Here is a 72,089-nt window from a genome sequence, read left to right on the forward strand (position 1 = left end):
AAGAATTCACTGTTTACAAATAATAATAATATCGATCAACACGCAATTATGACTTGAAAAGCAATAACAATAACAATAATAATTCATAGGCAACAACCTATTCTAATGGCTAAAAATAAAAGGTTTAGCAATAATATCATGTATCATAAAAGAAAACAAAAAATTGCATCTGTAAAAAAGTTGTAACATCTAAATACTCAATAATACTAATAATAAAAGTAGAAACAAATTTGTTACAAGATCACAGGCATTTCAAACTACCAATCTTCTAATAATGAAGTCTTAACCTGCTCAAAAATTCACCGTAATAGTCTTTATATGTTAGTGATTATGCTAATAAAATCTCATGTTTTAATATTGATTTCCGCTTATAGTTTAGAAGCAACAAAGTTCAAAAGAATTTTATATTATCACATTAAGATAGATAATATCTTTTTAATATCTAAGATCTACAATCTCAATCTCATAAGACACTGTAACACTCTAATATTCAAATTTCTATACTTTGAGTCATTAGTCACTGATAATAAGGTGGTACGACTCTCAAGGTGGATTTTTAGTAAATAGTTTATAAGTATAATCGAAAGGAGTATTAATCGAGAAGTCTGAAAAGAGTAAAAATAAAATCGCGAAGTCGTATCACTCACGCATCGATAACTAAAAGATAAAGTGTGAAGCTGAAAGCGATATACAGATAAAGGTATTAAAAAGAATAGGAGAAGGACAGTATATGGATATATAACATAAGTAAATAGCCACTAGTCGTGACCCGCGAAGTTTAGGTCGGCTAAGGTACAGTATAACAGTAGTTGACAGGAGTATCTCCTAATCTCTCCCAAAAGAAACATAAAAACCTCTATAGGCAAGTTCAAAAGAGTTCAATACATAATATAGACATTTCAAAATAAAGGTGGAGAGATTCTAAGCAAAATATAAAGTAGAGAATATAAAGATATTCGCCATCTCTCAGATGAACCACAGCTCACTTCTGAGCACTTGGACTTGTATATGAAAAACAAGAGATATATACGGAATGAGAACCCCCGACCCATAGGTTCCCAGTACGGTAAAAGTGCCAAATAAATACAATGCATTGTAATAAAAACTCGCTAAGAATCCTAAACTTCCTTTCACCAAATATTCATCCTATGTTCTCGCTAATCCATAAATAGGCAACTGTCATAAGGGAATGCTAAATCTAATTCCTGTTCCTCATGCTTCTCAACTCTCTAACTCTCCAACAAATCATAATCAAAGTCATAAACAAAACGGTCACCATCGATTTTGTCTCAGCAATTCTATATCAATAATTCATATCCTCACCTGGAGCAAATGAAATCACTTCACTGCGTCTACCCAGGGAGCTCACTCATTTTCTACCTGGAGCAGTGAAATCATTCACTGCGTCTACCTAAGGAACTCAAATTACCTCATTCAAAAATCATCATTTTAAATTAATCACATCATTACTCCATTTCAACAAGAAGAGTCCTCAGTGTCAACCGACACCAGCATGAGAGACCTCTCAGTTGTGTATACACAAGTAATGCAGACAAGTAACACACAATTATAGTATAAGTAAAGCAAGTAGCATTTAATTAGGTAGCATAGCATATATGAACAATTTAGCAATCCAAAACAAATAGACAAACCCAAACAAGTCAAACATATGCAAATGATGAATGCCTGTCCTATGGCTGTTGATATCATCTGTCGGTTGCATAGCCAACCCGACATGTCCTAGTAGCTAACCATTGGACAGTCCCTGCGAGCGCGCATCCCCAAGCTCAAAATCATACTTAATCAAAATAAAATATCCATGAGAGAGAGCTCATCTGGAAAGGTCTAAGTGTCCAGCCACATCTTACGACGCAGGGTCAACAGAATCCCGGATCTCCACCTGGAGCAAGTGGAGCCGACCCACTGCATCTACTCAAGGAAATCTGAAACTCAGATGATTTCACAAATCTCAAATCAACCTCGATTGGGAGCAAGTAAGGGCTAACCACTGTATCTACCCCAGGAGTTCAGACCAAACCCGGAGCAAGCGGAATCACTCCACTACATCTACCCAAGCATGTATATCTCACCATGTCCCGAAGAAAGTGGAATCAATGCCACTACATCTACCCAGGCAGGTGTATCTCACCATGTCCCGGAGCAAGTGGATTATGCCACTACATCTACCCAGGCAGGTGTATCACAATCAGGTTCATATTTAATATCAATCTCTTAATCGTTATCATTCTCATCAACAATCTCATGGTCATCATCATTCCCTTTATCAGTCTCATGATCATCATCATTCTCATTAACAATCTCATCATTAATCCTCTTCTTATTTCATCCACAGAATTTACCAAGCTTAAGTCATCGCCTTCTAAACTCATAACCACAATTATCCCTTTTATTCTTTTACTATTCTCACTCTTGATTAAATACCCTAAAACTGGTAAAAAGGTCTTAGGTAAGTGTTACAGAAGGCTGCAAGCTTGTCGGGAAGGTAAAACAGTTAAAAACGAAGTTTTCTTTGAAAAACAAGGCAGTGTGCATGCGCACAGGGTTGTGCGTACGCATGCCCAAAAGAGTTTTCAGAAATTGTGTGTGTGCACAAGGTTGTACGTACGCACAAAAAGTAAAAATTTCATTGTTGAGTGTATGCACAGAATGTGTGAACGCTCCCAACAGAATGTACTTCCCAGAGTGTGCGCGCACAACTTGCAAAACATCATTGGTTGTGTGTGCGCACATGGCGTGCTAGCGCTCCCAACAGTAGCCATATCCCTGTATGTGCGTACGCACAAGGCTGTGTGTACGCACACTTTCAAAAACACACAAGGCTAGGCGTGCGCACACAAACCAGAAATCATAAAATTCTACATCACAGAATTCAGATTTTGACACCAAATTTTAAACGGTCATAACTTCCTCTACACAAATCCATTTTCTACAAACTTTATATCAATTTAAAGCTCTCAAAGCCATCTTTAATTTAAAATAAGTTTCATTCAGTTCTAAGCTTTGAGGATCAAGTTATAGTCCGTCAAATTTGGTCTAAAACTCATTTTTACCAACAACAGACAAACCTCAATTTTCAAAACATACTCTTTTCAAACCTCTTTTAATCCAACCAAAACTTTACCAATTTAACCTGAACCACATCCCAACTTCCATATTCAATCAACCACACATCAATTCTCTATTTTCATCAATCTTACCTCAATAATTCAATTCAAACAACATTTAAGCTTTCGAGTTCAATAATAAACAAAACCTCACACTCAAACACTTATATATCACTATCATTCATTCAATCACAAATCATCAACCATATACTTACCATCCTTACCTTTTCCGGCCTCCGGCCCAAATTCAAAATTCAATACATATTCCACAAACCATTAATCATTATCCAATTTTATCAAATTCCTCAATACACCAAACATACAATTTCACACAATTCTCAACTCAATCATTAATTTACACAACACATCAACTATGCATATTAATACTAACTATTTACATAATCCAAACCTAGTCCTAGGGGTATCTAGCCAAGGAATTTTCATCACACCATACGGTACTTAAATAAAACTTAAAGCATACCTCTTGTAGCCAAAATAATTGAGCTTCTTCTTGGAAGTCTCCGCCAAACCTTAGATCCAACCTCACCAAAACCCCACAAGCAATATCAATCTCCCAATTATGCACCAAAATAACCCAATACTCTAACATAATCAATTTTCACACTTATAATCAACCTAGGGTTCATGAAATTGATAAGTCACAAGGGTTAGAGGGTTCCTTACCTTAACGCACGAAATTGGTTGATGGAACTCACCAATGGCTCATACTAAAGCACTCCTAAACAATCAAAATCATAAAATCACTCAATACCTAGAGCCAATCACGTTTTTAGAGGGAAAAGTCAAAATTGGGCAGAGAAGAACGAAATAATCACCACAATACCTAGATAGAATCAAAGAGGACGAGAAGAGCGACGCGTGGTCATAAACGGCTTGTCAATTGGAGCTTCGTAGATCAAGTTATGGTGATTTGAAGATCAAAGAGAGTTAGGGTTTTGATTTTCCCTTTTCTCTCTTCTCTATCACTGTGGACACAAGAATGGGGGGAAGAAGTGATGCTGAAATGACTTAATAAGGCTATATATATGTTGGGTCTTGTGCCCACTTGGGCTCGGTTTACTTGGTTTAGTTTATTGGCCCAATTTCGAGCCAAAACTTTTAAGATTAGAGTTTTAAATCGCATTTTAAATATTTCTACCTTTCCCAATCATAAATCCTAATTTCTTAGCCTTATTTACTTATAATCAATTTTCTTAACTGCAGTACCAGACAGATCTCAGCCGATATTGCCAGTCAAAATTCCAGTGCACGTTTTTATGCAGAAAACTATATTTTCTGACTCAGAAAAATTCACTAAGTCCAAATATCATATTTAAATTATAAAATTCCAATTGCTAAATTTTTTAACTATATTCGCTCCTATTTAATTTATTATTTAATCAACTACGGTTTGACCAGGTTTTATATTCTACCCACCTAACGAAAATTTTCGTCCTCAAAAATTTGATATCAAATCTTCATATAAGCTCTCTCAATAACTAATCAGATGTTATGTTCATCTCACCCTTCATAAAACCTTCCCCAAAACCAAAACTCACCACCCTTCACCGTTTCCCTCAAATTAACTTCAATACAATCTCAATGTTTCAAATTTTTACCGTCTTCCAAATCCATCATCTAAGGTCCAATAATTTATCCATCAAAATTTAGGCATGAATCCAATTACACCTCTAGTTACTTATATAGCCATTTTAGAATCAATCTAACCCCATAGCCACAATTAAACTTAACTACTTGCGAATCACTATTGGCATTAGCTCACTAAGCCTGTCAGGTATCCAAACCTAAAGTATTTCTAATCATTCTCCACAGCTCCTATTTGCAACTATTTTATTTTCATACTTCCAAAAACTTCCACTGCGTGACTCTGATTTCTCGTCTAGTACTAATCCTATCACTTATCTCCTTAAGCGCTAAACCACAACTTAGCATCACAGACATTCACTAGATTTTTATCTATAAGAGCCAAAATCAACTACAAACTCAAGCAAACTTTTAACACATTGTTACCGATCTTTCACTTACCTCTTCCCAAACCGTCAGATCTAGCGGCATCCTCCGTCGTCATAGTGAACGCACGACCTGGTTGTTGGCCCTTGGCAATATTCCGGTTGACCTTCTCAGGACAGTTCCAAGACATGTGTCCAACTCCTCCACAACTATAGCAAAGTTCCAATCCAACTCGACACGGAGTTCCTGGATGATAGCTTCCACACCGTCTACAAGTCATTTCATTCTGAGGTTGCTTTCCATACCTCTTCCCTTGATGATTGTTGTTGTTGTTACTTCGGGAATTGTCTTGGGCTTGCTGGGGCTGTGGACTATATGGACTATAACCTGCTATCTTAAAATCTTGACTCCTTAGAGCAAAGTCCCTCCCCTCGGTTCTATTGAAAAGGTCCCCTATGACTTTCTTTCTCTACAGCTGCCTTTTTCACACACTCTTCAACAACTCTGCTCTTATTCACCAACTCTGAGAAAGTTTTGATCTCCATTGGTCCCTCCAAACTTAAGATATCACTCCGAACTAGAATGAATTATTACACATTGTTTTTAACAAAAACATAAACTAAATTAATATGGTTGGATCCTGACTGTACATATGGAGTTGTAACGTCTAGGAACTCAACAAAGAATAGGTACCCATTGCCGACGTATTCATGAATTTGTTCTTGATAATATTTTTCTTTTTTGAAAAATGGAGTGAGTTTTGCAACTCAGTGACTAGATAAAACATCTATAATCTACATGAGACCATGTAAATAGTATTATAAAAAGTAATTTTATTTAGAGATTAGAATAGTATTTTATAAAAATAAATAAATCAATAAAGCAGTTCTCAGTATAGAAATCAAATCAAATAGTCCATATTTGGTCAACTCCACCTCTAAGGGTAGCCCTTTTCTCTTGTGTATCCAAACAGAATAATAGATCTAATGTGTGGCCTACACGTTAGGCTAGCAACGTCCCTACTAGCCGAGGTCTAAGTCAAATGCATCTAAATTAACGTCATGACCGCCGCTAACTATGATTTTCTAATATGAGCCTCACAAACTAATTCAAAACATATAAATTCAAATACAACAAATCTTTGATCTTTCAAATATATAAGGTATTGAATCAAATCAAATAATACTTTCTCATCAAAAATCTTTTTCAATCATAAGAAATTTCAAACATATTTCAGAATTTGAAAGTAAGTGAGTACCAACAAATACTTCAATGCTTCAAAACTATATATTCGGGTAAAATCAAATGTTCTAAAATAATATAAAACTTCATCAAACATATATATATATATATATATATATATATATATATATTCTCATGTAAATTTCTAAGGTATGAGCTTCATAAAAATAATTATTCAACTATAATAAATCAATTATTACAATCAAATCAAAGTTCTTTAACAATAGTTTTATAAATATAATTAAAAACTCAGAATAGTATAAACCAAAAATTTAACGATTATAAATGTAAAGCCTACTCACAACTTGGTCCCAAGGGACCAAAGAGACCAAACCTGGAGTGCCAAATTAAAAGGTGAGGAAAGTTGAAGTAGAATGGAATGGAAGAGTGCAGAATTTGGACCGAGGCAATGGCAACAACTTCTATTCCCACAGCAGCGACAATGACCATAACACTAGGAAAATGCAATAAATTCAAATCGAATAAAGAGACAAATACAGATATAGTTTTGGAAAATTCAAAACAGAACAGAGATAGAAAAATAAATCAAAACAAGAGCAAGGTAGGAAAATGAAATGGTGGCAGGGATATGGTGAAAATGAAATGGACTAAGGGAAGAAGCTAGACCAGAACAATAGTGAGGTAATGTTGCCGGCAAGTTTGGAAGCTCTAATGTGTTTTCCATCAACAGTAGAAGCGGCACTGGTAAAGCAAAACAGTGGTAAAATCAGATCCTCTTCTCTGGCAGTGGCATTAGTAGCTCCGATAAAAATGGAGAAGCCAGGGGTCAGCCACAGTGGAGCAAATTGGGGGCTGAAGTAACTTCGAGGTGCACCAACAGTGAGCTCCGGTGACGGCAACGGTTGCAGTAATGGCAAAAAGCCTCCATCGTCACCTCCGCTTGTGACTTCTTGTAACACCCTAAGTTTTAGCATGTCATAATCGTACTAAAGATAAGGCATTACTAATCTACTTTTCTTTTATCAGCTATTTAATATTAAATCTCTACACGTTAACTTGTCAATAGCTTTTTAGAAAAACAAAATTCCTTTTATTTTGGTATATACCTCAAGCTCAACTATGTCAAATAAACATATACTCACATAATTACTATTAATACATAATAATTATTCATGCAGGACTCAAATATAAACCTACCCCTCTGTAAAAATACAACACTTTAAAATATCAAGGGCGATAGAAAAATAAAATCTAAGATTAAACCAAAAACTGAAAATACAATTACATATATATGTAAAACCCAGTGGATTAGTCGCGGCTCCTCGCCGAGGATTCATGAACCTATTGCTGAAATAGAAGATCTGTAGGAGGTGAGAACGTCGTCCTCGCATGTTCTCAGTAGAGATAGTGAATGTCATAAAAATACAGAATAAAATACAAATAGTTAACTCATATTCCAAACACAGTTTTCTTTAAACCCTTAAAATTCTTCCTAAGTTTTACTTTAAGCTGTTTAAATCTTTCTTTAAACCACATTACAAAGTTCGCAGTATAAAAAATAACCAATTAAGCACACCAGCAAGAGACCAAGGCAAACAACATGAGCAAACAACACAATCACAGGAAAATAAAATAAACAACCACAATCAAGTGCAAGTGCGCAACAATTTATGATGCATGCCTGTTTCTAGCGCAGGCCATGAGCTCATGTGTTGGTTGTCTACCCGCAACCCGACGTTACTCGGGGCAAACCCCAATATGGTCTCTTTACCGTGTCAATTAGGCACAATTATTATCATGGGCGAACCCATGTCAGTTAGGATATCTTGGCATCACGGTAAGAAACAGTGCTATCAGTTAGGCGAACATTCCCGCATTAGCAATCTTAGGCTATTAGTCAGGCGGGAACTTTCGCATTAGCAATTTGGCACAAGGCCCATTCAACATACATTATGCTATCAGTTAGACGGACATTCCCGCATTAGCACTTTGGCACAAAGGCCCATTCAAACAAACAGTTCTCATGAATCATTATTTATTTATGGTTTCTCATTTTCTTTCTTTTCATCATGCCTCTGCATCACCTTATAAATACGCATTCCTCCGCATCACCATATACCTAAGCATATCTCTGTATCACCATGTTACTCGGCATACTTTTGCATCACCTTTTAACTTTAAACCTTCCTAGGGACAACTTACATTCTTATTTTATTTTCTTGACTTGTCTAGCCTATTATTTTCTTGGTGACCAATTTTCTATTTAATAATTAATATAACAAACGGACTCAGATTCGCGTAAACTTTTTGTCCATGTGTTTGTGTTAAACTCAAGTTTCTAAAGAATTAAGAATCATATTTTTCTGAACAGTTTAACACTAAATATTGAAGAAAAACTGAGACTGTTGTTCTATATTCTTGGAATAGCACCTAGCTGTCTTATTATGTGGTTTTTATATTGCGAAAGGTTATGAACGAACTATCTTTCTTGGTTAGGTCATTCTAGATATCCTAATCTTTAATTTGAATTAGGTTTTACTTTATTTGGATTAGAATTGAATTTGATAACAAATTCAATAAAAATCTGCTACTACCATTAAGAAGATTTCAGAAAAATACAGCAAGCAGCTCTATTTTTAAAAAATCTACAATAAATTCAATTCTAATCCGTTACTTATAAATTTTGGTGAGGATACACTTTACAACCCTAAGTTTTAGGAAAAAAAGTTTCAGGTCCATAACACCTTGTTTGGTTAATTAAATGTCAGTTGAAAGTGCTGCTATATTTCTTTAAATTGGTTCTGAATTTCTTGGGAACAGCCCAACTTCCAAGAGACATAACTAACTCTACAAAATAGATATAGATATGAAATTTGTACTCATTTAAAATAGACTAATAAATCTTTAAAATACATTTTAAATTAATTCAAAATATACAATAAATCAAAAGTTCTAATGGCTGAAAATTGATACTACAAAACCAGAAAACCAAAAAATTCTGCAGCAACCACTAAAGTTCAAATATTCATATCTTCCAAACCACTTGGCCAAATTCCCTTAAATTTTTATGGAGGAATCTTGACCTATTGAAGTTTATTATAAAATTAGTTTTGCTCGCAAAAACAGGCCAGATTGCTCCCAGAGGATATTTTAAGTTGATGTTTAATCAGTTTCTAAATTTCTGCAGCAAGGCTTCCTAACTTTCAATAACCAAATTTAATCTTCCAAGTTTCCAACTCATACCAATCAATAATTTCCATTGCTCATTACCATATTTATATAAATTATGTCGTAATCCTACCCAAAAGCCTCAGTTCCATATATATCCAAAATTTATATAATTTACATCATATAATCACACTTTCACAACATAAAAAATTTGCACTACATCCAACAACAATAATTCAACCAATTAACAGAATTTCAACAGCATCAATCATACTAGCTCATCATCATCAATAACAAACTCATAATTAACAAATACACATATAGCTCATTTAATCACCCAATTATTTACAGCACCATCAAACATACCGAAATTCAATTGGCATACTCAAATATGCTTACATTCACTAACAATTTCCAACTACATCAATTCTCATTAAATCATCATGCATAACATTTATAAATTATTTGTAATTATTCAGTAAACTTTTTGTCATTCTTAAATTAAAAACTCTTAATTTTAAAAATGAACCCCCTACCTTGGTTAATCAAATTTGAAAGGAATCGAAGACGAACTGCGGCGGTGGCTGCTGGCTAACTACACTAACAAAGCAACAACTGTATCATCCATCGTTGATCATCCTTGTCAACAGTAGCAGCATCCTCGAACAGAACCAGCAGTGGTCTTTGCAGTCTCAGGGTAGCATCAGCATCAACACTTGACATAATGGTAGCAAAAAATGGGAGTGAAAGGGGCTAAGGGTTTCAAGAATTAGGAAATTAGAATCAGAACAAGGAGGATGATGCTAGCCAAATTGAGAGATGGTGGCAGCAGCAGCCGCGGAGAGGCACAAAGGTGACAGAAGTGGCTCCAGCGACTAGCCCTAGCGACAGCAGCGATGATACCTGATGAGCGGATAATTTATACGCTTTTTGGCATTATTTTTAGGTAGTTTTTAGTAGGTTCTAGCTACTTTTTAGTATATTTTTATTAGTTTTTAGGCAAAATTCATATTTCTGGACTTTACTATGAGTTTGTGTGTTTTTCTATGATTTCAGGTATTTTCTGGCTGAAATTGAGGGAGCTGAGCAAAAATCTTATTCTGGCTGAAAAAGGACTGCTGATGTTGTTGGATTCAGACCTCCCTGCACTCGGAATAGATTTTTTGGAGCTGCAGGAGTCCAATTGGCGCACTCACCATTGGGTTGGAAAGTAGACATCCAGGGCTTTCCAGCAATATATAATAGTCCATATTTTGCTCGAAGATAAATGACGTAAACAGGCGTTTAACGCCAGTTCCATGTTGCATACTGGCGTTGAACACCAGAAACAGGTTGCAAGTTGGAGTTAAACGCCAGAAACAGGTTACAACCTGACGTTTAACTCTAGAAACAGCCCAGGCATGTGAGAAGCTCAAGTCTCAGCCCCAGCACACACCAAGTGGGCCCCATAAGTAAATTTCTGCACTATCTATCTTAGTTTAATTTACTCATTTTCTGTAAACCTAGGTTACTAGTTTAGTATTTAAACAACTTTTAGAGACTTATTTTGTATCTCATGACATTTTTAGATCTGAACTTTGTATTCTTTGACGGCATGAGTCTCTAAACTCCATTGTTGGGAGTGAGGAGCTCTGCAGCGTCTCGATGAATTAATGCTATTATTTTTGTTTTCTATTCAAACACGCTTGTTCCTATTTAAGATGTTCATTCGCACTTCAATTTGAACAAGGTGATGATCCGTGACACTCATCACCAATCTCAACCTATGAACGCGTGCCAGACAACCACCTCCGTTCTACCTTCGATTGAATGAATATCTCTTGGATTCTTTAATCAGAGTCTTTGTGGTATAAGCTAGAATCCATTAGCAGCGTCCTTGAGAATCTGGAAAGTCTAAACCTTGTCAGTGGTATTCCGAGTAGAATTCAGGGATTGGATGACTGTGATGAGCTTCAAACTCGCGAGTGTTGGGCGTAGTGACAGACGCAAAAGGATCAATGGATCCTATTCCGACATGATCGAGAACCGACAGATGATTAGCCGTGCTGTGACAGAGCATTTGGACCATTTTCACTGAGAGGATTGGAAGTAGCCATTGACAATGGTGATACCCTACATACAGCTTGCCATGGAAGGAGCCTTGCATGTTTGAAAGTAAGCAAGCATTATGTTGCAGGAATTCAGAAGACAAAGCATCTCCAAAACTCCAACATATTCTCCATTATTGAGTAACAATTACTTATTTTATGCCCTTTCACTTTTTACAATTGAAACTAAAGAACCCTATTGGTATCCTGACTAAGAATAATAAGATAACCATAGCTTTCTTCAAGCCAACAATCTCCGTGTGATTCGACCCTTACTCACGTAAGGTATTACTTGGACGACCCAGTGCACTTGCTGGTTAGTTGTGCGGAATTACATAGTGTGAGTGTAATTTTCGTGCACCAAGTTTTTGGTGCCGTTGCCGGGGATTGTTTGAGTGTGAACAACTGACGGTAAATCTTGTTGCTTAGATTAGGAAAAATTTGTCTTTTTGGTTTAGAGTCACTAGAATTACATCTTCTATTATTCCCTTTAAAAAAAATTTTCTTTCTTCAAAAATATTATTTTTTATTTTTAGTTTTTCTGTGCGTTTAATGTCATGTTTTAAGTTTGGTGTCAATTGCATGCTTTTCTTTGTCTTTCAATTTTCGAATTGCATGTTCTTTGTTTTTCCTTGATCTTCAAATTGTTCTTGTCAATTTTTCTTGTTTGATCTTTGGTTTGTCTTGTTTTGTGTCTTTTCGTGTTTTTTCTTGTGCATTTTCAAATTTTTAGTTTTCAAAAAAAATTTTATTTATTAAATAATTTTTTAAAACACGTTAAATTTATAGCTCAGTTGGCTAGAGCGTTGGCTTATGTTCTTGGCAATTGGGTATCTTTCTTTTATTTTTTTTTCAAAAATAATTTTTCTTTGATTAAATCTTGTGCCAAATTTTAAGTTTGGTGTTCTCTTGTTAATTTTCTTTAATTTTCGAAAATTTATTGTGGTTTTCTAAAAATTTTAAGTTTGGTATTCTATCTTTTGTTCTTGTTGTTCTTGTGAGTCTTCAAGGTGTTCTTGAATCTTCTTTGTGCTTTGATCTTAAAATTTTTAAGTTTGTTGTTGATGAGCGGATAATTTATACGCTTTTTGGCATTGTTTTTAGTATGTTTTTAGTAGTTTGAGTTGAGTTTTTAGTATATTTTTATTAGTTTTTAATTAAAATTCACTTTTCTGGACTTTACTATAAGTTTGTGTGTTTTTCTGTGATTTCAGGTATTTTCTGGCTGAAATTGAGGGACCTGAGCAAAAATCTGATTCAGAGACTGAAAAGGACTGCAGATGCTGTTGGATTCTGACCTCCCTGCACTCGAAGTGGATTTTCTGGAGCTACAGAAGCCCAATTGGCGCGCTCTCAACGGCGTTGGAAAGTAGACATCCTGGGCTTTCCAGCAATATATGATAGTCTATACTTTGCCCAAGATTTGATGGCCCAAACCGGCGTTCAAAGTCACCCTCAGAAATCCCAGCGTTAAACGCCGGAACTGGCACCTAAATGGGAGTTAAACGCCCAAACTGGCATAAAAGCTGGCGTTTAACTCCAAGAAGAGTCTCTACACGAAAATGCTTCATTGCTCAGCCCAAGCACACACCAAGTGGGCCCGGAAGTGGATTTTTATGTCAATTACTCATCTCTGTACACCCTAGGCTACTAGTTCTCTATATATAGGACCTTTTACTATTGTATTTTCATCTTGGTTCTTCTGGTTCCCTCTCTGGGGCCGAAACCAATGATCACTTTTGTTCTTATGTATTTTCAACGGTGGAGTTTCTACACACCATAGATTAAGGTGTGGAGCTCTGCTGTACCTCGAGTATTAATGCAATTACTATTGTTCTTCTATTCAATTCCGCTTGTTCTTGTTCTAAGATATCACTTGTTCTTCAACTTGATGAATGTGATGATCCGTGACACTCATCATCATTCTCATTCATGAACAAGGTGACTGACAACCACTTCTGTTCTACAAGTAATCAAGGCTCTAGTGTTTATCTCTTGGATTCCTGATACACGATGCATGGTTGATCGCCTGACAACCGAGTGCTCGCCTGACAAACGAGCCAGCCATTCCGTGAGATCAGAGTCTTCGTGGTATAGGCGAGAACTGATGGCAGCATTCAAGAGAATCCGGAAGGTCTAACCTTGTCTGTGGTATTCTGAGTAGGATTCAATGATTGAATGACTATGACGTGCTTCAAACTCCTAGCAGGCGGGGCGTTAGTGACAGACGCAAAAGAATCGATGGATTTTATTCCGGCCTGACCGAGAACCGACAGCTGATTAGCCATATGCTGTGACAGAGCATGGGAACATTTTTACTGAGAGGATGGGAGGTAGCCATTGACAACGGTGAAACCCTACATGAGCTTGCCATGGAAAGGAGTAAGAAGGATTGGATGAAGACTGTAGGAAAGCAGAGAGACGGAAGGGAAGGCATCTTCATACGCTTATCTGAAGCTCTCACCAATGATATACATAAGTATCCCTATCTTTATCTTTATGCTTTATTCGTTTATCACTATACCCATTTGAGTCTGCCTGACTGAGATTTACAAGGTGACCATAGCTTGCTTCATACCAACAATCTCCGTGGGATCGACCCTTACTCACGTAAGGTATTACTTGGACGACCCAGTGCACTTGCTGGTTAGTTGTGCGAAGTTGTAGTGATCACAATTTCGTGCACCAAGTTTTTGGCGCCGTTGCCGGGGATTGTTTGTGTATGGACAACTGACGGTTCATCTTGTTGCTTAGATTAGGTATTATTTTTCTTCAGAGTTCTTAAGAATGAATTCTAGTGTTTCAAGGTGATGTTCTTATCATCACCAAAGCTGATTGATCATCATCAATTTAGCTCTTGAATGCAATGTCCTGCTGAAGCTTAGCTAGCCATGTCTAATTCCTTTAGACTAAAGCTTTAGACTAACATTGCATGATTCCTGGAATTCTCATTAAGAATTTTGATACCTTTATTTTCCTTTTCACTTAATTTTCGAAAAAGCACAAAAAAAAAATTACAAAATCATAAAATCCAAAAATATTTCTTGTTTGAGTCTAGAGTCTCATCTTAAGTTTAGTGTCAATTGCATGTTTTTGTTCTTATTGCATTCATGCATGTGCCTTCATTGATCTTCAAGTTGTTCTTGATGATTTCATTGCTCTGATCTTTGAATTCTATTGACTTGAGTATTTTGTTGTTTCTCATGTGCATTCTCATCTTGTTAGTGTCAGCAGTATACAAACTGCTAAGTTTGGTGTCTTGCATGCATTATTATTTGATTTTAGTTGCATTTTGATTATTCCTTATTATTAAAAAATCCAAAAATATTTTTAATTTGTGTCTTTTCAAGTCAATAATACAGAGAATTGAAGATTCAGAACATACTGCAGAGGAATCACACAGAAAAAGCTGGGCATTCAAAAATGCCCAGTGAAGAAGACAGACTGGCGTTTAAACGCCAGCCAGGGTGCCTGGCTGGGCGTTTAACGCCCAAAAGGGGAGTAGTTTGGGCGTTAAACGCCAGAATGTGCACCATTCTAGGCGTTTAACGCCAGGATGGCACAAGGGAGAGGATTTTGTTTTCAAAATCAATTTTTTTTTAAGTTTTCAAAGTTTTTCAAAATCAAATCTTTTTCAAATCATATCTTTTCAATCAAATGTTTTCAAAATCAATTTCTTTCCTTTTTAAAAGATACTTGCTAACAATTAATGATTTGATTGAACATTTCAAGTATGTTGCCTTTTCTGTTGAGAGAGGTTTTAATATTTGAATCATATCTTTTCTTGTTAGGCAAATCATTAATTTTTAAAATCATATCTTTTCAAATTGTTTTCAAATCATATCTTCTCAATCACATCTTTTTAAAACCATAACTTTTCAATCATATCTTTTTAATCACATCTTTTTCAAAATAAGTTTTCAATCAAATCTTTTTGATTTCTAATTTCAAAATCTTTTTCAAAAATCACTTGATTTCTTTCCCACTTTTATTTTCGAAAATCAATTAAGTGTTTTTCAAAATGTTTTCAAAATCTTTTTAACTTAATTTTTCGAAAATTTCTTCCTCTCTTCTCACATCCTTCTATTTATGGACTAACACTATTCCTTAATACAAAATTCGAACTCCATCTTCTTTGATAAGTTCGAATTTTCTACTTCTGCCTTCTATTTTTCTTCCTCTGACACCTCAAGGAATCTCTATACTGTGACATAGAGGATTCCATATTTTCTTGTTCTCTTCTCTTTCATATGAGCAGGAACAAAGACAAAGGCATTCTTGTTGAAGCTGACCCTGAACCTGAAAGGACCTTGAAGCGAAAGCTAAGAGAAGCTAAGGCACAACTCTTTGTTGAGGACCTGACCGAATTCTTCAAGGAAGAAGAACCCATGGCAGCCGAAAACAACAACAATACCAACAATGCAAGGAAGGTGCTGGGTGACTTTAGTGCACCTACTCCCGACTTCTATGGGAGAAGCATCTCTATCCCTGCCATTGGAGCAAACAACTTTGAGCTTAAGCCTCAATTAGTTTCTCTAATGCAACAGAATTGCAAGTTCCATGGACTTCCATTGGAAGATCCTCATCAGTTTTTAGCTGAGTTCTTGCAAATCTGTGACACAGTCAAGACTAATGGGGTTGACCCTGAGGTCTACAGACTGATGCTATTCCCTTTTGCTGTAAGAGACAGAGCTAGAATATGGTTGGACTCACAACCTAAAGAAAGCCTGGACTCTTGGGAAAAGCTAGTCAATGCCTTCTTGGCAAAGTTCTTGCCACCTCAAAAATTGAGTAAGCTTAGAGTGGAAGTCCAAACCTTCAGACAGAAGGATGGAGAATCCCTCTATGAAGCTTGGGAAAGATACAAACAATTAATCAGAAAATGTCCTTCTGACATGCTTTCTGAATGGAGCATCATAGGTATTTTCTATGATGGTCTCTCTGAACTATCCAAGATGTCTTTGGATAGCTCTGCTGGAGGATCTCTTCATCTGAAGAAGACGCCTACAGAGGCTCAAGAGCTAATTGAAATGGTTGCAAATAACCAATTCATGTACACTTCTGAAAGGAATCCTGTGAACAATGGGACAAGTCAGAAGAAAGGAGTTCTTGAGATTGATACTCTGAATGCCATTTTGGCTCAGAACAAGATATTGACTCAACAAGTCAATTTGATTTCTCAAAGTCTGTCTGGAATGTAAAATGCACCAAGCAGTACTAAGGATGCTTCATCTGAAGAAGAAGCTTATGATCCTGAGAATCCCTCAATGGAAGAGGTGAATTACCTAGGAGAACCCTATGAAAACACCTATAATTCTTCATGGAGAAATCACCCAAATTTCTCATGGAAGAATCAAGAGAGACCTCAACAAGGTTTCAACAACAACAATGGTGGAAGAAACAGGTTTAGCAATAGCAAACCTTTTCCATCATCTTCTCAGCAACAGACAGAGAACTCTAAGCAGAACCCCTCTGACTTAGCAACCATGGTCTCTGATCTAATCAAAACCACTCAAAGTTTCATGACTGAAACAAGGTCTTCCATTAGGAATTTGGAAGCACAAGTGGGACAGCTGAGCAAGAAAGTTACTGAACTCCCTCATAGTACTCTCCCAAGTAATACAGAAGAAAATCCAAAAGGAGAGTGCAAGGCCATCAACATGGCCGAATCTGGAGAGGAGGGAGAGGAAGTGAACGCCACTGAGGAAGACCTCAATGGGCGTGCACCAACCTCCAATGAGTTCCCTAATGAGGAACCATGGGAATCTGAGGCTCAAAATGAGACCATAGAGATTCCATTGGACTTACTTCTGCCTTTCATGAGCTCTGATGAGTATTCCTCCTATGAAGAGGATGAGTATGTCACTGAAGAGCAAGTTGCTAAATACCTTGGAGCAATCATGAAGCTAAATGACAAGTTATTTGGAAATGAGACTTGGGAGGATGAACCTCCTTTGCTCACCAAAGAACTGGATGACTTGTCTAGGCAGAAATTACCTCAAAAGAGACAAGATCCTGGGAAGTTTTCCATACCTTGTACCATAGGCACCATGACCTTCAAGAAGGCTCTGTGTGACTTAGGGTCAAGTGTAAACCTCATGCCTCTCTCTGTAATGGAGAAGCTAGGGATCTTTGAGGTACAAGCTGCAAGAATCTCACTAGAGATGGCAGACAACTCAAGAAAATAAGCTCATGGACTTGTAGAGAATGTTCTGGTAAAAGATTGAAGACCATTACATCCCTGCTGATTTCATAGTCCTAGAGACTGGGCAGTGCATGGATGAAACCATCATCCTTGGCAGACCCTTCCTAGCCACAGCCAAGGCTGTGATTGATGTTGATGGAGGTGAACTGATCATTCAAGTGAATGAAGAATCCTTTGTGTTCAAGGCTCAAGGATATCCCTCTGTCACCATGGAGAGGAAGCATGAAGAGCTTCTCTCAACTCAGAGTCAAGCAGAGCCCCCACAGTCAAACTCTAAGTTTGGTGTTGGGAGGCCACAACCAAACTCTAAGTTTGGTGTTGAACCCCCCACATTCAAACTCTAAGTTTGGTGTTGGGAGGTTCCAACATTGCTCTGAGAAAATATGAGGGTCCATGAGAGCCATCTGTCAAGCTACTGACATTAAAGAAGCGCTTGTTGCTTGGGAGGCAACCCAATATTATATTTTATCTATTTCTTTTGTTATTTTATGATTTTTGTAGGTTGATGATCATAAGAAGTCACAAAATCCATTGAAAAAGCAAAAACAGAATGAAAAACAGGAAGAAAAATAGCACACCCTGGAGGAAGAACCCATTGGCGTTTAAACGCCAGTGAGGCTAGCAGTTGGGCATTTAACGCCCAGTCTGGCACCATTCTGGGCGTTTAACGCCAGAAAGGGGCACCAGACTGGCGTTAAACGCCAGAAAAGGGCAAGAACCTGGCGTTAAACGCCAGAAATGGGCACCAGCCCGGCGTTTAACGCCAGAAATGGCTCAAAACGTGATTTTGAATGCCACTTGGTGCAGGGATGACTTTTCCTTGACACCTCAGGATCTGTGGACCCCACAGGATCCCCACCAACCCACCACACTCTCTCTTCTTCTTCACCCATTCACCAATCACCTCAATACCTCTTCCCCATAAACCCTTCTTCACTCCTTCATTTTCACACTACCTAAACACCACTTCTCCCCCTCTATGGCCGAAACACAAAGCCACTCCCTTCTTCCTCATTTCTTCTTCTTCTACTCTCTTCTTTCTTCTTTTGCTCGAGGACGAGCAAACCTTTTAAGTTTGGTGTGGTAAAAGCATTGCTTTTTGTTTTTCCATAACCATTTATGGCATCCAAAGCCGGTTCAACTGAGAAGGCATGACCTCAAGCCCATCACTAAGAGAAGGATGGAGCAAACAAGAGACCCCTCTCATCAAGAGATCCCTGAGATACCTCAAGGGATGCACTTTCCTCCACAAGACTATTGGGAGCAAATCAACACCTCCCTAGGAGAATCGAGTTCCAACATGGGACAACTAAGGGTGGAGCACCAAGAACACTCCATTCTCCTCCATGAAATTAGAGAAGATCAAAGAATCATGAGAGAGGAGCAACAAAGACAAGGAAGAGACATTGAGGAGCTCAAGCACTCCATAAGACCTTCAAGAGGAAGAACAAGACGCCATCACTAAGGTGGACCCGTTCTTTAATCTCCTTGTTCTTTGCTTTTCTGTTTTTCAAAAATTATGCTTTATGTTTATCCATGTTTGTGTCTTATGATCATTAGTGTCTTAGTGTCTATGCCTTAAAGCTAGGAATATGAATCCATCACCTTTCTTAAATGAAAATTGTTTTTATTACAAAAGAACAAGAAGTACAGGATTTCAAATTCATCTTTAAAACTAGCTTAATTAGTTTGATGTGGTGGCAATACTTTTTGTTTTCTGAATGTATGCTTAAACAGTGCATATGTCTTTTGAATTTGTGGTTCATGAATGTTAAAAATTGTTGGCTCTTGAAAGAATGATGAAAAAGGAGACATGTTACTGAGGATCTGAAAAAATCATAAAAATGATTCTTGAAGCAAGAAAAAGCAGTGAATACAAAAAAAAAAGAGAGAAGCAAGCGAAAAAAAAACGAAAAAGGGGAGAAAAAGAAAAAGAAAGAAAAAGAAAGAAATAAAGTTGTGATCTGATGAGCGGATAATTTGTACGCTTTTTGGCATTGTTTTTAGTATGTTTTTAGTATCTTTTAGTTAGTTTTTATTATATTTTTATTAGTTTTTAGTTAAAATTCACTTTTCTGGACTTTACTATGAGTTTGTGTATTTTTCTGTGATTTCAGGTATTTTCTGGCTGAAATTGAGGGATCTGAGCAAAAATCTGATCCAGAGACTCAAAAGGACTGCAGATGCTGTTGGATTCTGACCTCCCTGCACTCAAAGTGGATTTTCTGGAGCTACAGAAGCCCAATTGGCGCGTTCTCAACGGCGTTGGAAAGTAGACATCCTGGGCTTTCCAGCAATATATGATAGTCCATACTTTGCCCAAGATTTGATGGCCCAAACTGGCGTTCAAAGTCACCTACAGAAATCCCAGCGTTAAACGCCGGAACTGGCACCTAAATGGGAGTTAAACGCCCAAACTGGCATAAAAGCTGGCGTTTAACTCCAAGGAGAGTCTCTACACGAAAATGCTTCATTGCTCAGCCCAAGCACACACCAAGTGGGCCCGGAAGTGGATTTCTATGTCATTTACTCATCTCTGTACACCCTAGGCTACTAGTTTTCTATATATAGGACCTTTTACTATTGTATTTTCATCTATCTTTTGATCATGTTTTTATGATTGAACCCTCTTTTGGGAGGCTGGCCATTCGGCCATGCCTAGACCTTGTTCTTATGTATTTTCAACGGTGGAGTTTCTACACACCATAGATTAAGGTGTGGAGCTCTGCTGTACCTCGAGTATTAATGCAATTACTATTGTTCTTCTATTCAATTCCGCTTGTTCTTGTTCCAAGATATCACTTGTTCTTCAACTTGATGAATGTGATGATCTGTGACACTCATCATCATTCTCACTCATGAACAAGGTGACTGACAACCACTCTTGTTCTACAAGCATACGAGGCTTAGTGAATATCTCTTGGATTCTTTAATCGGAATCTTCGTGGTATAGGCGAGAACTGATGGCGGCATTCAAGAGAATCCGGAAGGTCTAAACCTTGTCTGTGGTATTCTGAGTAGGATTCAATGATTGAATGACTGTGACGTGCTTCAAACTCCTAGCAGGCGGGGCGTTAGTGACAGACGCAAAAGGATCGATGGATTTTATTCCGGCCTGACCGAGAACCGACAGCTGATTAGCCTATGCTGTGACAGAGCATCAGGGACGTATTTTCACTGAGAGGATGGGAGGTAGCCATTGACAACGGTGAAACCCTACACGAGCTTGCCATGGAAAGGAGTAAGAAGGATTGGATGAAGACAGTAGGAAAGCAGAGAGACGGAAGGGAAGGCATCTTCATACGCTTGTCTGAAGCTCTCACCAATGATATACATAAGTACCTCTATCTTTATCTTTATGCTTTATTCGTTTACCACTATACCCATTTGAGTCTGCCTGACTGAGATTTACAAGGTGACCATAGCTTGCTTCATACCAACAATCTCCGTGGGATCGACCCTTACTCGCGTAAGGTATTACTTGGACGACCCAGTGCACTTGCTGGTTAGTTGTGCAAAGTTGTAGTGATCACAATTTCGTGCACCATGATCCAAGGCAAAAAGAGTGTGCTTAAGAACCCTGGACACCTCTAATTGGGGACTCTAGCAAAGCTGAGTCACAATCTGAAAAGGTTCACCCAATTATGTGTCTGTGGCATGTATGTATCCGGTGGTAATACTGGAAGACAGAGTGCTTTGGGCCACGGCCAAGACTCAATAAGTAGCTGTGTTCAAGAATCATCATACTTAACTAGGAGAATCAATAACACTATCTGGATTCTGAGTTCCTAAAGAAGCCAATCATTCTGAATTTCAAAGGATAGAGTGAGATGCCAAAACTGTTCAGAGGCAAAAAGCTACTAGTCCCGCTCATCTAATTTGGAGCTAAGTTTCATTGATAATTTGGAGTCTATAGTATATTCTCTTCTTTTTATCTTATTTGATTTTCAGTTGCTTGGGGACAAGCAACAATTTAAGTTTGGTGTTGTGATGAGCGGATAATTTATACGCTTTTTGGCATTGTTTTTAGTATGTTTTTAGTAGTTTGAGTTGAGTTTTTAGTATATTTTTATTAGTTTTTAATTAAAATTCACTTTTCTGGACTTTACTATGAGTTTGTGTGTTTTTCTGTGATTTCAGGTATTTTCTGGCTGAAATTGAGGGACCTGAGCAAAAATCTGATTCAGAGACTGAAAAGGACTGCAGATGCTGTTGGATTCTGACCTCCCTGCACTCGAAGTGGATTTTCTGGAGCTACAGAAGCCCAATTGGCGCTCTCTCAACGGCGTTGGAAAGTAGACATCCTGGGCTTTCCAGCAATATATGATAGTCCATACTTTTCCCAAGATTTGATGGCCTAAACCGGCGTTCAAAGTCACCCTCAGAAATCCCAGCGTTAAACGCCGGAACTGGCACCTAAATGGGAGTTAAACGCCCAAACTAGCATAAAAGCTGGCGTTTAACTCCAAGAAGAGTCTCTACACGAAAATGCTTCATTGCTCAGCCCAAGCACACACCAAGTGGGCCCGGAAGTGGATTTTTATGTCAATTACTCATCTCTGTACACCCTAGGCTACTAGTTCTCTATATATAGGACCTTTTACTATTGTATTTTCATCTTGGTTCTTCTGGTTCCCTCTCAGGGGCCGAAACCAATGATCACTTTTATTCTTATGTATTTTCAACGGTGGAGTTTCTACACACCATAGATTAAGGTGTGGAGCTCTGCTGTACCTCGAGTATTAATGCAATTACTATTGTTCTTCTATTCAATTCCGCTTGTTCTTGTTCCAAGATATCACTTGTTCTTCAACTTGATGAATGTGATGATCCGTGACACTCATCATCATTCTCATTCATGAACAAGGTGACTGACAACCACTTCTGTTCTACAAGTAATCAAGGCTCTAGTGTTTATCTCTTGGATTCCTGATACACGATGCATGGTTGATCGCCTGACAACCGAGTGCTCGCCTGACAAACGAGCCAGCCATTCCGTGAGATCAGAGTCTTCGTGGTATAGGCGAGAACTGATGGCAGCATTCAAGAGAATCCGGAAGGTCTAACCTTGTCTGTGGTATTCTGAGTAGGATTCAATGATTGAATGACTGTGACGTGCTTCAAACTCCTAGCAGGCGGGGCGTTAGTGACAGACGCAAAAGAATCGATGGATTTTATTCCGGCCTGACCGAGAACCGACAGCTGATTAGCCATATGTTGTGACAGAGCATGGGAACATTTTCACTGAGAGGATGGGAGGTAGCCATTGACAACGGTGAAACCCTACATGAGCTTGCCATGGAAAGGAGTAAGAAGGATTGGATGAAGACTGTAGGAAAGCAGAGAGACGGAAGGGAAGGTATCTTCATACGCTTATCTGAAGCTCTCACCAATGATATACATAAGTATCCCTATCTTTATCTTTATGCTTTATTCGTTTATCACTATACCCATTTGAGTCTGCCTGACTGAGATTTACAAGGTGACCATAGCTTGCTTCATACCAACAATCTCCGTGGGATCGACCCTTACTCACGTAAGGTATTACTTGGACGACCCAGTGCACTTGCTGGTTAGTTGTGCGAAGTTGTAGTGATCACAATTTCGTGCACCAAGTTTTTGGCGCCGTTGCCGGGGATTGTTTGTGTATGGACAACTGACGGTTCATCTTGTTGCTTAGATTAGGTATTATTTTTCTTCAGAGTTCTTAAGAATGAATTCTAGTGTTTCAAGGTGATGTTCTTATCATCACCAAAGCTGATTGATCATCATCAATTTAGCTCTTGAATGCAATGTCCTGCTGAAGCTTAGCTAGCCATGTCTAATTCCTTTAGACTAAAGCTTTAGACTAACATTGCATGATTCCTGGAATTCTCATTAAGAATTTTGATACCTTTATTTTCCTTTTCACTTAATTTTCGAAAAGCACAAAAAAAAATTACAAAATCATAAAATCCAAAATATTTCTTGTTTGAGTCTAGAGTCTCATCTTAAGTTTAGTGTCAATTGCATGTTTTTGTTCTTATTGCATTCATGCATGTGCCTTCATTGATCTTCAAGTTGTTCTTGATGATTTCATTGCTCTGATCTTTGAATTCTATTGACTTGAGTATTTTGTTGTTTCTCATGTGCATTCTCATCTTGTTAGTGTCAGCAGTATACAAACTGCTAAGTTTGGTGTCTTGCATGCATTATTATTTGATTTTAGTTGCATTTTGATTATTCCTTATTATTAAAAAATCCAAAAATATTTTTAATTTGTGTCTTTTCAAGTCAATAATACAGAGAATTGAAGATTCAGAACATACTGCAGAGGAATCACACAGAAAAAGCTGGGCATTCAAAAATGCCCAGTGAAGAAGACAGACTGGCGTTTAAACGCCAGCCAGGGTGCCTGGCTGGGCGTTTAACGCCCAAAAGGGGAGTAGTTTGGGCGTTAAATGCCAGAATGTGCACCATTCTGGGCGTTTAACGCCAGGATGGCACAAGGGAGAGGATTTTGTTTTCAAAATCAATTTTTTTTAAGTTTTCAAAGTTTTTCAAAATCAAATCTTTTTCAAATCATATCTTTTCAATCAAATGTTTTCAAAATCAATTTCTTTCCTTTTTAAAAGATACTTGCTAACAATTAATGATTTGATTGAACATTTCAAGTATGTTGCCTTTTCTGTTGAGAGAGGTTTTAATGTTTGAATCATATCTTTTCTTGTTAGGCAAATCATTGATTTTTAAAATCATATCTTTTCAAATTGTTTTCAAATCATATCTTCTCAATCACATCTTTTTAAAACCATAACTTTTCAATCATATCTTTTTAATCACATCTTTTTCAAAATAAGTTTTCAATCAAATCTTTTTGATTTCTAATTTCAAAATCTTTTTCAAAAATCACTTGATTTCTTTCCCACTTTTATTTTCGAAAATCAATTAAGTGTTTTTCAAAATGTTTTCAAAATCTTTTTAACTTAATTTTTCGAAAATTTATTCCTCTCTTCTCACATCCTTCTATTTATGGACTAACACTATTCCTTAATACAAAATTCGAACTCCATCTTCTTTGATAAGTTCGAATTTTCTACTTCTGCCTTCTATTTTTCTTCCTCTGACACCTCAAGGAATCTCTATACTGTGACATAGAGGATTCCATATTTTCTTGTTCTCTTCTCTTTCATATGAGCAGGAACAAAGACAAAGGCATTCTTGTTGAAGCTGACCCTGAACCTGAAAGGACCTTGAAGCGAAAGCTAAGAGAAGCTAAGGCACAACTCTTTGTTGAGGACCTGACCGAATTCTTCAAGGAAGAAGAACCCATGGCAGCCGAAAACAACAACAATACCAACAATGCAAGGAAGGTGATGGGTGACTTTACTGCACCTACTCCCGACTTCTATGGGAGAAGCATCTCTATCCCTGCCATTGGAGCAAACAACTTTGAGCTTAAGCCTCAATTAGTTTCTCTAATGCAACAGAATTGCAAGTTCCATGGACTTCCATTGGAAGATCCTCATCAATTTTTAGCTGAGTTCTTGCAAATCTGTGACACAGTCAAGACTAATGGGGTTGACCCTGAGGTCTACAGACTGATGCTATTCCCTTTTGCTGTAAGAGACAGAGCTAGAATATGGTTGGACTCACAACCTAAAGAAAGCCTGGACTCTTGGGAAAAGCTAGTCAATGCCTTCTTGGCAAAGTTCTTGCCACCTCAAAAATTGAGTAAGCTTAGAGTGGAAGTCCAAACCTTCAGACAGAAGGATGGAGAATTCCTCTATGAAGCTTGGGAAAGATACAAACAATTAATCAGAAAATGTCCTTCTGACATGCTTTCTGAATGGAGCATCATAGGTATTTTCTATGATGGTCTCTCTGAACTATCCAAGATGTCTTTGGATAGCTCTGCTGGAGGATCTCTTCATCTGAAGAAGACGCCTACAGAGGCTCAAGAGCTAATTGAAATGGTTGCAAATAACCAATTCATGTACACTTCTGAAAGGAATCCTGTGAACAATGGGACAAGTCAGAAGAAAGGAGTTCTTGAGATTGATACTCTGAATGCCATTTTGGCTCAGAACAAGATATTGACTCAACAAGTCAATTTGATTTCTCAAAGTCTGTCTGGAATGCAAAATGCACCAAGCAGTACTAAGGATGCTTCATCTGAAGAAGAAGCTTATGATCCTGAGAATCCCTCAATGGAAGAGGTGAATTACCTAGGAGAACCCTATGAAAACACCTATAATTCTTCATGGAGAAATCATCCAAATTTCTCATGGAAGAATCAAGAGAGACCTCAACAAGGTTTCAACAACAACAATGGTGGAAGAAACAGGTTTAGCAATAGCAAACCTTTTCCATCATCTTCTCAGCAACAGACAGAGAACTCTAAGCAGAACCCCTCTGACTTAGCAACCATGGTCTCTGATCTAATCAAAACCACTCAAAGTTTCATGACTGAAACAAGGTCTTCCATTAGGAATTTGGAAGCACAAGTGGGACAGCTGAGCAAGAAAGTTACTGAACTCCCTCCTAGTACTCTCCCAAGTAATATAGAAGAAAATCCAAAAGGAGAGTGCAAGGCCATCAACATGGCCGAATCTGGAGAGGAGGGAGAGGAAGTGAACGCCACTGAGGAAGACCTCAATGGGCGTGCACCAACCTCCAATGAGTTCCCTAATGAGGAACCATGGGAATCTGAGGCTCAAAATGAGACCATAGAGATTCCATTGGACTTACTTCTGCCTTTCATGAGCTCTGATGAGTATTCCTCCTCTGAAGAGGATGAGTATGTCACTGAAGAGCAAGTTGCTAAATACCTTGGAGCAATCATGAAGCTAAATGACAAGTTATTTGGAAATGAGACTTGGGAGGATGAACCTCCTTTGCTCACCAAAGAACTGGATGACTTGTCTAGGCAGAAATTACCTCAAAAGAGACAAGATCCTGGGAAGTTTTCCATACCTTGTACCATAGGCACCATGACCTTCAAGAAGGCTCTGTGTGACTTAGGGTCAAGTGTAAACCTCATGCCTCTCTCTGTAATGGAGAAGCTAGGGATCTTTGAGGTACAAGCTGCAAGAATCTCACTAGAGATGGCAGACAACTCAAGAAAACAAGCTCATGGACTTGTAGAGAATGTTTTGGTAAAAGATTGAAGACCATTACATCCCTGCTGATTTTATAGTCCTAGAGACTGGGCAGTGCATGGATGAAACCATCATCCTTGGCAGACCCTTCCTAGCCACAGCCAAGGCTGTGATTGATGTTGATGGAGGTGAACTGATCATTCAAGTGAATGAAGAATCCTTTGTGTTCAAGGCTCAAGGATATCCCTCTGTCACCATGGAGAGGAAGCATGAAGAGCTTCTCTCAACTCAGAGTCAAGCAGAGCCCCCACAGTCAAACTCTAAGTTTGGTGTTGGGAGGCCACAACCAAACTCTAAGTTTGGTGTTGAACCCCCCACATTCAAACTCTAAGTTTGGTGTTGGGAGGTTCCAACATTGCTCTGAGAAAATATGAGGGTCCATGAGAGCCATCTGTCAAGCTACTGACATTAAAGAAGCGCTTGTTGGGAGGCAACCCAATATTATATTTTATCTATTTCTTTTGTTATTTTATGATTTTTGTAGGTTGATGATCATAAGAAGTCACAAAATCCATTGAAAAAGCAAAAACAGAATGAAAAACAGGAAGAAAAATAGCACACCCTGGAGGAAGAACCCACTGGCGTTTAAACGCCAGTGAGGCTAGCAGTTGGGCATTTAACGCCCAGTCTGGCACCATTCTGGGCGTTTAACGCCAGAAAGGGGCACCAGACTGGCGTTAAACGCCAGAAAAGGGCAAGAACCTGGCGTTAAACGCCAGAAATGGGCACCAGCCCGGCGTTTAACGCCAGAAATGGCTCAAAACGTGATTTTGAATGCCACTTGGTGCAGGGGTGACTTTTCCTTGACACCTCAGGATCTGTGGACCCCACAGGATCCCCACCAACCCACCACACTCTCTCTTCTTCTTCACCCATTCACCAATCACCTCAATACCTCTTCCCCATAAACCCTTCTTCACTCCTTCATTTTCACACCACCTAAACACCACTTCTCCCCCTCTATGGCCGAAACACAAAGCCACTCCCTTCTTCCTCATTTCTTCTTCTTCTACTCTCTTCTTTCTTCTTTTGCTCGAGGACGAGCAAACCTTTTAAGTTTGGTGTGGTAAAAGCATTGTTTTTTGTTTTTCCATAACCATTTATGGCATCCAAAGCCGGTTCAACTGAGAAGGCATGACCTCAAGTCCATCACTAAGAGAAGGATGGAGCAAACAAGAGACCCCTCTCATCAAGAGATCCCTGAGATACCTCAAGGGATGCACTTTCCTCCACAAGACTATTGGGTGCAAATCAACACCTCCCTAGGAGAATCGAGTTCCAACATGGGACAACTAAGGGTGGAGCACCAAGAACACTCCATTCTCCTCCATGAAATTAGAGAAGATCAAAGAATCATGAGAGAGGAGCAACAAAGACAAGAAAGAGACATTGAGGAGCTCAAGCACTCCATAAGACCTTCAAGAGGAAGAACAAGCCGCCATCACTAAGGTGGACCCGTTCTTTAATCTCCTTGTTCTTTGCTTTTCTGTTTTTCGAAAATTATGCTTTATGTTTATCCATGTTTGTGTCTTATGATCATTAGTGTCTTAGTGTCTATGCCTTAAAGCTAGGAATATGAATCCATCACCTTTCTTAAATGAAAACTGTTTTTATTACAAAAGAACAAGAAGTACAGGATTTCAAATTCATCTTTAAAACTAGCTTAATTAGTTTGATGTGGTGGCAATACTTTTTGTTTTCTGAATGTATGCTTAAACAGTGCATATGTCTTTTGAATTTGTGGTTCATGAATGTTAAAAATTGTTGGCTCTTGAAAGAATGATGAAAAAGGAGACATGTTACTGAGGATCTGAAAAAATCATAAAAATGATTCTTGAAGCAAGAAAAAGCAGTGAATACAAAAAAGAAAAGAGAGAAGCAAGCGAAAAAAAAAACGAAAAAGGGGAGAAAAAGAAAAAGAAAGAAAAAGAAAGAAATAAAGTTGTGATCCAAGGCAAAAAGAGTGTGCTTAAGAACCCTGGACACCTCTAATTGGGGACTCTAGCAAAGCTGAGTCACAATCTGAAAAGGTTCACCCAATTATGTGTCTGTGGCATGTATGTATCCGGTGGTAATACTGGAAGACAGAGTGCTTTGGGCCACGGCCAAGACTCAATAAGTAGCTGTGTTCAAGAATCATCATACTTAACTAGGAGAATCAATAACACTATCTGGATTCTGAGTTCCTAAAGAAGCCAATCATTCTGAATTTCAAAGGATAGAGTGAGATGCCAAAACTGTTCGGAGGCAAAAAGCTACTAGTCCCGCTCATCTAATTTGGAGCTAAGTTTCATTGATAATTTGGAGTCTATAGTATATTCTCTTCTTTTTATCTTATTTGATTTTCAGTTGCTTGGGGACAAGCAACAATTTAAGTTTGGTGTTGTGATGAGCGGATAATTTATACGCTTTTTGGCATTGTTTTTAGTATGTTTTTAGTAGTTTGAGTTGAGTTTTTAGTATATTTTTATTAGTTTTTAATTAAAATTCACTTTTCTGGACTTTACTATGAGTTTATGTATTTTTCTGTGATTTCAGGTATTTTCTGGCTGAAATTGAGGGACCTGAGCAAAAATCTGATTCAGAGACTGAAAAGGACTGCAGATGCTGTTGGATTCTGACCTCCCTGCACTCGAAGTGGATTTTCTGGAGCTACAGAAGCCCAATTGGCGCGATCTTAACGGCGTTGGAAAGTAGACATCCTGGGCTTTCCAGCAATATATGATAGTCCATACTTTTTCCAAGATTTGATGGCCCAAACCGGCGTTCAAAGTCACCCTCAGAAATCCCAGCGTTAAACGCCGGAACTGGCACCTAAATGGGAGTTAAACGCCCAAACTAGCATAAAAGCTAGCGTTTAACTCCAAGAAGAGTCTCTACACGAAAATGCTTCATTGCTCAGTCCAAGCACACACCAAGTGGGCCCGGAAGTGGATTTTTATGTCAATTACTCATCTCTGTACACCCTAGGCTACTAGTTCTCTATATATAGGACCTTTTACTATTGTATTTTCATCTTGGTTCTTCTGGTTCCCTCTCTGGGGCCGAAACCAATGATCACTTTTGTTCTTATGTATTTTCAACGGTGGAGTTTCTACACACCATAGATTAAGGTGTGGAGCTCTGCTGTACCTCGAGTATTAATGCAATTACTATTGTTCTTCTATTCAATTCCGCTTGTTCTTGTTCCAAGATATCACTTGTTCTTCAACTTGATGAATGTGATGATCCGTGACACTCATCATCATTCTTATTCATGAACAAGGTGACTGACAACCACTTCTGTTCTACAAGTAATCAAGGCTCTAGTGTTTATCTCTTGGATTCCTGATACACGATGCATGGTTGATCGCCTGACAACCGAGTGCTCGCCTGACAAACGAGCCAGCCATTCCGTGAGATCAGAGTCTTCGTGGTATAGGCGAGAACTGATGGCAGCATTCAAGAGAATCCGGAAGGTCTAACCTTGTCTGTGGTATTCTGAGTAGGATTCAATGATTGAATGACTGTGACGTGCTTCAAACTCCTAGCAGGCGGGGCGTTAGTGACAGACGCAAAAGAATCGATGGATTTTATTCCGGCCTGACCGAGAACCGACAGCTGATTAGCCATATGCTGTGACAGAGCATGGGAACATTTTCACTGAGAGGATGGGAGGTAGCCATTGACAACGGTGAAACCCTACATGAGCTTGCCATGGAAAGGAGTAAGAAGGATTGGATGAAGACTGTAGGAAAGCAGAGAGACGGAAGGGAAGGCATCTTCATACGCTTATCTGAAGCTCTCACCAATGATATACATAAGTATCCCTATCTTTATCTTTATGCTTTATTCGTTTATCACTATACCCATTTGAGTCTGCCTGACTGAGATTTACAAGGTGACCATAGCTTGCTTCATACCAACAATCTCCGTGGGATCGACCCTTACTCACGTAAGGTATTACTTGGACGACCCAGTGCACTTGCTGGTTAGTTGTGCGAAGTTGTAGTGATCACAATTTCGTGCACCAGTTGTGCCTTGGTGTTTTCCCTCTAAAATTTTCGAAAACAAGGAGCATTGGATTTAAAAATTTTAAGTCTTGTGTCTTTTGTGTGTTTTTCTTTTTCATAATAAAATTCAAAAATAAAAAAATTATCTTTTCTAACTATTTTTAAGCAATTATTTCGATTTTTTTTTTCAATAAAAAAAATTTCAGATTTCAATTTCAAAATTTTTCAAATCTTATCCTTTTTAAAAAAATCACATCTTTTTCAAAAATATCCTAACCACTTTCTCTCTCCCCACTTTTTTTAAAATCTTCATAAAACATTTTTTTAAATTTTTACTTTAGTTTTTATTTTATTTTATTTTATTATTTCGAAATTTATTTTTCTTATATAATAAAATAAATCCACATCATCTCCCTTTCTCCATCATGGATCTAAGTAGAAATGAACAGTCCAGAAGGACTCTGGGGTCATATGCTAACTCCACTACTGCTTCATATGGGAGTAGTATATGTATACCCTCCATCGGAGTTAGTATTTTTGAGTTAAATCCTCAGCTCATTATCATGGTGCAACAAAGTTGCCAGTATTCCGGTCTTTCATAGGAAGAACCTACAGAGTTTTTGGCACAATTTTTACAAATTGCTGACACAGTACATGATAAAGAAGTAGATCAGGATGTCTACAGATTATTACTGTTTCCATTTGCTGTAAAAGACCAAGCTAAGAGGTGGTTAAATAACCAACCTAAGGCTAGCATAAGGACATGAAAACAGCTGTCAGAAAAATTCCTGAATCAATATTTCCCTCCAAAATGGATGACATAGCTAAGGCTAAGCATCCAAGGCTTTAAACAAGGAGATAATGAATCTCTTTATGATGCCTGGGAGAGATATAGAGAGATGCTAAGAAAATGCCCCCTCTGAAATATTTTCAGAGTGGGTGCAGTTAGACATCTTCTATTATGGGCTTACAGAGAAAGCTCATATTTCTCTAGACCACTCAGCTAGTGGATCTATCCACATGAGAAAGACAATTGAAGAAGCTCAAGAGCTCATTGATACAGTTGCCAGAAATCAGCATCTGTATCTAAGTAGTGAACCTTCCATGAAAGAAGAGGCTAAAATAGTAACTGCTAAACTTAGTCCTGCAGAACAAGTTACTGAATTCAATCAGCAATTAGATTTTCTAACAAAACAGCTAACCGAATTCAAGGAGATATTGCAAGACACAAGACTGGCTAATATGAATATGGAAGTGCAGTTAAAGTAAACAGAACAATAGTTATCGAAACAAATAACAGAAGAATGCCAAGTAGTTCAATTAAGAAGTGGAAAGACATTAAATACCTCACTTCAAGGCAGCAGAAAGCCAAGAAATGAACAAACTGCTACCCAAAAACCCTTCTGAGGACAGTAAGAGCCCAGAGAAAAATAATTCTGGCGCTCAAACGCCAGAAGAGGGTGGAGAGCTGGCGTTGAACACCCAAAGGAAGCTCAGTTCTGACATTCAGATATCAGAAACAAATAAGGGGTTGGTGTTTAACGCCCAAAGAAAGCTCAGTTCTGGCGTTCAAACGCCAGAAACAAGGAAGGAGTTGGCGTCTAACGCCACTCCAGCTTCCACCCCTGGCATTCAAATGCCAGTGGGGGATCAGACACATACAAGTGCTGATAGCAACCCCTCTAAAAAGGCTTCTCAACCCACGTCTGTAGGCAATAAACCTGCAGCAACTAAGGTTGAAGAATACAAAGCCAAAATGCCTTATCCTCAGAAACTCCGCTAAGCAGAACAGGATAAACAATTTGCCCACTTTGCAAACTATCTCAGGACTCTGGAAATAAAGATTCCATTTGCAGAGGAACTTGAGCAAATACCCTCTTATGCTAAGTTCATGAAAGAGATCTTAAGTCATAAGAAGGATTGGAGAGAAACTAAAAAAGTTTACCTCACTGAAGAATGCAGTGCAGTCATTCTGAAAATCTTACCAGAAAAGCTTAAAGATCCCGGAAGCTTTATGATACCATGCACATTAGAAGGTACTTGTACCAAGCAAGCTCTATCTGATCTTGGGGCAAGTATCAACCTAATACCTGCATCTACTATCAGAAAGCTTGGTTTGACTGAAGAAGTCAAACCAACCCGGATATGTCTCCAACTTGCTGATGGCTCCATTAAATACCCATCAGGCGTGAATGAAGACATGATTGTCAAGGTTGGGCCATTTGCCTTTCCCACTGACTTTGTGGTGCTGGAAATGGAGGAGCACAAAAGTGCAACTCTCATTCTAGGAAGACCTTTTCTAGCAACTGGACGAACCCTCATTGACATCCAAAAAGGGGAATTAACCTTGAGAGTCACTGAGGATGAGTTTAAGTTGAATGTTGTCAAAGCTATGCAGCATCCAGACACCCCAGACGACTGCATGAGCATTGATATTATTGACTCTCTGGTGGAAGAGGTTAATATGACTGAGAGTCTCGAATCAGAGCTAGAGGATATCTTTAAAGATGTTTAGCCTGATCTGGAGGAACCAGAGAGAATAATAGAACCTCTGAAAATCCCTTAGGAAGAGGAGAAACCTCCTAAACCCGAGCTCAAACCATTACCACCATCCCTGAAATATGCATTTCTGGGAGAAGGTGACACTTTTCTTGTAATCATAAGCTCTACATTAGAGCCACAGGAAGAGGAAGCACTAATTCGAGTGCTGAGGACACACAAGACAGCTCTTGGGTGGTCCACAAGTGATCTTAAGGGCATTAGCCCAGCCAGATGCATGCACAAGATCCTATTGGAGGATAATGCTAAGCTAGTGGTTCAACCACAAAGACGGCTAAATCCAGCCATGAAGGAAGTGGTGCAGAAGGAGGTCACTAAATTACTAGAGGCTGGGATCATTTATCCTATTTCTGATAGCCCCTGGGTGAGCCCTGTCCAAGTCATCCCTAAGAAGGGTGGCATGACAGTGGTTCATAATGAAAAAAATGAACTGGTTCCTACAAAAACAGTTACAGGGTGGCGTATGTGTATTGATTACAGAAGGATCAATACAGCTACCAGAAAGGATCATTTTTCTTTACCATTCATAGACCAGATGCTAGAAAGACTAGCAGGTCATGATTACTACTGCTTTCTAGATGGCTATTCTGGTTACAACCAGATTGTACTAGATCCCCAAGATCAAGAAAAAACAGCATTCACATGTCCATCTGGAGTATTTGTATACAGAAGGATACTATTTGGCCTGTGCAATGCACCTGCAACCTTTCAAAGGTGCATGCTCTCTATTTTCTCTGATATGGTGGAAAAATTTCTGGAAGTCTTCATGGATGACTTTTCAGTATTTGGAGACTCGTTCAGCTCCTGTCTTGACCATCTAGCACTTGTTCTAAAGAGGTGCCAAGAGACTAACCTGGTTTTAAACTGGAAGAAATGTCACTTTATGGTGACTGAAGGAATTGTCCTTGGGCACAAAATTTCGAACAAGGGAATAGAGGTGGATCAAGCCAAGGTAGAGGTAATTGAAAAATTACCACCACCTGCCAATGTTAAGGCAATCAGAAGCTTTCTGGGGCATGCAAGATTCTACAGAAGGTTTATAAAGGATTTTTCAAAAATTGCAAAACCTCTGAGTAATCTGCTAGCTGCTGACACGCCATTTATCTTCGATAAGGAGTGTCTGCAGGAGTTTGAGACTCTGAAAGCTAAGCTGGTCACAGCACCAGTCATCTATGCACCAGACTAGACATTACCATTTGAATTAATGTGTGATGCCAGTGAGCATGCCATTGGTGCAGTGTTGGGACAGAGGCATGACAAGCTTCTACACGTCATTTATTATGCCAGCCGTGTTCTAAATGATGCGCAGAAGAACTACATGACCACAGAAAAAGAATTGTTTGCAGTGGTTTACGCCATTGACAAGTTCAGATCCTATTTAGTAGGATCAAAAGTGATTGTGTACACAGACCATGCTGCTCTTAAATATCTACTCACAAAGCAGGATTCAAAACCCAGGCTCATAAGATGGGTGTTGCTTCTGCAAGAGTTTGATATAGAAATAAGAGACAGAAAAGGGACTGAGAACTAAGTAGCAGATCACCTGTCCCGAATAGAACCAATAGAAGGGACATCCCTCCCTCTTACTGAGATCTCTGAAACCTTTCCAGATGAGCAACTTTTTGCCATTCAGGAAGCACCATGGTTTGCAGAGTTTCATAATAGTGACTCTGACAAAAAGTTCATTGTTAATGGGCAAAGAGTCAAGCATTATCTTGAAGGCAATATTGAGCAAGAATGCTCAAGACTGAGACTGGATTAAAGCTCAGTAATAGTCCAGCTAAAGACAATAAAGAAGCACTTATTGGGAGGCAACCCAATTTTTATTTATCTATATTTCTATTGTTCTCTTATGTTTTTATTAGGTTTATGATCATGTGGAGTCACAAAATAATTGCAAAAATTAAAAACAAAATCAAAAACAGCAGAAGAAAAAGCACACCCTGGAGGAAGAGCTGTCTGGCGTTTAAACACCAGAAACGTGCATCTGTCTGGCGTTTAACGCCAGAAACAAGCACCAAGCTGGCGTTTAACACCAGAAATAAGCATCAGGCTGGTGTTAAACGCCAGAAATAAGCTATATTTGGGCGTTTAACGCCAGAAACAAGCAGCAGTCTGGCGTTAAATGCCAGGATTGCACTAAGAGGGCGTTCTACACGCCTAAATGGTGCAGGGATGAGAAATCCTTGACACCTCAAGATCTGTGGACCCCACAGGATCCCCACCCACCTCACCATTCAAATTCAAACCATTCCCTTCCCAAACCCACCCATTCATACACCTCCATCTCCTCTATTTCTCTTTCTACTCCCCTCTTTCTTCTTTTGCTCTAGGGCGAGCAATATTCTAAGTTTGGTGTGGTAAAAGCATAGCTTTTTTTGTTTTTTCATAACCAGTGATGGCACCTAAGGCCAGAGAAACCTCAAGAAAAAGGAAAGGGAAGGCAATTTCTTCCACCTCTGAGTCATGGGAGATGGAGAGATTCATCTCAAGGGTCCATAGCTCAGTAGTAGAGTATTTGACTGCACATCAAGAAAGCCCACTCATGGACCTCAACAAGAGCATGAGGAATTCTCTCTTCAATAAATTCCTGAGATACCCTCAAGGGATACATTTTCCTCCACATAACTATTGGGAGCAACTAAGGATAGGAGCACCAAAATCACTAGGGATCAAGTAACAGAGGCAAGGAAGAGAGATAGAGGAACTCAAAAACATAGAGGAGCTCAAGAACACCATTGGTCCTTCAAGAAAAAGGCGCCACCCTCACTAAGGTGGATTCATTCCTTAACTTCCTTGTTCTTATCTCTCTGTTTTTCAGTTTTATGCTATATGTTTGTCTATGTTTTGAGTTTTTACTACATGATCATTAGTATTTAGTAACTATGTCTTAAGGCTATGAATAATTCCCTGAATCCTTCACCTCTCTTAAGTGAAAAATGTTTCTAATACAAAAGAACAAGAAGTACATGAGTTTCGAATTCATCCTTGAAATTAGTTTAATTATATTGATGTGGTGGCAATACTTTTTGTTTTCTGAATGAATGCTTGAACAGTGCATATTTTTTATCTTGTTGTTTATGAATGTTAAAATTGTTGGCTCTTGAAAGAATGATGAACAAAGAGAAATGTTATTGATAATTTGAAAAATCATGAAATTGATTCTTGAAGCAAGAAAAGGCAGTGAATAAAAAAAAGCTTCCGAAAAAAAAACAAAAAAAACAAAAGAAAAAAATAAAAAAAAAAGAAAAGCAAGCAGAAAAATCCAATAGCCCTTAAAACCAAAAGGCAAGCGTAAAAAGGATCCAAGGCTTTGAGCATCAATGAATAGGAGGGCCCAAGGAAATAAATACAGGCCTAAGTAGCTAAATCAAGCTGTCCCTAACCATGTGCTTGTGACATGCAGGTCCAAGTGAAAAGCTTGAGACTGAGTGGTTAAAGTCGTGATCCAAATCAAAAGAGTGTGCTTAAGAACTCTGGACACCTCTAATTGGGGACTTTAGCAAAGCTAAGTCACAATCTGAAAAGGTTCACCCAGTTATGTGTCTGTGGCATTTATGTATCTGGTGGTAATACTGGAAAACAAAGTGCTTAGGGCCACCGCCAAGACTCATAAAGTAGCTGTGTTCAAGAATCAACATACTAAACTAGGAGAATCAATAACACTATCTAAATTTTGAGTTCCTATAGATGCCAATCATTCTAAACTTCAAAGGATAAAGTGAGATGCCAAAACTGTTCAGAAGCAAAACGCTACTAGTCCCGCTCATCTAATTAGAACTAAGCTTCATTGATATTTTGGAATTTATAGAATAGATATATTCTATTCTTTTTATCCTATTTGACTTTCAGTTGCTTGGGAACAAGCAACAATTTAAGTTTGGTGTTGTGATGAGCGGATAATTTATACGCTTTTTGGCATTGTTTTTAGGTAGCTTTTATTGAGTTCTAGCTACTTTTTAGTATATTTTTATTAGCTTTTAGGCAAAATTCATATTTCTGGACTTTACCATGAGTTTGTGTATTTTTCTGTGATTTCAGGTATTTTCTGGCTGAAATTGAGGGAGCTGAGCAAAAATCTGATTCTGGCTGAAAAAAGACTGCCGATGCTGTTGGATTCAGACCTTCCTGCACTCAGAATGGATTTTTTGGACCTACAGAAATCCAATTGACGCGTTCTCAATTGGGTTGGAAAGTAGACATCCAGGGCTTTCCAGAAATATATAATAGTTCATACTTTGCTTGAAGATAAATAATGTAAACTGGCGTTTAACGCCAGTTCCATCTTGCATTCTAGCGTTGAACACCAAAAACAGGTTGCAAGTTGGAGTTAAACGCCAGAAACAGATTACAACCTGACGTTTAACTCCAGAAACAGCCCAGGCACGTGAGAAGCTCAAGTCTCAGCCCCAGCACACACCAAGTGGGCCCCAGAAGTAGATTTCTGCACTATCTATCTTAGTTTACTCATTTTCTGTAAACCTAGGTTACTAGTTTAGTATTTAAACAACTTTTAGAGACTTATTTTGTATCCCATGACAGTTTTAGATCTGAACTTTGTATTCTTTGACGAAATGAGTCTCTAAACTCCATTGTTGGAAGTGAGGAGCTCTGCAGCGTCTCGATGAATTAATGCAATTATTTCTGTTTTCTATTCAAACACGCTTGTTCCTATCTAAGATGTTCATTCGCACTTCAATATGAAGAAGGTGATGATCCGTGACACTCATCACCATTCTCAATCTATGAACGCGTGCCTGACAACCACCTCCGTTCTACCCTCGATTGAATGAATATCTCTTGGATTCTTTAATCAGAGTCTTTGTGGTATAAGCTAGAATCCATTGGCAGCATCCTTGAGAATCTAGAAAGTCTAAACCTTGTCTGTGGTATTTCGAGTAGGATTCAAGGATTGGATGACTGTGACAAGCTTCAAACTCGCGAGTGTTGGGTATAGCGACAGACGCAAAAGGATCAATGGATCCTATTCCGACATGATCGAGAATCGACAGATGATTAGTCGTGCTGTGACAGAGCATTTGGACCATTTTCACTGAGAGGATGGGAAGTAGCCATTGACAACGGTGACGCCCTACATACAGCTTGCCATGGAAGGAGCCTTGCATGTTTGAAAGTAAGCAAGCATTATGTTGCAGGAATTCAGAAGACAAAGCATATCCAAAACTCTAACATATTCTCCATTATTGAGTAACAATTACTTATTTTATGCCCTTTCACTTTTTACAATTGAAACTAAAGAACCCTATTGGTATCCTGACTAAGAATAATAAGATAACCATAGCTTGCTTCAAGCCAACAATCTCCGTGGGATTCGACCCTTACTCATGTAAGGTATTACTTGGATGACCCAGTGCACTTGCTGATTAGTTGTGCGGAATTACATAGTGTGAGTGTAATTTTCATGCACCAATACTCATTGTAACACCCTACCATACAGAGTCTTATGCTTAAGTCATAATTCAGAGATGGCAAGGTATTACGACCTCTAAAATAAAAATTTAGTATGTCTAGTAGTATGAATAATGATTATAACTAGGAGCCTTTGAAGAAAAAGGGATACAACAAAAATCGCAACGTGAAAAGCGCAACACTCCGATCGATAACGTAGCGAATAAGGATAAACCAACATAAGATTATATATACACAAGAGTGTCAAAAATAGGAATATCAAGACTCAAAATCCAGTTGCGAAGGTAACCGGTCTGAGTATAGCAATATATATATACATGTAAATAAGATAGGAAACCCCAAAAGAAACCCAAAGGGACACAAATAGAGAAAACCTATTCTCCAAAATCTCCCATAAGAGGAGTCATCACAGTTCGTATTATTTAATGGAGATAAAAGTAGCTAAACAAAGCATATAAACTAAAACAGAGCCCCAAGAACAAAGGATCTTCGCTAATCCGGAAGTCTCCAGCATGCTTCAGCAAGAAACCTCACGTCCTGCATCTGAAAACCACAAAATCCGCATGGGTAAGAACCAGAGGTTCCCAGCATGGTAACAGTTCCCACATATATAACATGTAATATTAGAGGAAAGCCGAAGGCAATCCTAGAACTTCCTTCAGATAAAATCAAAGCTTATAAACAAGCTAAACCATAAATGGCAACTGACTAAGGATTCTTTAGACTAATTAATACTTCCCTTTCCAAATTCTTTAGACCTCCCAACTACCAACAGGAGTATAATATAGCAAACACAGTTATGTCAGACAAGAGATATACAAATAGGAACAAATAAGGCATTTAGACAATTAGCAAGTAATATACAGTCAAATAGGCAATCTCAAATAATTCACATAGTATGCATATGATGAATGCATGTCCCTAATGGTTGATGATATCATATGTCAGTTATATACCCAACCCGACAAGTCCTGGTAGCTAACCGTCGGACTGTCCCTCTGTCGTGTCTCCCCAACTCGAGTTATACTCAACATAATCGTGATCATAATCATGATCCATATCCATCACCCTCACTGGTGAATATTCACGGGGGCGAGATCATCCGGGGCTTTCACAGTGCCCAGCCACCCTGACGACATAGGGACAATAGAGTCTCGAGTCTCCACCTGGAGCACGTGGTGGCTAGCCATTACTTTCTCCCAGGGAAACTCGTGTCTCCGATGGTGGAAGTGCAAACATTCACAATTCATTCAACAGCATATATGCATTAATACTTAGCCATAATCATGGCTCCGCCGTAACACGGCAATAATCCAGCCATCCGGCTCACGGTTAAATCCATAATCAACTAATTCATAAACAATTTAGCCCATCGGCTCATGGCACATACAGCACTCCTACCGCCAACCTCCGCATCTCATATAATCATCTTTGATCCTCATTGATAATCCATTTTTCCCTTGCTTCACTCATAAGTTACCACATCCTTTAGCTCCTTTTCTCATTGCTAGGCATATCATACTGATTAAAGACATAAGTGGTGAGATCGGAGACTTAGAAGTATGAAATTTGGCTTTTAAAGCTCAAAAATCAACTTTGGGATGAAAACAGGGCCACACGCACGGGTCCTCCACGCGCACGCGTGGATGGCCTTATAGATCATCGACACGTATGCGTTATTCACGTGGACATGTGGATTGAAAAACATCCAATCGACGCGTACGCGCCAGCCACGCGTACGCGTGGGTGCGTTTGTGCCCCACGCACAAAATTGGCACGACTCTCGGGAAGAATGGCTGGGCATTGGGTGCAGCACATCGACGCGCCCGCGCACACCACGCGCACTCGTGGATGGTGCCTTCTTGAAGAACGACGCGTACGCGCCAAGTGCACCTACGCGTGGAGGGTCATTCTGCTAAAAATTTTTCTAAGTTAAAATCTGCAAAATTTACAGATTCAACCCCCAATCTTCCGACGGAAATAACTTCTTCATTTTAAATCATTTGTTGCCCGTTCTTCGAACGGCATGAACATCCCGGATCCAATTTCATTTCTAAACAAGTTTGGCACAAAACAAAGATCCGGAGTCCAAGTTATGTCCCGTCAAAGTATGCGCAAAAACCATATTTTTATACAAAACCACAAAGTGCCATTTTCAAAACAAGTAATTTTCAACCCTTTTCAAAATCAACCAAAACATGCCAATTTCAATCCTTTTTGAAATAAATCAAAATATACCAAAATCAACATCAAGCCTCCTCAACTCACACATTAACACTTTACCACAATTTACAAAAATACCATCCCATCCTGTTAACCCACTTCACCCAAGTGGCTCAAACTCAAACACATTTACATATCATATACTCTTTCTCATGCCAATTTTCAACAACACCATTTTCAATTAACCATCATTGCACATAACCAATATCATACTCACCATCAACATGGTTTCACCCACAATTCAACCTCAATCAATCATCAAGCATATATCACAACATGTATATTGCTCATACATCATACCATCAAGGCATCAATAATTATAACCACATATATGACCACATCATATATCTCAACCATTCAACAACATCAACAATTCAATGCCTATCTTAAGGCCTCTAGCCTAAGGATTTTCCACCACATTACATATTAGATACGAGAAACCGAGACCATACCTTAGCCGATTTTCCAAGCTCAACCGGAGCACTTCCAAACCACTTTTTTCTCAAGCTCTCAACATCTCAACACCTCCAAGAACAAATTTTTTTTCATACAAAACCCTCTTCCAAGCTTTCCAAAATCACCAATCAAACTCCAATACACATATATAAAATGCCTAAGCCACAATATCATACCAAAACACAAGAGCTCATTACCTAAAACCACAAATTCAATATTTTCACTAGGGTTTCAGATATCTTACCTTACCCAATGACCAAGAGACCAAGAACAAGCCTTTCCTTCAAGCTAATGTGATCCCATAACACAAGGGAGCTCAAAACCTCAACATTTTTGCCCATGAACCTAAAAAATAAGGGCTTAAATTCAAAGAAGAAAACGTGGCTTACATCAAGATTGATTGTATGGGTTTTGTAGAGCTTTTCATGGTGAACATGTGGTCGTAAACGGTGCGGCAATCGAAGCTCTAGATTAAAAGTTATGGTGGTTTGAAGATCAAATGAGAGAAAGAACTTGAGAGCGTGTTCTTCCTCCCATGGTCTCCATCTCAGCGTGTTTAGTGTCTTAGAGAGGGAAGAGAGTACTGAAATGAGGGTTTTAGGATTTAGTTATGTTGGGCCAAGGGCGCACTTTGGGTCTGGTTGGTCGGGTTTAGCCCGTTCGGCCCAAACTTGGTCTGATTTCTATAAAATTGGTACCGAAATTCTCGTCTCAATCTCCTCTATCATATTAAGCCATAAAAAATCACATTTTTGGCCTTCTAGAATAAATTCTTATTTATGTATTAATTAGTTATTAATTAACCGAATTTTACACACACCTTCCCCTCAGTCTCTGTTCTTCAGCATTCTTCCTCTTTTTCTCCTCGTTCTCTTCCTCTTTGTGCACTCTGATTTTTCTTTTGATTTTCGTGTATGTGAAGAGAAGGCTACGCATTTTGATTTCTCATCTCCCTCCCCTTCTGTGTTTTCTTCTTTGATTTGGGTGTGTGTCTAGCATAAATGAAAGGCAGAGAGTGAGTGATGAATGTGGAGAAGAGCGGTGAAGCATTTTTTGCTGAGGCAATCACAGGTGGAGGAAACGTGTATCTTTATGAAGGGAGTGAGTGTCACTGAGAGAGTAACGTGTGCGTGTGTGAGGAAGCTCAATGTGTGTGGCTGACTCTAGGGTTAGGATTAGAATAAAATACACACTAGTAGTATAACAATTTTACAAAATCTTTGAGATCATATAATAATTAAGATTGAAATATAATACCGTAAAAATTATTTTGTAAACATAATTTTATTTATTAATATACAAATAAATTCAAATACTATTTCCAATTAAAAATCTAAAATAATCTAATTAATTATCTTTTATGAAATAAAGTTTAAATTCAAAACACAAATTACTTTAATTAAGTTATATAATTTTTATCATTTTTTCAATTAATCAAAGTATCATAAAATTTATTTTAATTACATTTAGGGAAATAATTTTCTTTAAATAAATTAACAACAATTATTATAAACAAACTAATAACTCATTATTTATTTTTTTTAAAAATTGGGGTTGTTATACTTCCCCCTATCTTGTAGCTCTTTCACCCTCTCGTTGTTCTCTGTGCTTCCTGCTGCGTGTAAGACCCAAAATTTTCGAAAAAATCTTATTATAAGCTAATTTCAATTTATTTATTCATTAAAGACTTTATTTTCAAAAATTATTTTATTAAAAGTAATTAATCAAGTTTTGATAATTAAAATTAAAATTTTACATAAGTTTAAAAATATTGAATAATTTTTTATATTTAAATTATAAAACTTAGTAGTTGTAAAAGAATAAGAATTTTATATGATTTAGTTAAATAATTGAGATTTTGGAAATTAATGCTTTAATTTTTATAAATAAAGAAAATTGATTATATTATTTTCTAATTTTAAATTAGAATACTTGATTAAAAGCTAATTAGCAAATTAATAATTCAATAATATTTTTAAAGTAATGTCAAAGAATTAAATTAGATTTTAAATTTATACAATATACCCTAATTTGATTAAAATTACCCAAACTCTAATTTATCCAAAAATCTCTAATTTCACATATCCCCAAATTAAACCCTAATTTCAACTAACCCTAACCATAAAATCACACACATTTTTTCTTTCCCTAAAAGAAACCCTAGGCGCAGCCCACAAACATATCACACACAAAATACACGAACACCACACAGAAGGGGGAAGAGAGAAATAGGAAGAAAAGAAGAAATGAGGAAGAAGGAAGAAGAAGAGAAGAAGAGGGGGAAGACCGCGCCGGTGACGTTGGGCCTCGTAGCTGCCGTCGCGTCGTCGTCAGATCTTGGAGGGAGACCACGCCACTAAGCCATCGCCGCCGATCTGTCCACGAGCCACCGTCGAGAAAACAGAACCACGAAGAGAAGGAGACGTGCGAAGAAGAGAGGGCCTCGACCAGTGTCGTCTCCATCAGCGCCACGGGTCACCATCGTCGAGGTCTTTGTCGTCATTGCCGTTTGCATTTCACTACCGCCGCAGGGTAATCATCGCGCCACCGTCAAATTCGTCGTCATCACTTCAATCCAGTATTTTTCACCATGAAATTTTCAAATTGAAGAGGGGAAGGACGTTGTCCCGCCGTACACAATCATTTCGGGAGCCAAGCCTCCGTCGCCGTCGTGTCTATGTTGCTACTGATGTCACTGAGATGCACTGCTAGTAAGGGTTTTGTGTTTGGAAACATTGACTTGAAATATTGGTTTTGTTGAGTTGACGTTAAAAAGAGGGGACCCATGATAGGTGGCAAACTCCAACTTTTTAGGAGAGGTGCTGCCGAAATTTTTCTAAGAATTTGAAGAAATTTTGGTTATGATTTCGAAAATAATTTTTTATTTGAGTAACTTTATCAAAAGAGATATGTTTTAAACACTTTTAAAGATTATTAAAGAAAATCAAATTCTTATGATTTTATTAACTCGTGGTTTTAAACTCATTTGATTTCCAATAACAAGAAGAGATTTGATTAACTAGCCAAAGACTTTAAAACAGTAAATTAAGTATAAATTCAAGGGTTTGAGAATAAGAGAGTGAATTTGAGGTTTTAATAAAATTGAACATAAGATTTGAGAGAAAGAGTTTTATTTTATGGAATATGGTAAAAATTGTATGGTGTGGATTTAGAGGTAAGTTTGGTAAGTTGTTTGAAGGATTATGCTTGAAATTGAGAGGTGAGTAGTGACAATTGGTTTTGACTGAGGTTTGATGATGATTTCGAAATTGAGAGCGAGGACAACGATCATGTATAATCGAGGTATAGTGATGATTAACGATGATTATGAATAAGAATAGAGTAAAAAGTGCAAATTGAGTGGGCTTGATTTTGGTTGATTGTGAATGAGTGGATTGAAGTGGTTTGGGATAGTTTTGTTGAGTTAAAAGCTGTTTTGTCATATTACTCTTTGGAAAGTTTGTAAAAATTTATTTTTGGTAAAAAAACTGATTTTTGGCCAACTTCGGTAGGTTGTAACTCAGTCTCGGAGTTGGAAAAATTTACAAAACTAGATTTCTATAAAAATTTATTTATCAATCTTTCCAATGATTCAAGAATGGTTGAAAATGAATTTTGTGGCAAAAATTATGAAGGTTTACAATTTGGGTTTAAAAACTGATTTTACAGCATATCAACTTTTTTACATTCGGATATGCCATGCGTACGCGAAACTCATCGTGCATACGGGAGAGTTGGCCACTGTCAAACACTCATGCGTACGTGACCATGGGCTGCATACACGATCACCCTGTTTTTCAGAAAAGTGAATTTTTAAAGTTCTCAACCATTCCTCGAGCCTTCTAAATCTTTATAAATCTTGGTACGAGTCTAAAGCCGGTGAAGTTAAGGATAGAGGAGTTAAGAACGAAGCCTAAAGAGTTGGATTAGTGAATTAAAGGAAGATGAACAAAATGTGGAGTTATAAGATTGATAAAAAGATTGATAATGAGATGGATAGTGAAAAGTTATAATGAAATTGATATTGAAAATTATTCTTATTGATATATATACCTGCTTGGGTAGATGCAGTGCCGATGATCCACTTGTTCCAGGTTGGATTGAGTCTCCCGGTGTAGATGCAGTGGTTCACCCCCACTTGCTCCCAGTTGAGAATGATATATGATTTAAAACTTTATCTAATTCTTGGATAGATGTAGTGGGTTGGCTCCACTTGCTCTAGGTTGAGATTTGTGATTTTGTTGACCTTAAGTCGCAAGATGTGATCGGGCACTTTAACTCCTCAGAAATTCCCCTAATGAGATGAAAATTGAATGATTGAGAATTATATGCATAGATTCTTGGGGATGCGCGCACAAAGGGACTGTATAGGGTTAGCTACCAGACATATCGAGTTTGGTTGTATAACTTAACTAACAAGAAACTAAAAGATAAGATTCTAGAATTGAAAGATTGAACCTTTCTTAACAAGAAAGTAACAAACTTCAAATTTTTGAACCAATCACATAATTGTTAGCATAATTTTCGAAAATAAAGATAAAATTAAGAAAAAGATTTTTGAAAAATGTTTTAAAGAATTTTCGAAAATAAATAAGAAAAATGAAAAAGATTTAATTTTTGAAAAAGTTTTGAAAAGATAAGATTTTTAAAATTTGAAAATTTGACTTGACTTACAAGAAACAACTAATTTTAAAAAATTTTTGACTAAGTCAACCTAAATTTTCGAAATTTTTGAGAGAAAAAAGGAAAAGATATTTTTTATTTTTGAATTTTTAATCATGAGAGAGAAAAACATAAAAAATGACTCACAACATGAAAATTATGAATCAAAACACATGATGCATGCAAGAACACTATGAATGTCAAGATGAACACCAAGAACACTTTGAAGATCATGATGAACATCAAGAACATATTTTTGAAAAAAAAATTTTGATGCAAAGAAAACATGCAAGACACCAAACTTAAAATTTTTAATGCTTAGACAATATGAATGCAAAGATGCACATGAAAAATAATAAAAGACACAAAACAAGAAAATATCAAGATCAAACAAGAAGACTTACCAAAAACAATTTGAAGATCATGAAGAACACTATGAATGCATGAATTTTCGAAAATTGCAAGACAAGAAGAATATGCAATTGACACCAAACTTAAAACATGACACAAGACTCAAACAAGAATCACAAAATATTTTTGGTTTTTATGATTTTCTAAATTTTTTTGTATTTTCTTTTATTATTTTCGAAAAATATATAGGAAAAAGAAAATAAGAAATTCAAAATTTTTAAGAAGAATTCTAGGAATCTTTCAATGTTAGCCTAAAGCTCCAATCCAATGGTTGGACATGGCTTAATAGCCAGCCTACTTTAGGATGGAATTACATGCATTGAGGTGATTAGTTGAAGTCTCATTCCAAAAGGATTTGGATATGGCTTTATAGCCAGCTAGGATTCAACATGCTTCATGAAACTCTAGAATCCATTCTTAAAAATTCTGAAGCCATAGAATGATTTATTTTAAATTAAAATTTTTTTCGAAAATAGGGATAAATTTTTTTTTTTGAAAAATTTTTGAAAACAAAACAAAAAGAAAATTACCTAATCTGGGCAACAAGATGAACCGTCAGTTGTCCAAACTCGAACAATCCCCGGCAACGGCGCCAAAAACTTGGTGGACGAAATTGTGATTCATACTTGAATTGTTGTTCGAAATTAATTCCCAGGTAATGGCCCCAAAAACTTGGTGCTCAATACCATGGTCTAAACATAATTTCACAACTTCACTCAACTAACCAGCAAGTGTACTGGGTCGTCCAAGTAATAAACCTTACGTGAGTAAGGGTCGATCCCACAGAGATTGTTGGTATGAAGCAAGCTATGGTCATCTTGTAAATCTCAGTCAGGCGGATATTAAATGGTTATGGAGTTTTCGAATAATAATAATAAATAAACAGAAAATAAAGATAGAGTTATTCATGTAATTCAATGGTGAGAATTCCAGATAGGCGTATGAAGATGCTGTGCTCCTTATGAATCTCTGCTTTCCTACTGCCTTCATCCAATCCTTCTTACTCCTTTCCATGGCAAGCTGTATGTAGGGCATTACCGTTGTCAATGGCTACATCCCATCCTCTCAGTGAAAATGGTTTAAATGCTCTGTCACAGCACGGCTAATCATCTGTCGGTTCTCGATCATGCCGGAATAGAATCCATTGATTCTTTTGCGTTTGTCATCACGCCTAACAATCGCGAGTTTGAGGCTCGTCACAGTCATTCAATCCCTGAACCCTACTCGGAATACCACAGACAAGGTTTAGACTTTCTGGATTCTCATGAATGCCGCCATCAATTCTAGCTTATACCACGAAGATTTTGATTAAGGAATCCAAGAGATATGCGCCCGGTCTAAGGTAGAACGGAAGTAGTTGTCAGTCACGCGTTCATAGGTGAGAATGATGATGAGTGTCATGGATCATCACATTCATCATGTTGAAGTGCAACGAATATCTTAGAATATGAATAAACTGAATTGAATAGAAAATAGTAGTAATTGCATTGAAACTTGAGGTACAGCAGAGCTCCACACCCTTAATCTATGGTGTGTAAAAACTCCACCGTTGAAAATACATAAGTGATGGTGGTCCAGGCATGGCCAAATGGCCAGCCCCCAAAATATGATGTGAAATTCGAAAATAGGGAGAAGGACCAGATATGTGGTCAAAAAGACAACTAATACACTAGTAAAAGGTTCTATTTATACTAAACTAGCTACTAGGGTTTACAGAAGTAAGTAATTGATGCAGAAATCCACTTTCAGGGCCCACTTGGTGTGTGCTTGGGATGAGCTTAAGCTTTACACGTGCAAAGGCTTCTTTTGGAGTTGAACGCCAAGTTGTAACGTATTTTTGGCGTTCAACTCTAGTTCGTGACGTGTTTCTGGCGTTTGACTCCAGAATGCAGCATGGAACTGGAGTTGAGCGCCAGTTTACTTTATCTAATCATGAATAAAGTATGGAGTATTATATATTGCTGGAAAGCTCTGGATGTCTACTTTCTAACACTATTGAGAGCGTGCCAATTAGAGTTCTGTAGCTCCATAAAATCCATTTTGAGTGCAGGGAGGTCAGAATCCAACAACATCAGCAGTCCTTTGTTAGCCTTCTTATCAGAGTTTTGCTCAGATCCCTTAATTTCAGCCAGAAAATACCTGAAATCACAGAAAAACACACAAACTCATAGTAAAGTCCAAAAATGTGAATTTAGCATAAAAACTAATGAAAACATCCCTAAAAGTAGCTAGATCTTACTAAAAATTACCTAAAAACAATGCCAAAAAGCGTATAAATTATCCACTGATCAGCTTTGCATTATTTTTTCTGTGGTTAATAACTGAGAGATCCCTCATGCTGACGGTAGTGACACTTAGGGTTGTTTCTGATATGTGGTAATGGAGGTTGAGGCCAAATGAATTATGTGTTGCATTGTTACTATAATTTATATATTGGTTAGATAGGAGTGAGTGATGTAAGTTGGGTAGGAAGTCCTTAGGCACGTCCTTGGTCCTTTTTTATTTCTATAAACCATTCGCCTTACTAATTTGTAAACTATAGAAGTTTTTTTACGACTTTTCAAAATAATTTTTTCTACAAAACTTTTCCAAAAGGTTATTTCAAGGATAAACTATTTTATAATGAAATTATTTCTATTTGCAAGTATCTTTTTGTTTTGATGGTATTCCCTTCCATACTGACAACCTACAAGGACGATGTTCTCTCCACCTATAGATTTTCTTTTTCAGTGACAGGTTCAGGAAACTTTGGCACAAAGCCACGAGCGAATATGTTGTACTTTCTGTTTGTTAGTTTAGTTGAGATTTTATCCCTCGTTGTTTGTCATCTTTGAGATTTTTAGAGGGGCAGGACTTGTATTTGAGAATAATTGAATAACTCTATGTATTTATTATTATGTAGATATAATTATGTGATTATGTGGTTTAAATTAAAATCTTTTTGTTTTCATAATTAAAAACTCAGTTTATATTTGTGAAGACTCGATAATAAATAATTATAATATGAAATTAAAGGAGTAGAGGTTGGTAATGCCAGGACTTTTAGTGCGATCATGAGGTGCTAAAAGTTAGTGTGCTACACTGCGACGATGATGTTTCCCTACGATGACAACGACATCAGAAAGGAGGACAGTGATCTCTAGCAACGACAGCGATGGTTATCGCAACCTCTCAACCTCTTGACAGTGATCTCAAGCTCATGCACACATAAATCTCTCCTTCCTCGGGCCTCCCTACGACTTCCAGCTACAACGACGATGTGAACAGCAGTCCTCCTTCTACTGGCGCTGTCTTCCCCTCTCCTCCTCTTCTTCTCTCCTGTATTCCCCTATCGGTCCTCTTTCTCTCTTTTGTTCTCTCTCTATGTGGGGGGGTGTGTGTGTGAGAGAAAGAGTGTGGGTGGGTTTAATTTGGGGATTATGATTAGGATTTGGTAAAAGAAATAAGAATAGTGTAGAAATTTTTATAAAATTAATTAGAGGATAGAGTAGTAATTGAAAACTGTTTCGAGGGTTACCTAAAACAATGAGTCCGGGCCGGACGTGAGGTTCGGGTCCCCTTCGAGTGTCGATGTCCAACCTATTGGTGTTGAGGTGCCGCCTATCCGAGCTCCTTTTAAGGGGTTCGGTGGTGGTACCTGCAAGAAACTCTGATGCCTAAGTTAGCAAGGACTTTAAGCAGGTTCCTTAGCAGAATCAGAGTATGAGTTATACCTGGGGGCTCCAATGTATTTATAGTAGAATTAATGACCTCCTTTGGTGGGAGGATATTTATTTTATCTTATATCTATTGGTAGGATCTTATCTTTGGTAACCGCCTTCCAGTGGGCGGTGACCTCGCTGTATTGGGCCTCTTTTTGGGCCTGTAGGTTGACATCCAACCTCTTAGAAGAGGTAAGTGGATGTAGAAGGGCCCTCCTCGAAGCTCGGCCCTTTTGCCTTTTGTCGGCGCAGACCTTGTTCTCGAGTCAGGGTATGAACAGTGCTCCTGCTTGAGCTTCGATCTTTTTCTAGGTCGTGCTAAAGCTTTCTTTGTCGGACATGTCTTCCTTGGTCAAGTCGGGCATTTTGTTTGTTTCTTCCTCGGGCAGGTCGAGCGCTATGATCTTTAATTTTTTTGAAATACGAAACATTTTCTTTAAATACTGGTCTAAGTTAGCGCGACAGTTTCCTTGGGTTTCTGCGACAGTTTGCCGTTTCAATTTCCCTCCTTTGTCTCTTCTTGAAATTCTGGGGCTTCTTCTTTTTCCTTTTTCGCAAAACGCTTTTCTTTCTTCTCCTTTCTATGACGCTTCTTTTCTTTTTTATCCTTTTTTAGAGCTTCATTTGTGCCTTGCAATCAAGGATTTCTTTTCCTGGCATCTTTCTTGGAGAGATTCAAACTGTCGCCATAGACGACTTTGTGTGCTCCTCTTTTTGGGTTCTTTCTGTAGGTTCGTGCCTTCGCTTTCATTTTTGCTTTGTCCTTTTAACGATGACGATCTGGCTTTCTGTGGCTCCATCGGGGTTGAACCCCTACTTTTGTTTATTTTGTATGTTTGTCTTTTTTCCTCAAGATTTTGGTCTTTGCTGTTTGTGCTGGGTAATGGGGGTTTATTGGGTTCTTATGCCTTTGAATTGTGTCTTTGTTTGCGTTCTTGTAGCCTCAAAAGGGTGTCGCTGTGACGTGACGTCACTGTTGCAAGACTAGGGCGCCCTTTTACTGCTTGAGTGTTGTTACTGGGTTTTGTCCAAGCTGCTTGTAGTGATGGCCTTTTGTTTTTCATTATTGTAGGTATAGCGTACATGTCTCGTAGGAATCTTACGGAAATGCCTATAAAGGTTCCCACAATCCCCCTGGTCTTGCTAATTGGTTAGATTCTATAGTCTTGTGCTATGTAACGATGGTAGACCGGGAATGTTGTGAGAAGTTTAGGAGGTTTCATAGGGTGTGTGGGAATAGGGAGGATGAGAAAGACTATGAGCTAGTTGCCCCTAATACCGAGGAGAGGGTTTGTTCCCCCCCCCCCTCTTTAAGTCGTACCGAGCATCCGTTCTTTTACGCTTATGACTCTTTTTTCACCAAATTGGGTGTTACCCTCCCTTTTACCGACTTTAAAACTGAGATCCTTTGGACTTGTAACCTTGCCCCTACCCAGCTTCATCCTAACTCCTTGGCCTTTATGAAAAATTTTCAGCTCTTGTGTCAGGAGATGGGCGTTCGGCCTTCCCTCAACCTATTCTTGTATCTGTTTGTTTAAACCAAACCCGGGTCATCTAAGAAAAAGGCTTCTTGGATCTCTTTTTGAGCCAACTAGGGCAGAAAGGTCTTTGCCATCTTTGACGAGTCTTTCCACAATTTCAAAAACTTTTACTTCAAGATCCGAGCTGTAGATAAAGTCCGTCCCTTTTTTTATGAGAGTAATGAGCCCTTCTTTCCCCTTTGGTGGCAAGAGAATCTGGTAGTAGCTAAGTACACCCTAGAGAGTTTAGATGAGGTGGAGAAGGCCTTTGTGGGTATCTTGGAGGAACATTGGGGTCGAGCTCCTTGCTTGGACACGAAGAAATTTCTAGGGGATCCCAGCCTTTTTCAGTCCGAGTTAGGTAGTACCCAACCTCTTGTGTTGGTTGTATCTTTTAGTGATTCTTGCATTTGTATTTTGTTTTTCTGAAATGGCTTCGGGTTCTAATTCCATGAAGTTTTTGTGCAAGACAAAAAAGACTGTGGCTGCTCAGAATCTTCAGAAGAAAGGGGGTGGTGAGGCTTCTTCCCAGCTTCCTCCCAAGAAGCCGTGTTCGGGTCCCCAAGGTCTGAGGAAGGTTATCCCTACACCTCATGTTTGCTTAGTTCCTTCAGCCCCACCTTTGGCTAGCTTGGATGCTGCTTCTTCTCCTTCTTCCTCGGGGCTTTCTCCTAAGAAACAGATGACGTCTGGCACAGCCGATGTCAATGACAAAGATTTTGATGGCCTGGCCTGGAGGCGATGAAAATATTGTTCCCTACTCCTTTGCCTTTACTGACGACGTATCCATTCTCAATCACGTCCAGTATATGGCCCAAAATTGCGTTCGGATATCTGGTCTGAATACTATCTTGGCGAGAGAATTCAAGAAATCTCCCCTTAACGCCACCAGCACCTTTCTAAGGAGTGCGAAGGCCGAGTTTGAGAGGGTTAGCGGCTTAAAGTTCAAACTAGAGGAGAAGAATACCAAGTTAGAGCTGTCCCAGCAGAAGGAGAGAGCCCGAACTACTAAGGCTGAAGCGGCGTCTAAGCTGGCGGAGGAGATGATGAAGAAAACCGAGGAGAGCTATACCTACACCTATGGCGAGCTCTTAGAGGCAAAGGAAAAACTTCAATCAGCTTATGATGATTATGCTGAGTTACATGGTCATGTGGTCAATGGCATGACTGGGATGTACGAGAATTTGAGGGATCAAGTTCGTGTCTTGGCTCCTAACCTCGACCTCACCCTTTTTAGTATGGATAATGTGGTGGTTGATGGTAACATCATTCCTGCTCCAGATGACGACGAGATCCCGGCGCCCGGCCCTAAGACTAAGGTTGTTCTGACCTTTTCTACTAAGGCTGCCCAACCTGAGGGCGACCCTGATGTGGAAATCTTGAATGAGGCCGACGGAGTCATCGGGGCGGTCCTAATTTCAGTGATCCTTCCTTCTCACCAGGATGCGGCTACGGGCGAGAAGCTTGATCCTTTGTGACCTCTTTTTTATGAACACTTTTAAGTTATATTTTTTTGTGGCCCAGCTTGTGGGTCTTGATGAACACTTTTATTTATAATAGTTCGTAGTTTAAACACTTTCACTTTTAGTTGCTTTGAACAAATTTTTTTTAGTTAATGTTTAACCCTTTAAGCAATGTTCTTGACGAGCATTTTCCTTCAGTTGCTTGGCTAACCTTTCGAGCACTCACTTTTGCTTTTTAGTTGTTTTTTGACAACTTCTTAGGTAGCACCTTAAGGCTTTGCCTAGGTCTGGGCAGCCCTTTTCACGACTTGCGATTCTCGACTTTGTTCCGACCTTTGCGTGGTCGGGGAGTTGAGGTTGGGTTATGTTAGTTTTCTCCTTTTAGTTTTCCTTTAGTAGTCCGACTTCGCTCTGTCGGGCCATTAAGTTATTTTTGCAACTCTATTTTTGATCTAGTCTGTTGATAGACTGCTTTGTACGAGTTGCTTTTATAACTTCTCACATTAATTTGAACCTCGTCGCTTTATCTTGTCGACCTCCTTGGGTCGGACAATGATTTTTGTGCTATTTCGAGCATAAATTAATGCGCCTGGATAGGAAACTTTTGAGGAATAACAATTTAAGATAAATTTGAAAAAAAAAGAGATTTCTTTACAAGTACATTCACCTTGGAGTTCGGGGCCCCTGGCTCTTGTCCTGGTGCCTCGTTAAAAAACCCTTTTGTTGGGAAAAAGAGTGCACCTTGTTTCAAGCCCTTCTAGCTATAGTAGCTTCTCAGGTTACAAGTGTGCCAGTATCTCGGGAGCTCCCGCCCTTCAAGATTGGACACCTTATAGTAACCTTTTCCTAGTACTTCTACTACCTGGTATGGTCCTTTCCAATTTGCGGCCAGCTTTCCTTCCACCAACTTCTGTGTCCCAATATCGTTTCGGATCAAGATGAGGTCATTGGCTATGAAGCATCTTTGATTTACCTCCCAATTGTACCTTAGAGCCATTCGACGCTTCAGGGCCTCCTCCTTAATTTGAGCTCTTTCTCAGACTTTTGGAAGCAGGTCGAGCTCTTCTCTTTGTGCTTGGAGGTTGATTTCCTCATTGTAGAAGATGACCTTGGGGGATCCTTCATCTACTTTGATGGGGATCATTGCCTCCATCCCGTAAGCTAGTCGAAAAGGTGATTCACCCGTGGTGGAATGGGGTGTTGTCCAATATGCCCACAGGACTTGGAGGAGATCTTCAGCCCACAAGACTTTTATTTGCATCCTGTAGTCGGCGTTTCAGCCTGGCCAATATGACCTTATTTGCTGCTTCAGCCTATCCATTGGCCTATGGGTATTCCACTGAGGTGAACTAATGCTTGATCATTAGGTCGGCCACTAGGTTTCTGAAACTCGTGTTGGTGAACTGAGTTCCATTGTCCGTGGTGATGGAGTAGGGGACTCCAAATCTTGTGACAATGTTCCTGTACATGAACTTCCAACTTTGTTGAGCAGTAATGGTGGCCAAGGGCTCTACCTCGATCCACTTTGTGAAGTAGTCCACTCCCACTATAAGGTATTTAACTTGGCCTGAGCCTTGGGGAAATGGCCCGAGGAGATCGAGCCCCCATTTCGCAAATGGCCAAGGTGAGGTGACGCTGATGAGCTCTTCAGGGGGGCTATGTGGAAATTGGTGTGCTTCTGGCATGGAGCGCATATTTTTATAAACTCAGCTGCTTCCTTTTGTAGGGTTGGCTAGAAGAAGCCGGCTCGGACCACTTTTTTGGATAGTGCCCGCACTTCTAGATGGTTACCACACAGGCCATTATGGATGTCTTCTAAGACTTCCCTTGTGTCAGAGGTCGGGATGCACTTTAAGAGGGGCGTTGGCATGCCTCTTCTGTACAATACGTTGTGGACTAGTGTGTGATGAGCGGATAATTTATACGCTTTTTGGCATTGTTTTTACATAGTTTTTAGTATGTTTTAGTTACTTTTTAATATATTTTTATTAGTTTTTATGCAAAAATTACATTTCTGGACTTTACTATGAGTTTGTGTGTTTTTCTATAATTTCAGGTATTCTTTGGCTAAAATTGAGGGACCTGAGCAAAAATCTAATTCAGAGGCTAAGAAAGGACTGCAGATGCTGTTGGATTCTGACCCTCCTGAACTCAAAGTGGATTTTCTAGAGCTACAGAATCCCAATTGGCACGCTCTTAATTGCGTTGGAAAGTAGACATCTTGGGCTTTCCAGCAAAGTATAATAGTCCATACTTTGCTCGATATTTGATGGCCCAAACTGGCATTCAAACGCCCACCAGAGACCCCTTTTTGGCATAAAACGCCACAACTGGCACCAGAGCTGGAGTTAAACGCCCAAACTGGCACCCAAGCTGTCGTTTAACTCCAAACACACACCAAGTGGGCCCCGAAAGTGGATTTCTGAACTATCTGCACTTAGTTACTTATTTTCTGTAAACCATAGTAACTAGTTTAGTATAAATAGCACTTTTTACTATTGTATTAGGGAGCTTATGCCATTTTTCACATTTGGAAGGCTGGCCATTCGGCCATGCCTAGGCTATTTGTTCTTATGTATTTTCCAACGGTGGAGTTTCTACACCTCATAGATTAAGGTGCGGAGCTCTTCTGTTTTTCACGAATTAATGCAAGTACTATTGTTTCTCTTTCAATTCACACCTACTTCTTCTCCAAGATATACTCTCGTTCTTAATTTAGTTAAGTTATAATGAAGAGGTGACCCGTGACAATCACCCACTATCTTTATTACTCGCTTAGCCAAGATCCGCGTGCCTGACAACCACAAGCGGTCTACATGATGTTTAACATAGTCATTAGACGACAGCCAGAGTATACTCCCTTGGGTCTCTGATCCACGGATTTGACTTGCCTCTCCTGACAGCAGAGCTTTCGAACCCGTGAGATTAGAACCTTCGTGGTATAAGCTAAAACCAATTGACAGCATTCCTGAGATCCGGAAAGTCTAAACCTTGTCTGTGGTATTCCGAGTAGGATCTGGGATAGGATGACTGTGACGAGCTTCAAAATCATGAATGTTGGGCACAGTGACAGTGTGCAAAAGGATAGAGAGATCCTATTCCGACACAAGTGAGAACCAACAGCTAATTAGCCGTGCGGTAGCTATGCCTGGTACAAAAACCGTAGCCTGGACCATTTTCACTGAGAGAACGGATGGTAGCCATTGACAATGGTGATCCACCAACATACAGCTTGCCATGGAAGGGAGCATGCATGATTGGTGAAGACAATAGGAAAGCAGAGGTTCAGAAGCAACAAAGCATCTCCAAATGCTTATCTGAAATTTCCACTAATGAATTACATAAGTATCTTTATTTTATTTTATGTTTTACTTATCTTTTAATTATCAAAACCTCATAACCATTTGAATCCGCCTGACTTAGATTTACAGAATGACCATAGCTTGCTTCAAGCCGACAATCTTATGGGATCGACCCTTACTCGCGTAAGATTTTATTACTTGGACGACCCAGTGCACTTGCTGGTTAGTTATGCAGAGTTGCAAAAGTGTGATTGCAATTCCGTGCACCAGTGTGTAATTTTGCGCCTCCCTTATGAGCCTTCTAACGTCTTTTCTTTCTATGGGTAGGGTTTCAAATTTGAGGTAGTTGATTATGGGGGTCATCCACTCTTGGTGTTGGCCCGATATGTTTAGCACTTCCTCTTCTTTTGAGATTGACGGGGATTGTATGGTTTCTTGGATGAGGCTTTTCTTATTGCCCACTGGCTTAGTGCTGGCTAGCTTTGAGAAGGCGTCAGCTCAGAAATTTTGCTCTAGAGGTATATATCAGACCTCACATTCTTTGAAACATCAAGTTAATCCTTAGTTTTGTCTAAATATTTCTTCATGGTGGGGTCTTTTGCTTGGTAGCTTCCATCTATCTGTGAGGTAATTACCTGCGAGTCGCTGAAGATGGTGATACTCTGTGCCTCGACCTCTTTAGCCGGCTTTAAGCTAGCCAGCAAGGCTTCATATTCTGCCTGATTGTTGGAGGCGGAGAACTCAAACTTTAGGGATAGTTCTGTTTAAGTCCCTTGATCGCTTTCCAATATGATGCTCGCCCCGCTTCTGGCCTTGTTCGAGGAACCGTCGACGTATAAGCTCCACGAAACGGGCGCTCCCGGGGTATCGGTGTATTCGACGATGAAGTCGGCCAGGTACTGAGATTTTATGGTAGCTCGAGTCTCGTACTTAAGGTCGAACTCGGATAGCTCCACTGCCCATTGCAGAATTCTGCTTGCCAGGTCCGTCTTCTGTAGGATATGCTTCATGGGTTGATTAGTGTAGACTGTGATGGTGTGGGCTTGAAAGTATGGGAGAAGTCTTCAGGATGTGAGTATGAGGGCGTAGGCAAATTTTTCTATCTATTGGTAGTTCAGTTTGGCCCCTTGGAGGGCTTTGTTGATGAAATAGACGAGCTGTTGTCCCTCTTTGTCTTCTCAGACTAGAGCTGAGGCTATTGCCCGGCTTTCGACTGCCAGGTATAATACCAACTCCTCTCTTTTCACGGGTCGGATTAGGATGGGTGCTTGCCCCAGGAACGCTTCAAAGTCTTGGAAGGCCTTTTTTCACTTTGGGGTCCATTCAAACTTCTTCCATTTCTTTAGGATCGAGTAGAAGGGGAGGGACCTTAACGCTGATCCTGCCAAAAATCTAGATAAGGCGGCCAGCCTTCCGTTTAGTTGTTGTACCTCTTTTACACAGGTTGGACTTTTCATGTTGAGCATAGCTCGGCATTTGTCCGAATTTGCTTCTATGCCCCTTTGGGTCAGCATGAATCCCAAGAATTTGCTGGCTTCTACCACAAAAGTGCACTTTGTAGGGTTTAATCTCATATCATGTTTCCTTATAGTGGCAAATACCTCGGTCAAGTCAGACAACAGTGTTTTGTCCTTTAGGATTTTGACCAACATGTCGTCGATGTAGACCTCCATCAGATGGCCTATTAATGCCAGGGCATCTTAGGCTAGTTTTACTAGCCTTTTTCTTTGTTTTCATTAGATTTTATGTACTTTCTTGAGTTATAAGTAAGCCATTTGGGTAGAAATACATGTATATCTGTATTCATTCAACCATGAGTAATTTGATGCAATTTCATGAGGTTTTATGCTATGATTACTTATATGCTGAGAATAATAAGAAGTCTTATGATTTTAGCATAACTTTGATGCATTTGTTGGTTGATAACAGGTAAAGAAAGGCATAGATGAAGGTTGAAGAAAAGAGACTTGGAGAAGAGAAACAGAACATAAATTTGCTGAAGCTCACATTTGGGATGGCGTTGGGGGTCCAACGTTAACCCCAACGTGGTGAGAAAATGATCAATTCTGGGCAAAAGGAATTTTGAGCTACGCGTACATGTACAAGCCGCGTACACACACAAACAGCAGATTTTGGCATCCGCGCGGAAGTGTACAGCACGCGTACGCACAAACGCGTATTTTTAGCTCATGTACGCGGAAGCGCACGGTACGCGTACGCGCCACAACCGAACGTTGGGGGTCCAACATTACCTCAAACGCTACCTCCAACGTTCGCGATAATCAGCTCAGAATTGAAATTGGAAAAAGTAGAATCGGCACGCACGCACCAATGCCGCGTACGCGTGCATGGAAAAATCACTGCACGCTTAAGCGCACAGTACGCATACGCGCAACAGTAACAATGTTGGAAGGAACATTGGAGGTCCAACGCTGAAGCCAACATCACCCTTCCCTGGTTTAAACTGGAAAATGGAATTCATGCATCCACGCGCAAGCACACAGTGCGCGTACGCGTGGATGAGCATTTTTGGCAGTGTGCGCGGAAGCGCACGGTACGTGTACGCGTGGATCGGCGGACGTTGGCCCTCCAACGTTGGATCAAACGCCAGTGACAGCTGCAGTTTCCTCTTTTTGCTGATTATTTCTACAAGACGTTTGAGTCAACGTTGGCCTTCAAACGTTGACTCAAACTTGAAGCACCAGCATCCAATTCTCACACAGATCTCTTCTCAACACCAAGGGCAACTAATTGGAGCAATCCTCAACCCAATTCCATCAAGGACAAAAGCCCAATTCAAGGCTTGAAGATCAAAATAGAAAGTGTATAAATAGGAGTTAGTTTGATTTAGGAAGGACCTTTTTTGGGATATTTTTAGTTTCACTTTTAGCTCATTTTAGTTTTCACTTGAATTGGGGAATTGGGATTAGATCGGAGTTTTTCTCTTTCATTGTTCTTACTTCTACACTCTTCATTCTTGATCTGAGATCTCTTTCTTGGTTTACTTTCTGCATAATTTCAAGGAATTGTGATTTGGATCTGCATTTTCTTTACTGCTTTCATTTACATTTCTTCTGCAAGTTCATTTTCTATTAGATCAAGGAAGGAATTGAGATCTAGACTTGTTTTCTAGTCTCATTGATCCCCTGAGATCCTCACTTGTTCTTTTAGATTTTGCAATTTCATCTTCTTGCTGTTCTCTGATTCATATTCTAGTTCTCTGATTGATTGTACTTTGAATTCTTTTGTTTAATTTGAAATCCTAGCCCCAATTCCTTTTACTCTTCCTACAATTTTACATTTCTTGCACTTTAAGCTTCAGCCATTTACATTTCTTGCAATCTAAGTTTCAGTCATTTACATTACTTGTTCTTTAAGAATCAGCTCTTTATTTCTCCTGCACTTTAATTTACAGTCAACTACCCCTCTCTCTTTAAATTTCATGCAATTTAGCTTCTGTTGAATACAAATCACTCAAATCTATACTTGTTTGCCTGACTAAATCAACCACATAACTAAAATTTCTCAATCCATCAATCCCTGTGGGATCGACCTCACTCATGTCAGTAATTACTACTTGATGCGACCCGGTACACTTGCCGGTGAGTTTTGTGTGGAAATCTAATTTCTAAACCATCAAGTTTTTGGTGCCGTTGCCGGGGATTGATTAGATTGACAATGATTAAGTAAGGTGGTGGTCTAGATTAAGCATTTTTTTACTTTTTTTCATTTTTTTTTACTAACACACTAACTATTTGAATATTTGCTTAAGTTAACCATAACCTCACTCTAGCAATAGAGTGCATTGTTACTGGTTTTCTGGTTTTGTGTGTTTCTTGTTGTCTTGGTTGTATGACAGAGGCAAGAGGAGAGACCTATACCTTCTGTAAACAAGACGAAAGAACTCTCAGGAGGTTAAGAAGAGAGGCAAGAGGAAAAAGTGTTATTGGAGAGGAAGATCAGAAGAAGAATACCAAGAAATGGAGGAGAATCCAACAAATCTACCAGTGGGTGTGGCCAACAACAATGGTCAACCACAGAGGAGAGTCTTGGTTCCTACATATTTGTTAATCCAAGGCATTGTGGGAGTAGCATCCTTACCCTAAATGTCAATGCAAACAACTTTGAATTGAAGCCACAGCTCATCACTTTGGTACAAAACAATTGTTCTTATGGAGGAGGACAACTTGAAGATCCAAACTAACACTTATCCACTTTTCTGAGGATTTGGGATACTGTCAAAACCAATGGTGTGCATCCTGACATATACAAGCTGTTGTTATTTCCATTTTCCCTGAGAGACAAAGCTACTCAATGGTTGGAGTCATTTCCAAGAGATAGCATCAACACTTGGGAAGATCTACTGAACAAGTTCTTAGCCAAGTTCTATCCTCCTCAAAGGATCATTAGACTCAAAACAGAGGTCCAAACATTCACTCAGATGGATGGAGAGTCATTCTATGAGGCTTGAAAGAGATACAAGACTTTAATCAGAAAGTGTCCACCAGACATGTTCAATGAATGGGATAAGCTTCGAAACTTCTATGAAGGACTAACTCTGAAGGCTCAAGAAGTACTAGATCACTTAGCAAGAGGCTCCTTACAATTGATGAAGACTGCAGAGGAGGCCCTAAACCTTATTGATATGGTGGCAAACAATCAATATTTCTTTGCTCATCAAAGACAACGCCAACCATCACAAAGGAAAGGAGTGCTAGAGTTGGAAGGAGTGAATTCTATCCTAGCTCAAAACAAGATGATGCAACAGCAAATTCAACAACAATTTGAACAAATGGCTAAGAGGATTGATAGCCTACAAGTTGCATCAGTGAATGTCACAAGCCAACCACCAATTGGATGGGGATCAAATGAAGAAAACCAAGAGGATCAACAGTAGGAACAAGTTCAATATGTGCACAACCAAGGTTCTGGATCAAATGAATTTTATGGTGACACCTACAACCCCTCCTGGAAGAACCACCCAAATCTTTGATGGGGAGATAGCCAAAATCAAAACCAGCATCCATGGCAAAGAAATTCAAATCAAAACAACTTAAGAAACAACCAGAACCACAACCAGCAGAACAATAACCAAAATCCATATAGAAAATCCCAAAATAATTACCCCAATTCTAACCATTATCCATCCAATAACCAAACCACCAACCACAACAATTATCATCCACCCTCAACATCTCATAACCAACCACAGATACCACAAGATACTCAAAGGATCTCAAACCTGAAGATACTTATGGAAAAGCTGATGAAGCATCAGGAGATGACAAGCAAGAATCATGAAGCCTCAATGAGAAACTTAGAAAGACAAATTAGACAACTGTCCAAGCAAGCTGTGATTGAAAGGCCAACAAGCTCACTCCCAAGTGACACCATTTCGAATCCTAAAGAGAAATGCAAAGCTATTCAATTAAGAAGTGGAAGGATCTTGGTGAATAACAAAGAAACCATCAAAAAGCCTGTGGAAAATGACAAGAAGCCAGCTGAGAAAGATGAAGCTAGCAATAATGAAGAGTTGACAGCAAGCAAGCAAACTCAAGAGAAGCCTAAAGAGAAAGATGAGCAGCCACAAGATTCAAGGAACGGGAAGCAAGTAATGGAGGAACCATCTCAAGGACAGAAGCACTTGGAGAGGACGTTCACACCTCCCTTGCCATACCCTCAAAGGTTTAACAAGGAGACCAAGGATCAACACTTCCCTAAATTCCTTGAAATCTTCAAGAAATTGGAGATTAACATCCCCCTGGCTGAAGCATTAGAGCAAATGCCTCTATATGCAAAGTTCTTGAAGGAGCTTATCAACAAAAAAAGAAGTTGGCATGAGAAGGAAACAGTGCTTCTCACTGAAGAATGCAGTGCTGTAATTCAAAGAGGCCTCCCACCAAAACTCAAGGACCCCGGGAGCTTCTTCCTGCCTTGTACCATTGGCAGCATAACTATTGATAAGGCATTATGTGACTTAGGAGCAAGCATCAATCTAATTCCCTATTCCATAATGAGAAGGCTGTGCATAGAGAAGGTAAAGCCTACACAAATGTCACTAGAGCTCGTGGATAAATTATTGGTATTTTCCAGAGGAGTGATCGAAAATCTCCTGGTCCAAGTAGGGGCATTCATATTCCCAGCAGACTTTGTGATCCTGGATCTAGGAGAAGAAGGGAGTGACTCTATTATCTTAGGAAGACCCTTCATGGCCACAGCAAGGGTCATAATAGATGTTGAACAAGGAGAGTGATGAGCGGATGATTTGTATACTTTTTGGCATTGTTTTTAGTATGTTTTTGATATGATTTAGTTAGTTTTTATTATATTTTTATTAGTTTTTAGTTAAAATTCACTTGTCTGGACTTTACTATGAGTTTGTGTGTTTTTCTGTGATTTCAGGTATTTTCTGGCTGAAATTGAGGGACCTGAGCAAAAATCTGATCCAGAGACTCAAAAGGACTGCAGATGCTGTTGGATTCTGACCTCCCTGCACTCGAAGCGGATTTTCTGGAGCTACAGAAGCCCAATTGGCGCGCTCTCAACGGCGTTGGAAAGTAGACATCCTGGGCTTTCCAGCAATATATAATAGTCCATACTTTGCCCAAGATTTGATGGCCCAAACCGGCGTTCAAAGTCACCTCAAGAAATCCCAGCGTTAAACGCTGGAACTGGCACCTAATTGGGAGTTAAACGCCCAAACTGGCACTAAAGCTGGCGTTTAACTCCAAGGAGAGTCTCTACACGAAATTTCTTCATTGCTCAGCCCAAGCACACACCAAGTGGGCCCGGAAGTGGATTTTTATGTCATTTACTCATCTATGTACTAGTTTTCTATAAGTAGGACCTTTTACTATTGTAAAAAAGACACACATCTTGGTAGCTATCTTTGAGTTTTATGCTATCTTAGATCATTGGGAGGCTGGCCATTCGGCCATGCCTAGACCTTATGCTTATGTATTTTCAACGGTGGAGTTTCTACACACCATAGATTAAGGTGTGGAGCTCTGCTGTACCTCGAGTATTAATGCAATTACTATTGTTCTTCCATTCAATTCCGCTTGTTCTTTATCCAAGATATCACTTGTTCTTCAACATGATGAAGGTGATGATTGACGCCCATCACCATTCTCACCCATGAACAAGGTGACTGACAACCATTCTTGTTCTACAAGCATCTGAGGCTTAGTGAATATCTCTTGGATTCCTGATTGCACGATGCATGGTTGATCGCCTGACAACCGAGTGCTCGCCTGACAAACGAGCCAGCCATTCCGTGAGATCAGAGTCTTCGTGGTATAGGCAAGAACTGATGGCGGCATTCAAGAGAATCCGGAAGGTCTAACCTTGTCTGTGGTATTCTGAGTAGGATTCAATGATTGAATGACTGTGACGTGCTTCAAACCTGTAACCTACTGGGCGTTAGTGACAGACGCAAAAGAGTTATTCTATTCCGGTAGGGGAGGGAACCAAACCGGTGATTGGCAGCACTGTGACAGAGTGTGTGCATTAGCTTTCACTGCGCGGATGGGAGGTAGCTGCTGACAACAGTGAAACCTTACACGAGCTTGCCATGGAAAGGAGTAAGAAGGATTGGATGAAGGCATTAGGAAAGCAGAGAGACGGAAGGGAAGGCATCTTCATACACTTGTCTGAAGCTCTTACACCAATGATATACATAAGTATCTCTATCCTTATCTTTTATGTTATTTTCGTTCATCACCATATACATCTGAGTTTGCCTGACTAAGATTTACAAGATGACCATAGCTTGCTTCAATACTAACAATCTCCGTGGGATCGACCCTTACTCACGTAAGGTTTATTACTTGGACGACCCAGTGCACTTGCTGGTTAGTTGTGCGAAGTTGTGTAATGCCATGGTATTGAGCCACCAAGTTCTTGGAGCCATTACCGGGGATTATTTGAGTTGTGAAAAAGTATTGTTCACAATTTCGCGACACCAAGTTTTTGGCGCCGTTGCCGGGGATTGTTCAAGTTTTGAGCAAGCTTTTGGTAACATCAGTGCCAAGATCCGGCAACAACATCAAGTTCTTGGTGTTATTGCCCGGGATTGTTTAGGCTGGACAACTGACGGTTCATCTTGTTGCTTAGATTATGTATTATTTTTTTTCGAAATTCTTGAAGATGAATTCTAGAGTTTCATGATGATTTGTTGAAATCTGGCTGGCTGAGAAGCCATGTCTAATCTGATTGGACCGAGGTTTCAACTTATCACCACAAGAGCTTGTTGATTCTCATCAATTTTGCTCTTGGAGCAGTGATCTGCTAAGATTTGGCTGACCTTTGGTCATGTCTAGTGTTTTGGACCGAAGCTTTCTTTGAAAGCTTGGCTGGCTGTGAAGCCATGTCTAATTCCTGGACCGGAGTCTTAGACTAGCATTGCACTGATTCCTGGAATTCTCATTAAGAATTTTGATACCTTTTCCTACTTAATTTTCGAAAAACACAAAAAAATTTACAAAACCAAAAAGACCAAAAATATTTGATGTTTCTTGCATAAGTTTAGTGTCTCATCCTAAGTTTGGTGTCAAATGCATGTTTTTGTTATAATTTTCGAATCCATGCATATATTTCTTTGTTTTGATCTTTGAATTCTATTGACTTGAAGTATTTTGTGTGTCTCATATGCATTCTCATATTGTTAGTGTCAGTAGTATACAAACTGCTAAGTTTGGTGTCTTGCATGCATTGTTATTTGATTCATTTTGCATTTTGATTATTAAAAATCCAAAAAATATTTTTTAATTTGTGTCTTTTCAAGTCAATGATACAAAGAATTGAAGATTCAGAACATACTACAGAGGAATTACACAGAAAAAGCTGAGCATTCAAAAATGCCCAGTAAAGAAGGCAGACTGGCGTTTAAACGCCAGCCAGGGCACCTGGTTGGGCGTTTAACGCCCAAAGAGGTAGCATTTTGGGCGTTAAACGCCAGAATGTATACCATTCTGGGCGTTTAACGCCAGGATGGTGCTAGGGGGAAGATTTTGTTTTCAAATCAATTTTTTTTTAGTTTTTCAAAATCAAATCTTTTTCAAATCAAATCTTTTCAATCAAATGTTTTCAAAATCAATTTCTTTCCTTTTTAAAAGATACTTACTAACAATTAATGATTTGATTGAACATCTCAAAAATTGTTGCCTTTTCTGTTGAGGAAGGTTTTATGTTTGAATCATATCTTTTCTTGTTAGGCAAGTCATTAATTTTTAAAATCATATCTTTTCAAAGTGTTTTCAAATCATATCTTTTAAAATTGTTTTCAAATCATATCTTCTCAATCACATCTTTTTTTAAAACCATAACTTTTTAATTAAATCTTTTTTTACCACAACTTTTTCAAATTAGTTTTCAATCAAATCTTTTTAATTTCTAATTTCAAAATCTTTTTCAAAAATCACTTGATTTCTTTTTCACTTTTAATTTTCGAAAGTTATCAATCAAATTTTCAAAATGTTTTCAAAATCTCTTAATTGAATTTTCGAAAATTCTCTTCCCTCCTTCCCACATCCTTCTATTTATGGAGTACCACTCTTTCTAAATGCACAATTCGAACCTTATCTAATTAAAGTTCGAATTCATCTTCCCCTTCTTCTTTCTATTTCTCTTTTCCTCTGACATCTCAAGGAATCTCTATACTGTGACATAGAGGATTCCACACTTTCTGTTTCTCTTCTCTTTCATATGAGCAGGAGCAGAGACAAAAGCATTCTTGTTGAGGCTGACCCTGAACCTGAGAGAACCTTGAAGCGAAAGCTAAGAGAAGCCAAGGCACAACTCTCTTTAGAGCACCTGACCGAATTCTCCAAGGAAGAAGAACAAATGGCCGCCGAAAACAACAACAATGCAAACAATGCAAGGAAGGTGCTGGGTGACTTCACTGCACCTACTCCTGATTTCTATGGGAGAAGCATCTCTATCCCTGCCATTGGAGCAAACAACTTTGAGCTTAAGCCTCAATTAGTTTCTCTAATGCAACAGAATTGCAAGTTCCATGGACTTCCAATGGAAGATCCTCATCAGTTCTTAGCTGAATTCTTGCAAATCTGTGACACAGTCAAGACTAATGGGGTTAACCCTGAGGTCTACAGACTGATGCTATTCCCTTTTGCTGTAAGAGACAGAGCTAGAATATGGTTGGATTCTCAACCTAAAGAAAGCCTGGACTCTTGGGAAAAGCTAGTCAATGCCTTCTTGGCAAAGTTCTTTCCACCACAAAGATGGAGTAAGCTTAGAGTGGAAGTCCAAACCTTCAGACAGAAGGATGGAGAATCCCTCTATAAAGCTTGGGAAAGATACAAACAATTAATCAGAAGATGTCCCTCAGACATGCTTTCTGAATGGAGCATCATAGGTATTTTCTATGATGGTCTCTCTGAACTATCCAAGATGTCTTTGGATAGCTCGGCTGGAGGATCTCTTCATCTGAAGAAGACGCCTGCAGAAGCTCAAGAATTGATTGAAATGGTTGCAAATAACCAATTCATGTACACTTCTGAAAGGAATCCTGTGAACAATGGGACTAGTCAGAAGAAAGGAGTTCTTGAGATTGACACTCTGAATGCCATATTGGCTCAGAACAAGATATTGACTCAACAAGTCAATTTGATTTCTCAAAGTCTGTCTGGAATGCAAAATGCACCAAACAGTACTAAGGATGCTTCATCTGAAGAAGAAGCTTATGATCCTGAGAACCCTTCCATGGAAGAGGTGAATTACCTAGGAGAACCCTATGGAAACACCTATAATTCTTCATGGAGAAATCACCCAAATCTCTCATGGAAGAATCAAGAGAGACCTCAACAAGGTTTCAATAATAATGGTGGAAGAAACAGGTTTAACAATGGTAAACCTTTTCCATCATCTTCTCAGCAACAGACAGAGAGTTCTAAGCAGAATACTTCTGACTTAGCAACAATGGTCTCTGATCTAATAAAGACCACTCAAGTTTCATGAATGAAACAAGGTCCTCCATCAGAAATTTGGAAGGACAAGTGGGTCAGCTGAGCAAGAAAGTTACTGAACTCCCTCCTAGCACTCTCCCAAGTAATACAGAAGAAAATCCAAAAGGAGAGTGCAAAGCCATAGACATGGCCGAATATGGAGAGGAAAGAAAGGAGGAGGACGCCACTGAGGAAGACCTCAGTGGGCGTGTACCAATCTCCTCTGAGTTCCTCAATGAGGAACAATGGGAATCTGAGGCTCAAAATGAGACCATAGAGATTCCATTGGACTTACTTCTGCCATTCATGAGCTCTGATGAGTATTCTTCCTCTGAAGAGGATGAGTATGTCACTGAAGAGCAAGTTGCTAAATACCTTGGAGCAATCATGAAACTGAATGACAAGTTATTTGGAAATGAGACTTGGGAGGATGAACCACCCTTGCTCACCAAAGAACTGAATTACTTGTCTAGGCAGAAACTGCCTCAAAAGAGGCAAGATCCTGGGAAGTTTTCTATACCTTGTACCATAGGCACCATGACCTTCAAGAAGGCCTTGTGTGACTTGGGGTCAAGTGTAAACCTCATGCCCCTCTCTGTAATGGAGAAATTAGGGATCTTTGAGGTGCAAGCTGCAAAAATCTCACTAGAGATGGCAGACAATTCAAGAAAACAAGCCTATGGACTTATAGAGGATGTTCTGGTTAAGGTTGAAGACCATTACATTCCTACTGATTTCATAGTCCTAGAGACTGGGAAGTGCATGGATGAATCCATCATCCTTGGCAGACCCTTTCTAGCCACAGCAAAGGCTGTGATTGATGTTGATAGAGGAGAGTTGATCATTCAAGTGAATGAAGAATCCTTGGTGTTTAAGGCCCAAGGATATCCCTCTGTCATCATGGAGAAGAAGCATAAAGAGCTTCTCTCAAAACAGAGCCAAGCAGAGCCCCCACAGCAAACTCTAAGTTTGGTGTTGGGAGGCCACAACCAAACTCTAAGTTTGGTGTTGAACCCCCACATTCAAACTCTAAGTTTGGTGTTGGGAGGTCCCAACACGGTTCTGAACAACTCTGAGGCTCCATGAGAGTCCTCTGTCAAGCTAATGACAGTAAAGAAGCGCTTGTTGGGAGGCAACCCAATGTTTTATAATTAATTATTTTCTTTTGTTATTTTATCTTTTTTGTAGGTTGATGATCATAAGAAGTCACAAAAACAATGAAAAAAAAAAGCAAAAACAAAATGAAAAACAGGAAGAAAAACAGCACACCCTGGAGAAGAAGAAGCTGGCGTTCAAACGCCAGTAATGCTAGCTGTTGGGCGTTTAACGCCCAGTCTGGCACCATTCTGGGCGTTTAACGCCAGAAAGGGGCACCAGACTGGTGTTAAACGCCAGTAAAGGGTAAAAACCTGGCGTTAAACGCCAGGAATGGGCACCAGCCCGGCGTTTAACGCTAGAAATGGCTCAAAACGTGGATTTTGATGCCATTTGGTGCAGGGATGACTTTTCCTTGACACTACAGGATCTGTGGACCCCACAGGACCCTACCATCACTCTCTCTCTCTTCTTCCCCCATTCACCAATCACCTCAACACCTCTTCCCCAAAAACCCCTCACCTATCAAATCCCATCTTTCTCTTCACCACTCACATCCATCCTTCATAAAATCCCCACCAACCTCACCCTTCAAATTCAAACCACTTTCCCTCCCAAACCCACCCTCAAATGGCCGAACCCTCATCCCCCTCTTTCCTATATAAACCCCTCTTTACCCCTTCATTTTCCACAACCTAAACACCCTTTCTTACCCTTCTTGGCCGAATACACCACCATCTCCCTCTCCCTCATTTCTTCTTCTTCCACTCTCTTCTTTCTTCTTTTGCTCGAGGACGAGCAAACATTTTAAGTTTGGTGTGGTAAAAGCGTTGCTTTTTCATAACCATTTATGGCATCCAAGGCCGGAGAAACCTCTAGAAAGAGGAAAGGGAAGGCAAAGGCTTCCACCTCCGAGTCATGGGAGATGGATAGATTCCTCTCAAGGGTGCATCAAGACCACTTCTATGAAGTTGTGGCCTTGAAGAAGGTGATCCCCGAAGTCCCCTTTTCACTCAAAAAGGGTGAATATCTGGAGATCCGCCATGAGATCCGAAGAAGAGGTTGGGAAGTACTTACCAACCCCATTCAACAAGTCGGAATCTTGATGGTTCAAGAGTTCTATGCCAATGCATGGATCACCAAGAACCATGACCAAAGTGTGAACCCGGATCCAAAGAATTATCTTACTATGGTTCGGGGGAAATACTTGGATTTTAGTCCGGAAAGTGTGAGGGTGGCGTTCAACTTGCCTATGATGCAAGGAGATGAGCATCCTTACACTAGAAGGGTCAACTTTGATCAAAGGTTGGACCAAGTCCTCACAGTCATATGTGAAGAGGGCGCACAATGGAAGCAAGATTCAAGAGGAAAGCCGGTCCAATTGAGAAGGCATGACCTCAAACCCGTGGCTAGAGGATGGTTAGAGTTCATACAACGCTCAATCATCCCCACTAGCAACCGGTCCGAAGTTACCATAGACCGGGCTATCATGATCCATAGCATCATGATTGGAGAAGAAATAGAGGTTCATGAGGTTATAGCCCAAGAACTCTATAGGGTGGCGGACAAGACCTCTACCTTGGCAAGGTTAGCCTTTCCTCACCTCATTTGTCACCTCTGTTATTCAGTGGGAGTTGACATAGAGGGAGACATCACCATTGATGAGGACAAGCCCATCACTAAGAAAAGGATGGAGTACACAAGAGATCCCACTCATCATGAGATCCCTGAGATTCCTCAAGGGATGAATTTTCCTCCACAAGACTATTGGGGGCAACTAAACACCTCCCTAGGAGAGTTGAGTTCCAATATGGGACAACTAAGGGTGGAGCACCAAGAACACTCCATTCTCCTCCATGAAATTAGAGAAGAACAAAGAATCATGAGAGAGGAGCAACAAAGGCAAGGAAGAGACATTGAGGAGCTCAAGCACTCCATAGGACCTTCAAAAGCAAGGAAGAGCTGCCATCACTAAGGTGGACCCGTTCCTTGATTTCCTTGTTCTTTATTCCTTTGTTTTTTGATTTTTATGCTTTATGTTATCCATGCTTGTGTCTTGTGATCATTAGTGTCTTAGTATCTATGCCTTAAAGTTATGAATGTCCTATGAATCCATCACCTTTCTTGAATAAAAATGTGCTTAATTGAAAAAGGAAGAATTGCATGAATTTTGAATTTTATAATAGTTTAATTATTTTGATGTGGTGGCAATATTTTTGTTCTCTGAATGTATGCTTAAACAGTGCATATGTATCTTGAATTTGTGGTTCATGAATGTTGGCTCTTGAAAGAATGATGAAAAAGGAGACATGTTATTGAGGATCTGAAAAATCAATAAAATGATTCTTGAAGCAAGAAAAAGTATTGCTATTCAAAAAAAAAAAAAAAAAAAAAAACCGAAAAAAAAAGAGAGAAAAAAAGAAAACGAAAAAAAAATAATAATAAGAGTTGTGATCCAAGGCAAATAAGAGTGTGTTTAAGAACCCTGGACACCTCTAATTGGGGACTTTAGCAAAGCTAAGTCACAATCTGAAAAGGTTCACCCAATTATGTGTCTGTGGCATGTATGTATCCGGTGGTAATACTGGAAAGACAGAGTGCTTTGGGCCACAGCCAAGACTCAATAAATAGCTATGTTCAAGAATCATCATACTTTACTAGGAGAATCATTAACACTATCTGGATTCTAAGTTCCTAAAGAAGCCAACCATTCTGAATTTCAAAGGATAGATTGAGATGCCAAAACTGTTCAGAGGCAAAAAGTTAAAAGCCCCGCTCATCTAATTAATACTGATCTTCACAGATGTTTTTGGAATTCATTGCAAATTCTCTTCCTTTTATCTTATTTGATTTTCAGTTGCTTGGGGACAAGCAACAATTTAAGTTTGGTGTTGTGATGAGCGGATGATTTGTATACTTTTTGGCATTGTTTTTAGTATGTTTTTGATATGATTTAGTTAGTTTTTATTATATTTTTATTAGTTTTTAGTTAAAATTCACTTGTCTGGACTTTACTATGAGTTTGTGTGTTTTTCTGTGATTTCAGGTATTTTCTGGCTGAAATTGAGGGACCTGAGCAAAAATCTGATCCAGAGACTCAAAAGGACTGCAGATGCTGTTGGATTCTGACCTCCCTGCACTCGAAGCGGATTTTCTGGAGCTACAGAAGCCCAATTGGCGCGCTCTCAACGGCGTTGGAAAGTAGACATCCTGGGCTTTCCAGCAATATATGATAGTCCATACTTTGCCCAAGATTTGATGGCCCAAACCGGCGTTCAAAGTCACCTCAAGAAATCCCAGCGTTAAACGCTGGAACTGGCACCTAATTGGGAGTTAAACGCCCAAACTGGCACTAAAGCTGGCGTTTAACTCCAAGGAGAGTCTCTACACGAAATTTCTTCATTGCTCAGCC

General features: G+C 39.1%; 1 protein-coding gene and 2 non-coding genes across 3 annotated transcripts; 1 reads left to right on the forward strand and 2 right to left on the reverse strand.

The window, feature by feature from the left end:
• Window positions 1-16,347: 16,347 nt before the first annotated feature.
• Window positions 16,348-16,455, reverse strand: LOC130959508 (small nucleolar RNA R71). The gene has a single exon (XR_009078583.1). It is a non-coding gene; the product is annotated as a small nucleolar RNA R71 (small nucleolar RNA).
• Window positions 16,456-25,474: 9,019 nt separating this feature from the next.
• LOC130959537 (small nucleolar RNA R71) lies at window positions 25,475-25,582 on the reverse strand. Its single transcript, XR_009078611.1, has one exon. It is a non-coding gene; the product is annotated as a small nucleolar RNA R71 (small nucleolar RNA).
• A 36,290-nt stretch (window positions 25,583-61,872) lies between these two features.
• On the forward strand, window positions 61,873-62,871 carry LOC130957370 (uncharacterized). The gene has a single exon (XM_057884233.1). It carries the CDS (start codon window positions 61,873-61,875, stop codon window positions 62,869-62,871), a length of 999 nt encoding a protein of 332 aa, XP_057740216.1.
• The last annotated feature ends 9,218 nt before the right edge of the window (window positions 62,872-72,089 follow it).

The sequence above is a fragment of the Arachis stenosperma genome, chromosome 10, assembly GCF_014773155.1.
Source record: "Arachis stenosperma cultivar V10309 chromosome 10, arast.V10309.gnm1.PFL2, whole genome shotgun sequence".
NCBI lineage: Eukaryota > Viridiplantae > Streptophyta > Magnoliopsida > Fabales > Fabaceae > Arachis > Arachis stenosperma.

What these genes read in the sequence shown, in the direction of transcription:
- LOC130957370 (XM_057884233.1), top strand. Translation starts at nt 61,873, where the DNA reads ATGGAAAAGCTGATGAAGCATCAGGAGATGACAAGCAAGAATCATGAA.